The sequence below is a fragment of the Pinus tabuliformis genome, chromosome 7, assembly GCF_031772625.1.
Source record: "Pinus tabuliformis cultivar Carrire ecotype Pingquan chromosome 7, CPIR1, whole genome shotgun sequence".
NCBI classification, from domain to species: Eukaryota; Viridiplantae; Streptophyta; class Pinopsida; order Pinales; family Pinaceae; genus Pinus; species Pinus tabuliformis.
In genome coordinates, this window is record NC_142293.1 from 1,679,790,355 (window position 1) to 1,679,862,443 (window position 72,089).

Consider the following 72,089-nt stretch of genomic DNA (forward strand, 5'->3'; position numbering starts at 1 on the left):
CCTGCTCCTATGGCATATGAGTGAGATGAGTGATTCACCTTCTCCTGTCAATGCCCTAGCACACATCCTACCCATGAAGTCTAGGAATCATGGGAAGTAACTCTCATTTGGACAATGAGTTTGGAAAGATGGTTAGGGACCATAGCACTACCGATGGATGCATTGTGTACTGTCTTACTCCCTATGACTAGGATGCATGGTGTTTAACAACTTCATATGGGATCAAGGACTAACTTTTATCAGTGGAGAATGGTAAGGTCTTATGACTCACTCTCGATCATTTCTTGTTCATTATTACTTCATGGTTAAGCAAAGCAGATCAGAGCATAGTAGTGATGACATAAATGGTACGTGATGATAGGATGACATGGTGATGATAGATGGATTAGAAGGTGGAATTATCCCTAGTTGAGAGGGAGTGTTAAAATTGACAACTAGGGCCAACTTCTACCTTAGGATAATTCATATGATGGAGATGATTATTGAATTGGATTCCTCTTTTCAAGAGGTTCACTTTTGATATAAAGATCATCTCATTTTGATAAGAAGAAGTGAAATTTTGAATTTATTCTCTCTCATGCACAAATTGTCAATGCCGACCTTTGTCAAATGTAGGCTCAAGAAGCCCAATAGATCACCCTCAATGAATTGTATAAATAGGAGTGACCTCTTTCCTCATTTGTACATCACTCATCACATAATTTCATCTCTCTCTCATCTCTTGATTGGCTTGTACAAGTGGGCATCCTCTCTCTCTTCTTTGCACGTGTGGCAGGAGGCCAAAAATTTCAAGACAAGAACAGGCTGAAATTTCAGAGCAATAGTCCATTGTTGACCAAGGTTGATTTTACCATCTTTGACTTCAATTTTCAGGGTAGAATTTTGATTTTTCTGGGCCGAGTTGTTGGGCACAAAAACTGAGATATTTTGGGTAGGTTGACCAATGTTGACTTCATATTTGACCAATGAAATTACAATAATGTTTCTCTCTCCTTTGACTCAGTTTGACCAAACAGTTTTGGGAACACTTTGACTCTCCTTGAAGGCTGAATTGGAATAATATTGACCGAGCTTCTTAGAGGACTTTTTGGTGTTGATTTGACCATCATTGACTTTTTGGTTAGGGCTGCAGTTGATTGTTGTTGACTATTGATTTTGACAGGGCTATTTTGACTATGTATTGGGAAAGAGAATTTGATCTATGTGCTCTCTCTTTCTACTGAACTATTGAATAATAATAAGAGGATTTGATTAAAGTGTTTTCCCCACATTGGGATTTTTCCATGACATCCACCAAATCTTGTTTCCTTTTGTCTTGGCTTGTCTTCTGCACATGTTTTTATGGTCTATCTGTATTTGTTATCAATGTGTTTAAGTTAATGTGATTGCTACTAGAAATAATTGGAAATTGTCATTGGGCTGATAAGAAACATTGAAGTAAATTGTGCTAAAGCATAGAACATACCATTGTTATCTAAAACTATCACATTTTTTTCTGGTAAGGGATAGGAAGTATCGTGACTGATTAAGGACAAAGGTTATAGGGAAAGATCTTAAATTTATCTCTCAGATGCGTTCATTTGGAATGAAGAAAACTCTTGGTAACATTTAATCTTAGGTTCTAACTCTCCCACACACATTGAATCTAAAAAATTATCTTAACCTAATTCCGAATTATTTGCGGATGGTTAGCATAACATACTTTTAAATGCCAGTCATAATTATATTTGATTAAATGTTATTGAAGTTTGAAATCAGATTTTTATTTTGTTCCCCTTACAGTTTCTCTTGTGGACTCAGGTTAAGACAATTAGGTTAAGATATTGAGTTATTCAATAGAGTTAAAAATACACAATGATTTAATTAGGGTGGAATTCAAACAATAAATATTTTAACATATTTATATTAAAGTAATATTTATTATTATTATTATTATTATTATTTAGCAGAAGTGAGTAGAATTTATATTAAATCCACGTCGACCAAAAAACCGGGAAATGTTTACATGCTTTCCAGAGGTGTCACTTCTGCTGATAGATACAAAATATATCTTAAAAAACAAACTAAAAGATGGACAAATAGGCCTTTAGATAAGTGCATCCCATTGTTTCTGCTACTACTGTATAATTTGTAAAACTAGCCTACTAGAAATTTCACTTTACAAAACATGTTCATTTAACATTTTGGGAGTCATTAGACAAATAGATATTCAAATCAATATCCAAATTTCCTTGCTACCAGTTGTTTCCATTGTCAACATTGCTTGCTTGGTCGTCAACCTATTTATTGAGTTGTAAGTCCACTAGTTGTCAATGTAGAGCGTCCATTTCATCATCCTGCCTAACTAGCTTCTCCCTCATAGATTGGACTTCTTCCGCCAGAAATATAATTGTGGAGGAATGGTTGTGAATTGTCCTTTGGATGTTCAAAATTTAAAATTGGCTCTGTTTAGGAAGATGAGAGCATCCACTACCCCCATGGCATTACTTAGCTCAAATTCCTTACGTTTCGACATCCCGAGGTTGCTAAGAGAATTAAACCACTTTGTTTCCAAGAGCTTGAGAAGAGAGATGAGAAGCCCCCTGATAGATCCGAAAAACTGTATAATGAAAAACTGGGAAGGGACTAGCAAAGAGAGGGCGCGATAGCGAAGATTACCCAACGAGACATGCCAACGGGTCAAAATTATGCAACTGACCCAACATAAAAGGAAAAACCGCAGAGAGCTGAGGATTGCCCCCTTAAAAGCGAATGATTATTGCTTATGATATGCACTCCTCTTTAACCTCAGGTTATATGAAATTATATAAACTTGATTTAAGGTATAGTATGCCATCCTATAGTTTCATTGATAATGGTTTGACCCACTTCTAATTGGAACTCCTTTCTTGCTTGGGCACCGGCCTCAACATTTTGTGCCCTTAAGACATGGAAGATAGACTTTTGAGGGAAATGTTAAATTTCTCTGAGTACTCTATATAGAAAAATCTTCAGGGGATTGTTACTAGGATTAGATTTCTTGATCAAGTACTGAATTGATAAGAGTGAGTACCCAATCACAATGATCTTGTTTATTCCTTGATCCTTGGTGATGTGGAGTCCACGCAAGAGGCCATACATCTCATCCATATTGTTTGTACTCAAACCTAACCCAAACTATACCTTATTTCCTGTTGTTCACTGGGATACATAAGTATTTGATGGAAAATGGAAAATGGAAACTATTAATCTTATTTTTCCTTAGAATTGATACTTGCTTGTGAATCTTAGTTAATCTTATTTATGTTCTTTAGTTATATATTTTCATCAAACAAATATCAAGAATGAAACAAAAACAGAGGACCCAGAAATTAGGCTCTCAGCCAGGGAAAAACCCATCCAAGTGGAAAACTCATAAAACTCTTCTCTTCTTATAATTTGATTCAATTGAGACACAAATACCCACCTTAGACCAAGTCCTTCTCCAAGTACCAAGTCAGCCCTCCAACAAGTCTTTTCATGATTCTGCACCAACCAACGTCCAACTGCAACTTCAACCTACCACCTTCAATACTGCAACTTGTCCTGCTACTTCAACCCTGCAATTTCGGCTTTGCAGCTTCCATAGAAATCCTAATATAACTTCCTCGTGAGACCTTCCTAGAGCAAGACAACTCCTAAGGTCATTGAAGTCAAGGTAGGGTATTCTTCCTTTCAGCTACAAAATATTTCACTTCATCCTACTCAACTCGGACCTTCAACTTTGGCATCCTTCTACAGCATAAAAAAACCCCAGATTTCACATGCGTGAGAGAGATAGAGCCAAAAAATATAGAATTTCGTCCTTCTTCTTTCTCCTAGACCTTCACTCCTCTTTTCTGCTTCTCTAGATTCAGATCAAACTTCTTTCTTGATAGATTGAACTTGTGGAGTGAATGAGACTTGCTAAATGAGCTCGAAATGATTCTTTATATAGCCTTCTCAAGGGGTTGAAATCCCTCCTTTAGGCTAACTTGTAACTGTTAGGTCCGAATTTACTTTTGTAGTTTCCAAGACTTTCTAGTCTAAAAATAATTATTTTTACAATTACATTTTTCCTAGAAGGGTCTTATAAATATGATGTTGACTCCTTTGACTCGTGACAATAAATCCTGAGACCTAACAAACCCTAGAAGCACTTTTTATTCTATTTTCTTGTTTGTTACATAGGATACATACTGAAATGAGTACAACAATTATGAAGATTGAAACTAGTTACATTTATCATCACTCCCTCTTTTTTTCCAAAGAAAAAATCGAACTTTTTATAAACAGAATAAAAAGTTACATAGTATATGCCAGAGCATTCTGTTTGTTGTATGATTATCATCACTCCATCTCAAATAGGGAGGTATTCATAATTATACAACCATTGCAACATCATATCTCAAACCGAAGAGTTCTAACAAGAAGAATCGAATTGATAAGACATATTGTAAGCATCATCATCATGACCAACATTGTCTCTGAATCCTAAGTAGACAAGCTCTACCTCTACAAGGTACAGACCCCATATAGATGCCTACAAGGTATGTCCTTTTGGGACTATTCTTATCTTGGATCTCCAATCTTGAGTCCTCAAAAGAATATTGGTCCTCTTCGACCACTCTTCTCTTGGATACCTGTCACATCCTCAAAAAGCATTGTTAACTTTCCTTTATTGAATGTTTTATCCTCAAGAAAACCACATATGACTATCCAATCCTCCATCATTTTATTTTCATTACTTGAAGAATAAAATGCACACGTGATGTCCAACATCACTCCCTATCAACCAGAGAGGACATCCTTATTGTATTTTTGAATAGAGAATAGATCCCTTCTCCTTTTCAAGGAGACTCCTTTTACTCCCTCTCAAAACTAGAGGAGATTCTAGACTTCCTTTCTATTTGGGATGTCAACAACACAAGCCTTATAGGTTGTCTTCATAAGAGTACCAACTACTTTATCTTCATAGCTACATGGATCCCTCTCTCCTTCGCATCTCAAGCTTACTTACTTTCATGGTATCATGCAACCATCTTCACTCTTTAATCTTGTGACAGGTTCCAGGTCTTTCCTCTTGCTCATTAATTCCATCTTCATCATCACAGATGAAGGCATTATATTGAGCCTTCCCTAAACTTCAAGCTGATCATAACTTCTACTTTAAAGTGATCTACCTTTGACCTTTAGGTTATCTTCTTGCACTACTACCTTTTAATCCCAAGATTTCCACATCTTGACTTTACATTTACCAAGTACCAAATATTGAGCTTCTCTCAATATTCTTCACCTCTATTCTTCACGAAAATTCTCCAAACAACAATGCTGAATTTACCTTGCACCAAGTGTTGAACACCCTACAGACCTATGCCTTCCCATGCCACCACACGCCACCTCTTCGCTGTGGTTGCTGCAACTGGCCCCCATGTCGCGTCACCGAGTCGCCACCTCCACGACCACCTCGCACACCAACCACCCTCCGTGGGGAGTGCCCCGCTGTCTTACCACCCTGGCGAGCCCTTGACACCTCCACTCCCGGGTCCAAAGATTGTATTTGTGTTTTTGGGTCCCCATGTCTAGCCGAGCTAGGCTTTGCTGGGAGGGAGGACCGCCCTCACCGTAGAGATGGGTGCACACTGGCTAGAACAAAAATGACACTATCGATACCAGAGTCAAGAACGCAGGAACCACTGGAAGCCTTCCAAACATGCTTGACCCCTGACCACTAGGCCCACCTCGTCGAAGTTTGAAACCACCAGCCACCCAGGCAGGGATGAGAGCTTCCCCGAAGCAACAACACCCACCTACCAGACTTCTGCCACCCCACCAATCTTTCCACACTAGGCTACGAAATATAAACTCACTGTAATTTTGAAAATTCAGAAGAAGAAGAGCGGAGCAATACCCGACCCTTCTCGAAGCACTCCAAGGAGTGCCTCCCTAACCGCACCAGCAATAGGCAACCACAATGACCTTCAAGGACCCAACACTCTTCACCCCAAAACACATAGAATACCATACACTAAGAAGCAAAGCAACACAATTATAGGCCCAACATCCTACGAAGGAGCACCATGCACAGATCCACAAACCCCTAAAAGAATTTCCAACTATACTGCCTCCACCAACCTCCATGAAACTAATAACCCACAACTTCCAATTTCCAAATGAACCAGAAATACAAACTAGTTGACACCTCTGAAAGCTACACTGTGCATGCGTAGAAAAACATGGGATACCACCCCTAGAACAGGAAGGATACTAACCTACAGAGCCAAGAGTTTGGGAAGAAACTCTGGGGTTGCCACCATGCCCAAAAAACTAACAATGCTTCCTTCACCTGCGATCAAAATACCAACAGGGAATGTGAAACCGTTTTGAAACTCCAATGCAATGCATTCACCATAAACCATCCTATGTCTTAGATCATTGCCTCCAGTTCTAGTCAAGGCGCTGGGGTATTTTACACAGACGCCATAACTCTCCCCCATATGCCAGGTGATTTGAGAGGGAGGGGAGGCCAACCCTCCACTCTCATGCCAATTATTTACAAACATGAGCTACGTGATGCTTTGTGCGCCAGGTTCCTCACCCCCATTGGGGAACATACAATTTTTATTTTAACATAGGGTTATTTTTATTTTATTTTAACATAGTTAAAATGTTTACATTATTACATTAATGTTTTTATTTAATTTTTATTTTTATGTATTTTGACCGAGTCAAAATGTTTACAGGATAGGACAAGACATGACATTACGATATTTCTTGCATATTGGGCTTGATAGCGCCTTTCTACACAATACTAGAGGCTTCAGTATATTTGTGGAAGGCATTGAACCATATAATAAAATGAGGGATTTGTTTATTATGATAGTGGAGAGAGGGTCCCATGTGGGTCCCCTCCTCTACTATCCTCCTTCACTCTTCCCACCATACATGCCTATGTACCTTCCTTCATGTTGTTAATATAATGACCCCATTAAACCATTAAATGTAACCAATCCCCCCCCTTTTGACTTTAATATTTTCAATTTTTTATTATTTTATTTGAAGTTTTCTGGTTATTTATTTATTATTATTATTATTAAATAATGGTTGTTTTTCTATTAACAAAACTGGATTTTGGCCAGAACCAATACATTCATAAGCAACAACATATTCATCTCCCTAAAAAATTACTCTGGCCATAGACATAAGATATTTTGAGATTTCTTGCCTATTTCTTCTACTACATTGTTCTTGTATAGTCGCCAAAAGGTCCCATTAAACATTACATACTTGCATTGCACTAAAACAAAATGAGATAATTGAATAGTCTACATCTTCTGAAATCAACTGTCCTGCTTCATTCGTATCTGGTACTTGAGGTTCTGTTGGCATTCCTGCCTCCTCTGCTTCTAGTTGCTGTCCTGTTTCAACTGCCTCCACGAGGTTTCTAGGTGTACCATCTAGGTGAATGTCTAGGTGTACCATATTCTCCTAAGCAGGAGCATCCTGAGCGCCACTTCCATTCTCATTATCACCATCCTCCCCAAGCCAAAGTGCCTCCTTCAAAATGGAGACAACAATTGTTTCCACCTTTTCCTCCATGTTTTCAAACCTTTGATCTAGGGTCTTAATTTTGGTCATAATTACATTCAAGGTGGCTGCAAAATTTACATATCTTTCCTCACAGTTTCTAAGTGGATCATTACAATAGAGAAATGGGATCTAGCTTTAGAAATAATTTTCCCTCCTATGCGTGATATCATTTTCTCTATTTCACGCTGGAACACCCCCGAAGAGTTCTCATATGAACCTCCTGCACCATTTCCTGACGGGGAAGCCATTTCTTTGTTTTTAACAGGATGAACATCTAACCATAAAGAAAAGGACATGGCCATCCATATCCTTATAGCTGATATGTTATGAAACCATCTCACATAAATATAGAAAAGATAGATCAACACCTTAGAAATAAGCCTCTTCGAGGGGGAAACCTCCTTTACATTACACAAATGAACAATTCTTAGATGATACAAATGAAAAGACTTCCTTTCTATATATAGGAGTCTAAGGGGTCATAATATAATCAGAGCTGACATAACAATAATAATGTAAGGGCACAATAATAACAATAGTGGGCTTCTATGGGGCACAATAATAACAATATGGGGACTACATGGGCACAACAATATAATAAGGGGGTTGTACTAATAACAATAAGGGGTTACACTAGTAGTATAGGGACCTAACATGCCCCTCTCCTTCAAAAAGTGTTGTCCTCAATGCTTGAGTAGTTCTTGATGCTCTTGTATAAAATTCTTGTCCTCCCATGTGGAATCTTTTGCAGGTAAGTTCTCCCACTTGACGAGATACTCTGAAATTGATCGATTTCGTAGCTGTCAGGTTCTTGTTTCTATGACTGCTCCAGGCTCCAATATGATTTTTCCTTCCTCCTCAAGTTCTAGCAATATTGTTTGAACTGGGATCTTCTGCAACTTTTGAATGAGTGGCAACACTTATTTGTCCTTCTTCCGTTCATCCCTTGCTTCATTTATCCAATCTAGTTGGATAATAGAAATAGCACAAGACAATGCTTCCACATCCTCATCCTTTCTTGAGAGTGCATTTGCACCAAAAATTTTCTTCCCTTTTCTGTAGATGATGTCAAAGTCATAACCCAACATATTTGTGACCCATTTTTCTGTTCTTCTAAAGATAATATTTTTTCTAAAAAGTATTTAAGACTATCATGATTCATTTTTACGTTGAAGTGTCTTCCCATTGGGTAAGGTCTCCATTTCTTAAGTGCATGTAGTATTGCCAACATTTCATTCTCATAAATAGGTTGCTTGAGATGTAGCCATAAAAATACCCAATCACCTACATCAAAACTTTTTTCATTGTGATGTTGATCTACCTACTATTTCATTTGATTCTGCACCAAAGTGGCGTTATCCTTTAAAAGTTGGAGAACTTGTTGTTGATGCTCGATGTGATATTTCACCGCTTGAACCTTTTTCTTCTTGATATGTCCTTCTATCTTGAGAGTTTGAGGAGTGGTAATTTCTTCCAATGCTTTACAAGATATGGTGAGATTCATTTCTTGATGCTCGATGTGATCTTTCACTTCTTGAACATTTTTCTTCTTGATATGTCCTTCTATCTTGATAGTTTGAGGAGTGGCAATTCTGGCCAATGCATTACAAGATATGGTTGGATTCATTTCTTCTTTCTCAATGTGATCTCTCACTTCTTGAACCTTTTTCTTCTTGTTATGTCCTTTTATCTTGAGAGTTTGAGGAGTGGTAATTCTTTCTAATGCTTTACAAGATATGGTGGGATTCATTTCTTCTTTCTCTGGGGTTGGGGCATGGTGTATATCCTCTTCTTTTGTTGTTTCTTGATTCTTTTCTTCCTCCTCTTCATACTCTATGTAAAATAATTTCTTCTCAACACACTTATGACCTTTAGTGAAATTACTATCACGATTGTAACAAAGCCCTTTTTCTCTTTTTTCTTCCAATTGTCGTGGTGTAAACCTTGTAGGTTGTGGAAGGCTATGAAAAGAAAAACTTCCATAATTATAGTCGTGAGTGGTGGGATTCCTTGTTTCCATAATTTCGCTTTCAATTTTTCTTGCCCACTTGAATGCCTTCTCTAATGAATCAGGTTCCCAAAGACGAACCTCATGTTGAATGTTATCCTTTAAAGTACCCATGAAGACATCAATCCTTTGCTTCTATGGAATATCATTTACCCCTATATTCAATTTTTGAAAGACCTCAATGTGCTCTGCCATTGAACACTTTTGTTTGAGATTGATCAATTGGCTAAATAACGTGTTTCTCTTTTTATTGTCATAATGTGCTATCATTTCCTCTGTGAAAATTGACCACGTGACAAGTGGCTTACGATAACAAAGCCCATTATACCATAAAAATTGATTCGGTTCTAAATAATTAGATGCAATACATACCTTTTTTTAATAGTGGTACACCATGTAGATCAAAATATTTCTCCATCTGTAGTATCCAATTTATCGGATCCTTGCCAACAAACTTCCTCATATCGCCTTTTATTTATTTTAGGAGCTCGATATTGAAACGACTATAACTCTGTAATTTCGGATCTTCCAGTTCTGAAATTGCAAACTGCAGTAGCCCTCTGCGTCCTCTTTCCAATGCCACCAGTCTGATCGAATTTAGATTCTCCAAGAAAGAGTTATGCACAAACTCCCAAGATGATCTAATTATATACCTTTTCAGAAGAGTGAACTTGTATGAAGTGCCACGTGTCACTGTTTTTACCTTAGGATCTGAAAAATATACATAGGAAACTACAATCCGTCCTCTTTTTGTAACTTCTTACGAAATTTCAATCTGATGCTCAAAACAAAAGTTATGACTATTTTCCCTAGGTCACCTGTTTGGAATTTAATTCGGGAGTCTGCAAAAAGGCCAACTTCCTCAGATCATATCTCCGCAAATATAGCGCGGAAAGCTCTGAAATTCGGACCCGAGGTCAAGAACAATTTCAACCCAAATGGGGTTTTTTTAGCACATGAAATATCGCAGAAACAAAGTTATAGGGAAAATTCCACGATGGCCTGTTTGGAGCAGTGAAACCCTAGAATCCAAAGCTCTGATACCAAATGTTATGAAACAATCTCACAGAAAGAAAGAAAAGATAGATCAACGCCTTAGAAATAAGCCTCTTCGAGGGGGAAACCTCCTTTACATTACACAAATGAACAATTCTTAGATGATACAAATGAAAAGACTTCCTTTCTATATATAGGAGTCTAAGGGGTCATAATATAATCAGAGTCAACATAACAATAATAATGTAAGGGCACAATAATAACAATAGTGGGCTTCTATGGGGCACAATAATAACGATATGGGGACTACATGGGCACAACGATATAATAAGGGGGTTGTACTAATAACAATAAGGGGTTACACTAGTAGCATAGGGACCTAACATGATATGAACTCCAAGTTGATAGCCCCAAGGGTTGCTTCAGAATCAATGCCTCTTGTTAATGCTCTTCTTGCAAACAAATTATTTTCCATTGCTCCCTTATCCAAGAAAAATTCCTACACGATCGACCGATAACAACCCTCCTCGGATTTTGTATGTTTATGTCCTTCACCTCCCCTTCGCATTAAATCAAGGTCGCCTGCCTTCTAGCTGTCTGGGATCCTGTCAAGAAATACCATACTTATCCACCTGGGGGATGATTTATCAATCCCTTCTCTGTTCCTTCTTCCACATGCCATCTGAACCACGTAGTTAAGCCAACAATAATTCCCTTTGACATTTGTTTCACCCTTCTCTAGGCCACTCCTGCATATTGAGGAGATGCATTTATTTCATATCATGGAACTTGAAATATAGTTGTGGGAACTTCATCTGCCATTAATTCGCCTTGTTTCAGGGTGGTGGCCTTGTTGGGTTGTTCGTCCGCCATTTTGTTAAACTCCCTTTTTATATGGAAAAATTCAATAAATTCAAATTTGTCCAACATAAGAATTTATTCTTTGCATGGTTGGACTTAGATAAAATTCTTTATGTTTGGGCCATTTGATACATTTTTGAATAGTTATAAGGGAGTCACCAAACCCAAATAACTGAGTGATGCCATCATCAAGATCCCTTCTCAATCCTTGCCATAAGCCTATTTCTTCCTCGCTATTATTTGTGGCTACTCCCAACCCCCATGCATAATTTTTCTAGATTTTTTCATTGGACATAGAATTACCCCTCCCACTCTAGCCTCCCCCAGATTCCCTTTCATAGCTCCATAAAAAAGAACTGATACTGTCCTAGATATTCCTTCCATTTTTCGAATTTCTCTCCAGGCAATCATATGAGATATGGAAGTTTATTTTGCTCCTTGTATATGCCTTTGATTTCTATTTTCTTTTTAACCTGTACCCATTCCTTTTCTATCTCAAAATATCCGTCTATTTATTTTGGGTCAAACCCCCTCGCCAACACTACATCAAAAGGTAGTTGTGTGACTTTTCTCATTGTCATGGAGCCATTAGGAACTAATCCTCTAAAGGTGGCATGGTTTCGATATAACCATATCACTCAACAGATGTATTTCAAGAGAGAAATACAACACCTGGAGATGATTGAGGATGCTTCATATCTCCAAGGAGGGTGAGAACTCCAATTTTCAAACAGTTCCATCCAACTTACCGGAATGACATCAATATGGAAGATGTGTTGGAGGGACTCATTCCAGACATTTAGGGAGAAGGGGCATAGACAGAAGACATGTTCAATGTCATCCTTTGAGCTCCTGCATAGAATGCACCAAGATGGGCCCTGTATATGCCTTTTTTTAAAATTACCTTATGTTAATATTTTTCCATGATCAATTCCCAGCAGAAAGTATTCACTTTTGGAAGGCCATCCTTTCTCCACAATTTGGCCCAAATAATTGTGGCATGAATGTGTGGAAGAATTTTCACTAGAATGTTATATCCATTTTTAACCGTATAATACCTACATTTACCTCCTTCCCAAACTCTTCGATCCAAAATTCCAGTGGCAATCAGAGCAAACCCTTTAGGGCATTTACCAACTCCGCCCAAGGCGGAACCAATTGTGGTGGAAGGTTAGGAAAGATGCATCCCACCCATATACTGTTATTGTTCGAAGATGAAATATCTGCTAACCTTCAAATCCCTTGCATCTCCATCCATCTTTCCAGGTCCTTCATTGCTGAAAAGTCCCTCATTAGCTCCTTTAGTATTATATCATCTTTCCATATTCTAATACGACGTCCATTTCCTGCTTATCACCCGAGTTTATCTAGAATCAGTGAGGCTGAGGATTTACAAAGCTTCCATATTTTGGATCCCAACCCTTCCCATCTTTCTTCTTCTGGCCTAAGTAATCTATTCTTGTGGAAGTATTTCCTTATGAAGGCTTGTTTCCACCATTCGTTGGATTCTGTCAAGAGTCGCCAGACCAACTTTGCTCCAAAGCCAGATTCATATATTCTGGATCCTCGATTGTTAATCCTCCCCTTTTTTTGGGACTTTGACTATATTCCAATTAACTAAATGAAACCTTTTTCCATTGTCTTTTCCTCCTTTCCATAAATTTTTTCTGATCATGCAATTGATATTGTTCATTATAGTTTTGGGAGCCAACAATCGAGATCCAATATATAAGGGAAGGGTAGAAAGGGAATAATTTACAAGAATTATTTTCCATGCTACATTTAACCACCATACTCCCCAAGAATAAATTCTTTTATGGAATTTTTGAGGGACCCCTTCCAGTACTTCACCATATGAGGCGCCTAGAGAAATAGGGAGACCAATATATGAGAACGATAAATCATTTGTCGACGAGTTTCGAACCAACTAGTGTGGTTCATCGTCAGGACAAGTTGAAGAAACAGATCCAGCTTAGCATGTTAAATAGTTTGAGCAGAGCCTCCAACGGTTATTTTGTACAACAACTAATTTTGACTTTAAGACCAGAGTCATACAAAATACTATAATTTAATGGAAATCAGTTATATTAGTGACCAATAAAAATTATAAATTAATTTAAATGGTGTTAATGGTTAGTTAAAAAGATATTGTTTGATAATTAAAATAATAAGTTATTTAGTATTTAAATGGGAATTAGTTATATAAAAGACTTTTTTTTTATTATAATATGAATATAAATTATATGAATATATATAAATATAAATATATATAAATATAAAGTAATATACATAAAAATTAGTTAGAATAAAAATATAAATATAAAGTAATAAAAGTTAGTTAGAATAAAGATATTGGAACACGAAAAAAAATAATATAATAATAATAATAATAAAAAATAAATAAATAATAAAAATATTATATATATATATATATGTATATGTATATGTATATGTAAATGTAAATGTAAATGTAAATGCAAATGCAAATGTAAATAAATGAATAAAAATAACAAATATATAAAATAAACTTAAAAAATAAAAATAAAAATAAAACTAAACATAAAAATAACCAAATAAATAAAATAAAATAAATAAAGATAGAAAATAAAATAATAATAATAAAAATTGAAATAAAATTAATAAAATAATAAATAAAACAAGCGAGCGACACATTCTAAAAAGAAGAAGGATAAGAACCGGATCAAAAGAGAACTACAGAGCCAACACGAGAAACCCTAGGAGGAAAGAAAAGACAAGGCTCCAAGGAAAAAGAAACGTGAAATAAAGGAAGAACAAAGAAAGTTAGAAAAAGCAAGACTAGGAAGAGAGGGCAGGGATCCATCAGCTACTGATCTTCCAACCATCATCTCTATTAAGATTTCTCGGCCTTCTTTCAATTTCAATAGCTTCCCTGAATTTACGATGATGGAACTGCGCAACCTTAGCAATAACCTTGGCCTCCTCAATACACACCTAATGCTTGGTCTTTTCTGCATGCTCTGTTAACGCTGAAGACTTGGTTCTCCCATGTCTTAGGTCAGCTGCATGTTCGCTGATCCTTTGATGGATGGAGCGCCCTGTTTCCCCGATATAGGGGGTCCCACAAGAACAAGGGATCAAGTAGACACCCTTCATATCTTTAGGGTCAATGGGATCTTTCATCGATCGGAGGGTTTTGCAAATAGTGTTGAGGGGCCTGAAGGTTGAGGGAATATCATACTTCTTAAGAATCCGAGCAATCTTGTTCGTGGTTCCCTGGACATAGGGAAGATGGACACCTAGCCGGTGCTCTTTAGGTTCTTTTTTGATTAACGAGTTTCTCGAGGCTTTAAGGAAAGCCTTTTGACCTAGGCACCTACTATAGCCATTTTCCACAAAGACATTAAGGAGATGGGATTTCTATTCCCCTAGGCCCCTCAACACTATTCGCAAAACCCTCCGATTGGTGAAAGATCCCATTGACCCTAAAGATATGAAGGGTGTCTACTTGATCCCTTGTTCTTGTGAGACCCCCTATATCGGGGAAACATGGCACTCCATCCATCAAAGGATCAGTGAAGATGCAGCTGACCTAAGACATGGGAGAACCAAGTCTTCAGCGTTAGCAGAGCATGCATAAAAGACCAAGCATCAGGTATGTATTGAGGAGGCCAAGGTTATTGCTAAGGTTGTGGAGTTCCATCATCGTAAATCCAGGGAAGTTATTGAAATTGAAAGAAGGCCGAGAAATCTCAATAGAGATGACGGTTGGAAGATCAGTAGCTGATGGATCCCTGCCCTCTCTTCCTAGTCTTGCTTTTTCTAGCTTTCTTTGTTTTTCCTTTATTTCACGTTTCTTTTTCCTTGGAGCCTTGTCTTTTCTTTCCTCCTAGCGTTTCTCCTGTTGGCTCTGTAGTTCTCTTTTGATCCGGTTCTTATCCTTCTTCTTTTAAGAATGTGTCGCTCGCTTGTTTTATTTATTATTTTATTAATTTTATTTCAATTTTTATTATTATTATTTTTATTTTCTATTTTTATTTATTTTATTTGGTTATTTTTATGTTTATTTTTATTTTTATTTTTTAAGTTTATTTTATATATTTGTTATTTTTAGTCATATATATATATATATATATATATATATATAAAGTAATATACATAAAAGTTAGTTAGAATAAAAATATAAATATAAAGTAATAAAAGTTAGTTAGATTAAAGATATTGGAACTAACTTTTATTACTTTATATTTATATTTTTATTCTAACTAACTTTTATGTATATTACTTTATATATATATATATCTATATATATATATATATATATTTATATTCATATTATAATATAAAAAAAGGTCCTTTATATAACTAATTCCCATTTAAATACTAAATAACTTATTATTTTAATTATCAAACAATATCTTTTTAACTAACCATTAACACCATTTAAATTAATTTATAATTTTATATAATTTTTATTGGTCACCTAATATAACTGATTTCCATTAAATTATAATATTTTGTATGACTCTGGTCCTAAAGTCAAAATTAGCCGTTGTACAAGATAGCTGTTGGAGGCTCTGCTCAGACTATTTAACATGCTAAGCTGGATCTGTTTCTTCAACTTGTCCTGATGATGAACCACACTAGTTGGTTTGAAACGCGTCGACGAATGATTTATCTTGTGATTTACGCCGAAGAATTTCTCTTAAACTTAATATGGATCACAAAAGTCTCAATTCAACATATGAGAACGATCTCCAATTTTCAGCTAGAGGGAAACCAAATATACGGGATATTTCTGTGAGAGTGTTTTCAGAACTTTTCCATCCAAGGATTAGGATTTTCTTCTTGTTTTCCAATCCCCTAGACAACCTCAGGTAAAAATCTAGGACATATTTAAACCAAGATGCAATGATTTTGGATCCCCCACCAAGAAGGAGAGTGTCATATGAAAACTACGAATGCTTTATGTCCTTGGCATTCTTGGCTATTCTTGTTCTTGGCAAGTGACCATTTAACTTGACCTCTTCGAGATTTCTGCTAAAACTTTCAACCATAATAATGTATAGGAGAATGGAAAGAGGGAATCCCTACCTCAAGCCTCTCGTTGTAGAGAAGAAGAAGGTAGGGTGACTGTTGACTAAAGGGACGATCTAGGGATTGCCAATACAAACCTTTATCCATTGAATAAAATCTTGATCAAAACCAAACTTGGATAAATTTGAGAATAAAAAAGAAGGATCTACTTGGTCAAAGGAATTCCCCATGTCAAAATTGATAACCATTCTTTCATATCCTGCTTCCTTCCTTGAATGGTTTGCTTCTTACACTGATATTATATTATCTAGAATGTTTATGTGTTGCATAAATCTACCTTGATTCTCCAAGATTAGAGAGGGAAGGAGAGGATTCAATCAATTAGCAATAATTTTGGTCAAGATTTTATAAGGAGCATTACATAAGGAGATAGGCCGAAACCTGGAGAAATTCACGGCATTCAACTCTTTTGGAATAAGAGCCAAAAATGCTGAGTTTGTGCCTCCTCCCAGCTTTTTCTTATTTCAAGAGTAGTTTAACATTTTTGATAGGTCGACTTTGATAAGGGGAAAAAAGGGTCGATAGAAGAAAATAGGGAATCTATCCATCCCGTGAACTTTATCTAGGTTGAGAGATCTGATTTTCTAGAGAATCTCATCCTCCACAATTGGTTTCATCAGATCTAGATTTGTAGAGGGGGATATTGCTGTAGGAAGCCTACTGTAGAAATCGTTCACCTGATTCATGGGAGTCTGCTCTTCAAAATAAAGCTTTCTAAAATGCTAGTATGCCTCTTGTTTTATTTCTTCATAATATGAGATATTTGGTTTTCCTTTTGGAATTATCTTTTTTACCTTATTCCTCACTTCCTTTGCTTTCACTTTCTTATGAAAATAGGAAATATTCGAATCTCCTTCTTTAAGCCAAAGAATTCTTGATTTAAGTTGCCATAGAAATTCCTCTTGTCTATTTGCTGAGAATATTTCCTTTGTCAAATCTCTTTATTTTTTGATGTGACAATATTCTATGGGCATATGCTCTGTCAACTTGTAGTGCGTTTCAGACGAGTTTGAAGTTCTTTCCTTTTTTCCCTTGGGGGTTTGTATGTATCTTTTAACCATTTTCTAAGAACTTTTTTGACATTACGGATTTTGGATTCCCAAATGTAATGCGGGGAACCCTAAGCTATTATTTTCAATGATTCTTTCATAAGGTCCTGCACCCTTTCCTCTTTAACCCAAGCTAGGTTGAATTGAAATGGAATTGGTTCATAGTTTACTTGTTTTTCTATCCTCAGAGATATTAGGAAATGATCTAAGATTCCATATGGAATGATAATAGACATGCAATCAAGTGCTTTAAGGATCCAACCATTGTGAATCAAGAATCTATCCAGTCTCACTGCAATGTGTGCCTCTCCCACTCTTTTTTTTATCTAGGTATATTTACCGACCTTCGGGACAACATCTATCAGATCCCATTCTGAGATCATATCTTCCATACGATCCCTGAACGGATCCCGGACCAAGGGTCCTCCTCTTTTCTCGAAGGCACTAAGCATTGTATTAAATTCGCCCCCTATTATGTAATTTTTCCACCTTTCTCTCTTCCTTAGTTCATCTATTAAGTCCCATAACTCAACCTTCTATCCATATAATACGGGAACGTACACATTTATGACCAGAATACGTTCACCATTCACCTTGTCTTCTAGTATTTCCATGATCCAATACTGTTTCTTTACACTTTCCATGAAGGAGAAGTAGGAGGGTGACCAGAAGAGACCGAGTCCTCGGAAAGCACCTTGAGCTTGCTGAGCAATTCCTAAACTACCACTCGAGAAATTTCTAGCTAACTTATAGAGATCTTGTTCCTCCATTTTTGTCTCTTGTAGAAATAGAATCCAAGGGGATTCCTGTTTTACCAAATCTTTTATTGCTAGGGACTTTTCGGGGCTCCCCAGACCCCCAATATTCTAGGAAAAAATTATCATTTTAAAGTGGGGGTTTGTGATGACCCACCATCCTTCCCAGTTTTGTTTTTGGTCCCTTTATTTTTTATATCTCTGATATTATGGGCTGATTTCCCAATTTTTTATTCTTTTATGCTTCCTTCTCCCTTAGGGTTTGGTTTTTTGGTCTCCCCTTCTTTCGGGAGCTCCTGATTTACTGGTTGTTTCCTTCATCGGCCCAAACAAGGTTATGGGCCATGTTCCTTGTGATTACCCCTGCTATCTCCTTTGACAAGTTGGATGGGATGTGGGGTTGAAGGGGAGTCTTCAGGTTGGGTGATACTTCCTTCTGAGGTGTTGAAGCCACTGGACCATTCCTTGGGGGAGTGTTTTCCTTCATCTCTCCATTCTCCAATCATTCATCTTCGTCATCACTATGCTCTTTCTCTGTTGCTTCTCCCTGGACTTCTTCATTTTCCTTTATTTCTTTCTCCTTGTTCAACACATTAAATGGGTTTTATGAAGTTGTGGCCTTATTTTTTCATTTCTTGCTGGAGGTTTGACTTCAGCTACTGAACCTTTATTCCTTTCCTTTTATGGGTTGGCCATTTCTCTTTAGCAGGAAAAGGTTGTTAAGAACTAGAGGTTGTAGGATTCTTCGAGAAATCCCGAGCAAAGTGTCCATACTCATTTCAATGTCTGCAATTGAAAAAAATTTATTCATAGTTCAGAATCTACCTATGTTTCCATTCTCCTAGAGTTAAATTGACTTCAACAGGAATCCCTTTTTCCAAGTCCACTTCCACACATATCTTTGTGTAAGCAAACTGATCCCCCCTCGATTCAACTTTGTCAATGTATTTGCTAACTGCATTTCCAATTTCCCTAAGACAGTTGTCACTCCATCATGACAAAAGGAGGCAAGGGAGTTTAACCTAGAACAAAATGGCTATAGGAACATCTTCATTCAGATTAAAATCGAGTGTCCATTTGTTTAAATACATTCCTCAAGACTCGAGAAAATAAGGTCCATTATGAAATATGACATCTTTGTCTTCACGAAGCTCAAATAAAAATTCAAATAAACTGTTCCCAACTGCAAATATTGTGATGTTACCTTTCATATTTTCTTTCCAGAAGTTATCGACCCAAGCCTCAATTGATATTGGACAGGGCCACATGTCCATGAACTTCCAAACTAGAGCCTGCTCTGAATAAGCTAACGTCACTATCCTGGCTCGAACTAGTAAAATGATGTCTTGAATTTCATCATTTCTCTTCACGAACTTTAACTGGTTCTCGACAATTTTTTGGCGTTTTGGTAGAGAAGGTACCAACGCTAGGAAAAACATTGCCTCGTCTCCCGGAGAGGGAGGGGGGAGGGGAGGGGGAGCGACCCCCTTCATTGACACCATTTGCTAGGGTTTTTGCAGGAGGCTTAGAGGGTTCAAATAAGTTGCTTTCATGTAGATTTTCTAAAGCTTGTGCAAGTTTTTAAAATATATTAAAATTAAAACATTAATAAAAATTGCCCAAAATTTTATGGACATAATAGAGTTAAATCAGTTTTGGAACCCAAAATTTGAGAGGAAATATCTTGAGTTCTACTTGATGAAATCAGGAAAATTAGGGCTCGTTGGAAAGATACTTCCATAGATAATAATTTGGCAACATTAATTCAAGTAAATTGCAGATTTACAAGCCCAAAAATTCAGCATGAAGGCTACGGATTTGCAACTAAAATTAATTTCCTAAGTTTGTTTTGGAAGAATTTATTTAGTTAGGAAGATTTGTTGTCGCTAACTCATTCCTAGATTGTTCAATTGCTAATATTTTCTCCACAGGAAAGCAAGAGAAATCATGAATTTGGTTTTATTAATTTATCAATTTAGAGTTGAATTTGTTAATTTTTTTTTCACATATTTAGAAATATGAGTTTTCCTCTTCATTTTAAATTAGTTTCAATTTTAATTTTGGTTATTTTTGCAGACAGTTGGTTCTAAGAGGTTAGACCTAAGGGATTTTAAGAGATGGCATTGGAGTAGTAAAGAAGGAAAAGGAATTTTTTACAGCTCCAATGCCAGAGATCAAAGTTGTCATGAAACACATTTCCTTTTTGGGATATGATTTTGTAAATTACTTTCAGGCCAGGCAGTAACTCCACAAAACAAATCACTGATTCGTCTATTATTCCATAGGTAGGTCATTGTTATATACAATAGGAATGATTGTTCAGTTCATCTCCCGATGACTGTTCACATTCCTAATTTATTTATTTACACAAAATTCCCCCAATCATGAAGATTAGGTGTCAACATTCCCCCCTTAATCTGAAGGGATGTTGGTGAGTCCAAACATCATTCTGAATCGTTCAAGCTTTTCCCTTCCAAGTGCTTTGGTGAAGATGTCTGCAATTTGCTCATTTGTGGAACAATGACGAAGATGGATTGTTTTGGCCTCAACATGATGTCGAATCAGATGATATTTAGTATTGATATGCTTTGTTCGATCATGGAACTTTGGGTTCTTGGCCAACTTTATTGCAGAGGTGTTGTCAATCATGAGTGGAGTTGATTGTACTTGTTTTACCTGCAAATCTTCAAGAATTTTCCTGAGCCACACAATTTCTTTCGTTGCTTCAGCTGCTGCCACGTATTCTGCTTCTGTTGTGGAATCTGCTGGAACTGATTGTTTGCGTGATCTCTAGGAGACAGCTCCTGATCCAAGACTCATAACATATCCTGAAGTAGATACCCCAGTTTCTTTGTCTCCATCGAATTCTGAATCAGAGTATCCAATCAAGTTGAAGTCGTCCACCTGTGTATACTTGATTCCAAGGTCTTGAGTTCCCTTCAAGTACCTTAGAACTCTTTTTGCAGCAGACCAATGTCCCTCACAAGGCTTTTGCATAAACCTGGAGAGGATTCCAACAACAAATGAAATGTCTAGTCTGGTAGTAGTGAGGTAGATGAGACTTCCTACAAGTTGTCTATACTTTGTTGCATCCTCAAATTCCTTTCCTTCAATAGATGTTAGCTTTAAGTTTTGCTCCATTGGAGTAGTAAGAGGATTGCACTCTGTCATGCCAAACTTGTTCAACAAATCTCCAATGTATTTCTTTTGAGAAAGAAATATGGACTTTGGATGTTGGGTTACTTCAATGCCAAGATAGTAATGAACATAGCCCAAATCAGTCATTTCAAAACTTTTCCCCAATTCCTTCTTTATGGATGCAATGTAGCTTTCATTGTTCCTTGTCATTAAAAGATCATCTACATATACCACAAGATATACAACTGTTTTTCCAACTTTATTGACAAATAAAGTTGCATCATCAAGATCAAAATGATTGAAGTTGAGTTTCAGAAGATGCTCAGTTAGTTTTTCATACCAGGCTCGTGGTGCTTGTTTGAGGCCATACAAGGACTTCACAAGTTTTCATAATTTATGTTCATGTCCTTTCATAGCAAATCCTTCAGGCTGGGACATAAAAAAAATTCTCTTTTAGATCTCCATTCAAGAAGGCAGTTTTTACATCCATTTGATGGACTTTCCAACCGTTCTGAGCTGCTAGTGCAAAGAGTGTCCAGATGGTGGCCCATTTTGCTGTGGGGGCAAAAGTTTCCTCATAATCGACCCCTTCCTTCTGTGCAAAACCTTTTGCCACAAGCCTAGCTTTGTGCTTGTCAAGTGAGCCATTAGCTTTGTACTTGTTCTTGTAGACCCACTTGCAGCCAATTGGTTTGGTTCCAAATGGAGGATCAACCAGCTTCCAAGTGACGTTATTTATGAGGGTATCATACTCCTTTTGCATCGCTTCTTTCCATTCATAATGAGAAGCGGCTTCTTTAAAGGAAGTTGGTTCAAAATCTGTAGACAAGTTCAATTCACAATCATAAGAAACATCCATATCAGCAGGTGAATTAGAGTCATCTACATCACCTCCATTTTGTTGGTTTGAATTTTTGGTTCCTGTTTTTCCAATTTCATCAGGATGAACACTTTCAAGCGCCTTCGTCAGCCACTTTGGGGGACCTTTCTGAGATGTTCCAGGCTGCTCTGTTGATTGAGTTGGGACTGAATCAAGATTGAGTCTCCCAGTTCTATCAATTACATCACTTAAAGCATCATCCATTGTTGGAGTTTCAGTCGGGGGAGAGTGTTCTTCAAAAGAAGATTCCACATGTTGATCTAGAATAGGAATCCCCCCTTCAAGATGTGGAATCTGATTATCAAATTCTTGAAATGATTTCGTTTTTGCGAATCTATCCAAATGATCAAGTTTCCGCTCAACGACATTATCAGATTGGATGATTCAAGAAAAATTACATCTCTAGATACAACAAACTTTTTATTTACTTCATCATAGAGGCGGTATGCTTTGGAGGTGTTTGAATACCCCAGGAAGATACACTTATGACTTCTAGCACCAATTTTGTTTCTATGTACCTTTGGTATCAAAGCATAACAGGTGGAACCAAAGATCCTGAGATGTTTTACCGAAGGAACATGTCCATACCATAATTCATAAGGAGTCTTGTTTCTTATAGCATTAGATGGACATTTATTCTTTATATATGCAACACATAGAACAACATCAGCCCAAAAAATTATCTTTACATTTTTGAAGAAAAGCATAGATTGTACCATATTCAAGATTGTTCTATTCATTCTTTCAGCTACACCATTCTATTGGGGATTATAAGGCACAGTTGTTTGATGTTTCATCCCATGTTGGCGAAGATAGTTTTCAAATTCATTTGATGTATATTCTTTTCCATTATCAGTGTGAATAGACACAATATGAGATTGTGCATCATTTTCAATCCATTTATGAAAATTCTTGAATGTTTGAAAAGCATCAGATTTGTTCTTCAATAAATAAACCTAGCACATTCTGGTGTAGTCATCAATAAACGTCATGATATACTTATTTCCATTTGCAGAAGAAACAGGCATTGGACCACATAAATCTGAATGAATGAGTTCAAGTTTCCTATGTGCTCTTGGATGTGAATCATGAAAAGACTGTTTGCTATGCTTTCCTAGAATGCAAGCATCACATTGCTTAAGTTTTCTAGGAATTGTAGGCAAACCAGCAACACCATTTTTCTTCAATAAGCGGAGACTGTCATAGTTTAAATGTCCAAATCTAGCATGCCATAATAAACTTGATGGAAGTGTACCTTCTTCATGATGAGAAATGTATGAGAAATGTTGTGCATGAGCAGATGTTCCTTGTAGTTTGAAAAGCCTTTCTTCTTCTATTCCCCTCATGACAAGTGAGTGGTCAGATGCTTTTCTTACCTCAAGCTTTCCATCAAACATATGAAAGGAGTGACCTAGCTGGCGGATGTGGACCAAGGACAACAAGTTTCTCTTGAGCTGTGGGAGATATAGAACATGATCTAGAAGAAAGTCCGGAAGACCAGACAATTTAAGCATGATTGTGCCAAGCCCTGATGGATTGATTTTTGACTGATCTGCAAAGTATATTGCTCCATCAACATTGTCAGTAAAATCTTCAAAAAAATCTTTTCTATGAGTCATGTGACAGGTTGCTCCTGAATCAAGCAACCAATCATTTTTCCAGGAAGCAAGTGAAGCATTAAACAAATCTTCATTTACTCCAATGTTACATTGTGCTTCAACATAGTGAGCGGATTCAGGTGCTTTACCTTTGTCTGTATCATCAGTTTTACCTTTCTGTTGGTTTCTTTTCTGCTCAATTTTGTCCCATGGTAGCTTGCATGCAGAGGCATCATGTGATCCATTTCTTTTGTAGTGTATGCAGTGTAAATCTGCCTTTTTTTCTTGAGGGTGTCTGCCCCCCCTGCCTCTGAAATATCTTCCTCTTTCTCTTGAATGCATACTGTAACAAAAATTATTTCTGCTGATAGAAAAATATTTCTGTTGATATACAGTGAAATTGTACTCACAAGGGCAAAAAGATTTCAAATACTTTATGGACTATGTTTTCTTCAAATCCCTCCAATGTTTATAAAAGCATCCTCATATCATATATCCAACATATAACTGGACCATTAACTCAATAGGAGCAGTGTATTCAATAAAGCAGTGTTAATATTCCACAACGCACAGCATTTCACTTTCATATACCATACATACCAATCTACGCATTCAATAAAGCAGTGTTAATATTCCACAACGCACAACATTTCAACAAGCGCACAATAGTTCACTTTCATATACCATATATACCAATCTACGCATTCAATAAAGCAGTGTTAAAATTCCATAGTGCACAACATTTCAACAAGCGCACAACAGTTCATATTCCATATATATGCCCCTTCAACGCATTCAACAGATTCAACATGACATTTGAACATACCATGTTAGTTTCAAATACCACTGGACATGCACATACCATTAGACAACGCATATCAAAACACATTCAATATACCAAAACACATTCGATACCAGAACTTGGACGGGCACATACCATTAAATAAATCAACACTATTATTCAAAAGCGGGTTGCTTTGCTATTCCAGGTCATTGATGATAGCAGACAGTAATGCTTCCACATCATACGGCATACATCAATTGAGAAACCCATGGCTGAATAAAGACAACGTTACCAAACGCATTCTAACTTTATGGACAACGTTGATATGTATATACCATTCAAAGTTAAAGCAAAACAGGTATCTCTGCGTGGTGCAGTAGATTCATTCCAATAACATCATTCAACAACGTTCAAATAACGTCATTCAACAACGTTCAAATGATTTAAAAACCGCATTCAACTGGAGTTGATACAACATTTTCGTGTTGCGCCCATGGCTCGGTATGCGATATGGTATTATACGAAAATATGGTGCTGGGCAGCGGATACCAGGTGGGCAGATCGTTCAAAGATACAAAAAGAAAGAGATCAAGCAGTGGCCAACTACAGAAAATAAATGGAGACAGATGCGACCAAGGTGAGAATGATCAAGTGAAGGAATTCGTGTAGTGGAGGCGCAGGTGCAATAACGCCTTTTTTGAAACGTTTATGACAGTCAGAGAACTGAACAGTCAGACAGAGGGGTAGCTAATTTTATAGAGAACCTGCTCAGCTATATGGAGAGCAGACAGGGAGTTACAAGGGACACAAAGGCTAAAAAGGAGCTAGCTCAGATACCATGTCAGGCCAGGCAGTAACTCCACAAAACAAATAACCGATTCATCTATTATTCCATAGGTAGGTCATTGTTATATACAATAGGAGTGATTGTTCAGTTCATCTCCCGATGACTGTTCACATTCCTAATTTATTTATTTACACAAAATTCCCCCAATCATGAAGATTAGGTGTCAACAATTACAAATATAGGTTTTGAGTAAGAGCTAGAGGTTCCTTTTGCATGCAAGTAGAATACTCTTTGCACTACTGTGAAGAGAATCTTTTCCTATAGGTGGAAAGGAATACTCAAAACTAAGTTTTTGGGGGTTTACTTTCTGAGATTAGATATTTGTGGTAAAGGTAGATTTTTCACTATTGCAGCTCCATTTTTTATTGGCAGAGTTGAAGGTCTTGGGAGGACTATTGGAGAAACTCTTTGTGAGGACAAAGCATGAAATACACAGGTTTTTAATTGTATTCAAATATTATTAATTGTTAATATAATATTATTCTTGAATGGTAGATTTGTGTCAATGCTTCCATGCTTTAGCACTATTGTTAAATATGTGAATTTTTTGTTTATTAGATCAAACTATCTGATCTAATAACTTCATAAATCAATTATTTGAATTTTAATTTTCTCTTACATTCAAATAATTTTTGGGTAACTAATCACTCAGTAATTTGTCACTATAAATCGATTTAATTATCATTGAATTGTGTGAACTATTTCCACGTCTTAATAGCCCTTCTTTTGTCTTTTTTAAATCTCTAAATTGGGCACGTTCTATGCTAATAATATCATATGTTAGTTTTTTTTTTTGGAAACAAAAATGAGTACTTTTTGCATTAAATCCATGCTCGGTCGTGGTAAATACCTGGGGGATTTACATTAGAAATGTTTCCACGAACATCTAGAATGTCATATGAAAACTATACACCCATGCCTAGATAACAACAAAATCCAGAAACTCCAACAATATCCTTATTACCCTAGTATTATAGACACGAAAAAATTTAATAATTTGAAACTAGTCATGGCATAACATCTTAGTCAGACGAATCACCTAGGTTATTAAGATCTATATCCCCATGCAGGTCCTCTGATGGGCTGGTTGGCTGGACATTTTGCAATAGAAGATCCATAATTATGCCTAAAAGAGCCTCAACTTCATCCTCTAAGCGAGAAATTCATTGTTTTAGAGCTTCAATAATGTGCATCATGTTGCAATCTGAGGCTCTCTACTGATAGGTAACTACATGCAAGTCGTAAATTTCTGAATTCATTATAGCATGCTCCTTTTGGAAATGCTCGCAAATGGACAAGGTTGAAGCATCATAATTGGTAGAGCTCATGTCCATGTTAACTTCCTTCACCTAATCTAAAAAAGTTGTGAAGAGATATATATTGCACGACCACAAGACTAAACCGTGCTCATTTGACTACGAGCATAAAGACTAGCTTCCAAATTCGTAGGAGTATTCACAAAAGGAAAGAGGAAAACCATAAAAGAAAGACAAACTGCCCTTTTTTTTTTCCCCTAAATTATACTCTAAGACCCAAATCTAATTGAAACTATCCCTAATTCGCCCAACAAAACAGAGAAGGGAAATTAAGACGGTTGCCTCCATGTTTACCCTTGAGAAAAGCTCACCTCAAGAGAGAACATTAACAATAGGTCGAAGCTCATCACTGAGCTCCCACTTACGCCACCAATGTGATTTCCAACACTAGATTCCCTAAGGATGTCTGAGCTTAGACTCTTTCTGCATAGTAAGAATGAAGAGCGAATTGTTTCCCCTTACCAGTTTATTCACTTCACCATCCAGAAATCCCATGAAAGACTTGTAAAAACCCACAGTTTAAATATGAAACTAAGTAGATCAGTTATGAAATTTACAATTAACACAAAATAATTCAACTAATTAACATAAAATTTTGAAAAACAAGAGCAAAGACAACTTACATATAACGATGATATTCCTTACTTGTGATTTTAGAGTTGAACAGTAATTAAATCCAACTAACCGCAACAAAGTTTTGGGGATAACTCTCCACCCAATCGTAAACTCAGTTGCACATAGTCTTTCTACAACCTTCTACCTTCAAGCCCTCAATCAATGTACTACTACCAAGGAATCATTTGTCTCACAACACTTTTCTCCCAAAAAATGAATGAAGGAATGGATGAATCTCATCCTCCTTATCGTCCACTAAATACAAAAAAAATGGAAAGGGATCTGTATGCGCACATTCCATGTGTCAACATGCCGACTTTTATTTTTTTATTTTAAGTTTTACTTATTTTAATATCTCTTAATTTAACTCTTTCTTATTTTATTTTTTACTTTTTGCCAACTTTACTTATTTATAGTTTACTTATATATATATATATATATATATCTCCAATTTATTATTTACTATTTTATTTATTTATTATTATTATATTCTCTGCATTATTTATTATTTATATACTATTATTATCTTTTATTTATTATTTAATGGTTTGCAGATTTCTATGGTATGGTATTTGAGGATCTGAATTCGGATATTCCACAGTCTTCATTTTTACGTTGTCGATGTTTCGAGTCTAGAACAAGACTCGAAACGTCGACAACGTATTTATTATTTATTTACTATTATTATCTTTTCTTCTTTGTTTATTATTTATTTAATTGTATTTTAATATTATATTATATTATATTATTTATTATTCTATTATTGTTTTTATTTTTATTATGGGGCATTATAAACTCCCCCTCTTTAAGGAACTTCATCTCAAAGTTAAGTTGAGTCATTTCACATTTTAATTTATATAGTTATTTATTACCTCACGTTTTCCCTACACCCTCTACTGAACTAGTATAACCAGTAGGAATCGAAAGTTTCCACAACACCCTGGAAATCCCAAGGAATCTCTGTCCTTTTTCCCAAATTTCAGAACCATGCATAAGCCTCATCGGTCTATACCATAGCCTATGGATGGCCCCAAGGCTCGCGCCAAGGCATAGACCTCATCTACCCCAAGGCAAACATCCAGTCTCAGTACTCAATAACTCCAGGAATCTCACAAGGCTGACCCACTCCCTCCACCCTCACTAAGGTGCACGACCCTAGGCATCAAAGTCCTTACACCCCCACTAGACTTTGGCATCCCAATCCAATATCAGGCACTTTGTAGAATTTTACTTGTAGATTTGACAACTTATGTGATATGCTAAAACATAAGACAAGAATCTACTCTACTCATCAGCGGAAACCAAAATTGATCGATGAAAACACTACGAAAAAAATGAGGAATTTTAATTGCACATAACACAATATTTTCCTAGTGAAAGAAACTGCTCAAAACCTCGACTATCTATATTGCATTAACCAGAAGATCTGAGAAGAAAATACAATGCTTGTTCAACCTGAACAATTTTTTCACAAGTATAATCTATCTCTCTGCTTCACAAACCATCTCAAGCCAACACTTAGCCAATTATGCTTCTTGCTAAGCCCCTACTTCCTTGTGGAATTCCTAAGAGAATTAACCCATATTTAGTTGGGAAATTCCCCACTCATAATTACGCAATCCATCATAGGCATTATACTAATTTCATGCACCGTTTGTACAACTCGGAAAATTATACAACTAATAGTACCTATCGCTGAACTCTAATCTCAACCGGGCTTTCCTCAAAATTGATGTGCATGATTTATTTATGAGTGAATCTTCAATTAACTGGTGGAGAAGTGGAGTTGCATTGAAGTTGATCCCCACTACTAGACGTCCTACTAGTTCCTCCAACTAATTCAACTAGTTTAATTGAATTTAACTCAATTAGAATAAGTTAATTAATTACAACTCAAAAGAACTCAACCTAGACCCCTAAAATTTAGGAATCAATCTACATGACTCTAGGTAGACTTCCAACTTGAATTTATTGAGCCAACTAAGTCAAATTAACTTAGTTAACTATTACAAGTTTCTATGAGAATAGAATTTCTATTTAATTCGTAATTTAATTCAAGGACAAATTAAATTAGGATTTCTTGTTTCTAATTTTTAATACTCCCTCTCAACAAGAAAGGGATTATCTGCTACCCCAATCCTGCCTCTATGAAACTTGAATTCTCATCTTGACAAGGCCTTTGTCAAAATATTTGCATCCCGCTCCTCCGTGGGAATGCACTCCAACAACATGATTCTCCTCTGCACACAATCTCGAAGATGATGATACCAGATATCATTATGCTTGGACCGATCATGAAAAAATGGATTCTTAGAGAGTTTGATACAAATTTGATTGTCATAGTAAATCGCAGTTGGATCCATCTGCTGACCAAACAAACCTACAAGAATATTCCTCATCCAGATAGCCTCAAAAGCTTCTTGAATAGCAACCATGTACTCTACTTTTGTTGAACTGAGTGCAACTGATCTCTGTTTCCTGTTGTACCAAGAAACAACTACTCACCCAATACTGAAGATCCTACCTAATGTTCTCTTCCTTTTGAATGGACTCCCTGCCCAATCTGCATCGGTGAAGCCTTGAAGCTTCACTCCCTTTATTTGTCTATGCCAAAGACCAAACTGAGTGGTGCCTCTGAGGTATCTCAACACATGTTTGGTTGCCTTCCAATACATTTTGGTTGGCTTAACCATAGATTGACTAAGCTAGTTAATTGCATAACACATGTCTGGTCATGTGTTCACCAAATACATGAGTGAACCCACAAGCTGTCTATAAATAGTAGCCTCCACTACTTCACCAGAAGTAGCATCCTCCTTCCTCCAGTTATCAACTAGAGGAGTCTCCATGGGTTTACTACTCTCCATGTGGAACTTCTGTAGTATCACGTTGACATACTTTCCCTGAGAGACAAACAATTCCTCATCTCCTTGCCATACTTCCACCCCCATAAAGTAGTGCATGAGCCCCAAGTCCTTCATTTCAAACTCTCTTGCAAGATCCTCTTTGCAAGGCTTGATCAACTTATCATCACCTGCCAGAATCAAATCGTCGACATATAAAAAAAATCAACAATTTACCTTCAGCCACAATATGGTAAAGGTTTGTAACTGCTTCACTTTTGGTGAAGCCCAACCCAGTGAAATAGCTATCCATCTTGGTGTACCAAGCACAGGGTGCTTGTTTCAGTCCATACAATGCTCGCTTGAGTCTGCACACATGCAACTCTCTATTGAAGGTCTCAAATACTTCAAACAACTCAATATACACCTCTTCCTCAATCATGTCGTTGAAGAATGTTTTATTTACATCCATCTGACGTATCTTCCATCCCATGTGCGTTGACAGTGCTAAAATGGATCTGATTGATGAGTACCTTTCTATAGGATAAAAAGTCTCATTGTAATCAATCCCCTCCACCTGAGAGAACCCTCTGTCCACAAACCTGACCTTGTGTTTCTCCACACTACCATAAGTTGTTTTCTTTACCTTGTAAATCCATCTGGAACTCACTGTTGACTTGTTTGCTGGTCTTGGGACCACTTCCCAAACACTATTCCTGATAATGGAGTCATACTCCTCAACCATGGCATCAACCCAAACTGGTCGCTGCAATGATTCCTCAAAAGAGGATGGCTCAATCTCTACACTCTCGCTCATTAGAGACATGTAGCCAATGTACCTCTCTAGTGACCTCTCTAGTGACCTCCTATACCTTCTCTGTGATATGGGTGCTCCCACATTCTCTCTAGCATAATGCAATAACATGTAAGTCTTTATGGTGTGATTTTTCCCAGTGGTTGCTTCCAGTCCATGATCCTCTGCATGTGGCTTCTCCACATTAGCCTAAGGTTCCTCTTTTGGAGCTAAAAGCTCCTCATCTACATGTATCTAAATCTCCCTCTCAAGGGAACATCTCATGGCATTCTCTTCATTGAATTTTACATCTTTGCGAACCACTGCCATCCTATTGGTTGGAAGGTACACTTGATAGTTGTGAGGTGTATCAATGTACCCCACATATCCCCAACTTTGCTGTTAGCTCTAGGTTTTTCCATGCATCTTTGGTAAAATGGAAGTAGACTGATGAACCAAAGATACTAACGTGTGCCACATCTAGTTTCTTCCCTGAAAAAGGCTCTTCTGATGTACTCATCTCAAGAATTAGATGAGGGATTTTGTTATGAAAAAAAATAGCTGGGTTGCATTCTTTAGCCCACAATTGTAATGGTAGACCTTGATCATGCAACATCATTTGTGCCTCTCCCACAATACTCCTGTTCTTCCTTTCAACCACCCCATTCTACTATGGGTTATGAGGTACTATCAACTCCCGTCGAATGCCTTCTGATGCAATTTTTTTTTTGAACTCATTCGTCACATACTCTCCATTGTTATCGCTTCTGAGAGCTTTAACTTTCCTGCTAGTATCTTTCTCGATAAGTGCTTTAAATTAAAAAAACTTTGTGAACATCTGATCTTTCTTTTGCATGAAGAAAATCCAACACTTACGAGAAAAATCATAAAAAAAATAACATAATACTTGTGTTTGGCTGTGGATGCTACTGAGAGTGGTCCACACACATATGAGTGAACACAATCAAGGATTGTCTGTGCTCGACTGTCTTTGTCATGAAAGAAATACTTGGTGTACTTCCCCAATGTACACCCTTTGCATGTGTCTCTCTACTCTAGTGTACCCTTAGGAATCCCTGTAGAAATTTGCTTCAATATCTTCAAAGCGCCATGATGCAAGTTACCCAATCTCCTTTGCCACAACTCACTGATGTCTTAGCTCTGCACCTTCTCTGCTTTAGTGCTCAAAGAATTGGAGTCTTCTACCTCCAATTTGTATAGGTTCTTTAGTCGAACCCCTATCTTCTTCACTTGTCCTATCGCAATGTGACGAGGGAACGCCTTTCCCTTACTAAATATCACATCATAGCCTCTATCCTCCAACATGGCAACTGAAACCAAGTTCTTCTTCAAACCCAAAACACACATAATATCTCACAAAGTGAGGGGAGAATCATACTCCCTTTGAAAGGTAAATGTACCGATCCTAGTTGCGCTATACCTCCCATCATCACCCATCTCGATATGCATCTAGAGATCCTTCTCCTCTAAGTTACTGAAGATCTCTTTGTTACCAGACATATGGAATGAAGCTCAACTGTCTAGGTACCACACACTACCAATCATCGATGACACCATACAAGGGATGAGGGTAAAATTCAGTTCGAATTGTGAAGCAAGAGCTTCATCTGCCGCTCCTCCTGAGGGATTCTTATACGCCTTCTTGTGTGGACACTTTGTGGAAAAGTGTCCCAGCTTGTGATAGTGAAAACACTTGATTTTTAACATGTCCTTCTTCTTTTCTCCATGACAAGAATCTGATTTGGAATGGGATGACTTCCCCTTCCATTTCTTTGCCTTACCCGCTAAGGCACAATTCTCCTCATCATTATGCTTTGATGAGAATTCATCTCTGGTGTTCCATCGAATCTCTTCTTGTACCAAGTCGGATCACAATCGCTCCCATTCTGGTAGCTTCTCCATCCTAGTAACTGAATCCTGGTAACTGTGCCAGCTCTTGGGAAGTCCTACAAGTGCTAGGCTCACCAAATTGTCTTCAAAAATAGTAATCTTGACACTTCCAAGCTCATTGTGACATTGAGTGAACTTGGTCAAGTACTTCATAATAAAGTCACCCTTCTCCATCTTGAACTTTCTGAGTTTGTCTGTCAGTGCCAACTTCCTATGGTCATTGTTATTTTGATATAGGTCTATCAATGCCTTCCACATTGCAAATGGACTTTCCTTACCGTGGAGATTCAAGACAATATGATCTCGAACTCCTTCTAGGATAATCCTTCTCACTTTTTCCACACACTTTCTCCATTCAGCTAGATCTTTAGCATTAGATGCTTGAGGCTTCAAAATATCATGATCTATGAATTCCTTCAACCAGTTGTCTTCCAACATTGCCTCCATCCTTTCCTTCCAAGCTATGTAATTTGAGATGCCCTCTAAGGCATACTTAAGTCTCAAACCATAAAATGACATACTGCTAACTTTGAAGTATGAACCTGCAAATTCGATTTCACCTGCATAATAAACTCAAATTCTCCTCTTCTATAATGTCTTTAGCTCTGATGCCATGTATATTTTTACTTGTATATTCAACATCTTATGTGATATGCTAAAACATAATACAAGAATCTACTCTACTCATCAGTAGAAACCAAAACTAATTGATGAAAACACTAAGCATAAAAGGAATAATTTCAATCGCACATAACACAATATTTTTCCGGGGAAACAGCTGCTCAAAACCCCGACTATCTATATTGTATTAACCAGAAGATCTAAGAATAAAATAAAATTATTGTTCAACACGTACAATCTATCTCTCTGCTTCACAAACCAGTTCAAGCCAACACTTAGCTAATTCTGTTGCTTGCCAAGCCCCTACTTCCTTGCACTATTCCTGAGAGAACTAAACCATATTTAATTGGCAAATTCCCCACTTATAATTGCACAATCCATCATAGGCCTTCTACTGATTTCATGCACCATTTGTACAACTCAGAAAATTATACAATTGATGGTACATTGTCCTTGAACTTTAATCTCAACTAGGTATTCCTCAGAACTGACATGCATGAGTTATTTATGAGTAAATCTTCAGTTAACTGGTGGATCAATGAAGCTGCACTAAGTTGATCCCCACTATTAGACCTCCTAATAGTTCCTCCAACTAATTGAACTAGCTTAACTAACTTTAACTCAGTTAGACTGAGTTAATTAATTACAACTCAAAAGAACTCAACCTGAACCCCTAAAATTTAGGAATCACTCTACATGACTCTAGATAGACTTCCAACTCAAATTTACTAAGCCAACTAAGCCAAATAACTTAATTAACTATTACAAGTTGCTATGAGAATATAATTTCGATTTAATTCCTAATTTAAATCAAGGACAAATTAAATTAAGATTTCTTGTTACTATTTTTAACACACTTAGCCTCCTCATGATGGTCCCACAGCCCATCAATAGATTCCCATCAACAGCTATACAGGACAAAGGAACTTCTGGGACACGTAGTGTTGATAGAGCATGTCCCTAGCCCATATGGTGTTACATATTCTTGCTCGTAGGTATGGGCTGCCACGAGAGCATCAAATAACCCAACCATCTCAGACCATTTGTGGAGTTCCTGTCAGTCACCACATATTAACATGCAACCAATGCATTAGTTATAATCATAACATCATAGAAAATAATCCACATGCCAAGTCTTGCATGTCATCATCACAACATAATAAACTACATGCTTATGTATGTCATAAAATATGCATGCAATTACCACATGCTTCTCCTTAGGAAATACCATCATCAACATATTTTTATCAAAGATATATCATGACATCACATAATAAATGAACCACATGTCAATATACATCATATTATAACATGATAATCCATATGTATATCATATCCATCATGAACATACAACATCATTATTATATCAAACTGAATGGATAATAGCCACATGTGCATCATTATCCTCATATAATCACATCATGAAACATCATCAATATGAGAATCATCTCAACACTCATCAAATATACAACAATAATACACTATAAGCATTCTAATCATAATTCATTAGAAAAATAAATTTCATTTTCTTGTATACAAAAAAATTGTATACCAATGATGAAATAAGATTATTCAAATAGGTTATCTCATAAATACTATTAGTGTCATTTTTTCATCAAGACACCAATTACTTTTCAATAATCATTTTCACTTCTTTCAACTACGAAGTTGACAATTTTCATGATAGGTATAATCATTTATGTACACGTTTAACCTTCAAATAAGCCTCATCATCTTGAAAATGAATCCCTAGTCATGTATTCTTCCTTCCCCAAGGAAATTTAGTGAAATTCATCCTCAAGATATTACTAGATGTACAAATTATAATAATCAATATCAAATTAAAATTCCATGATCACTATACATATTTTGCTTATCCATTCTAGTACCATTCCACTTAATGACAAACATATGTTAGGTCATCTTTGTTTAAGTTTGTTATCGCGCTTAATCAACTTTCATGAGAGTTTGTTGATCCCTAGTGATTTATCCATCATTGTGTAATTATGATTGTACATCCTCAAAAGACCTACTTATCTCATCAAGTTCTCATCTCAATACCACTTGACCTCACTTCTTTTGTCAATTTGTGCATAATTCTTTTTGAAGTCTCATTATAGAATTTCCAACAACATATGTTCTTATGCTTCATGCTCAATGCTTTCTCATTAGTCTACATAGTTTATTTACTTTTCCATAAGTTAAAAATTGTTATCCGTCAAACATTTTCCTAGTTTTTCACTTGTCATTTTTCACTAATTAGAAGGATTCACAAATTCCAATCTTGACACTTTTAAATTTTGTAGGTCATAATTATGACCCTTACCAATCATGTTGTTCAATCCACTCATCAATATCCTTAAGATAAATTTCCACTTCAGATAGATCCCATAATTTAGCCCTAGACATTATTACATTTTCATAGTTCCCTTCACATTTTATTGTTATGCACCTTAAGAACTGTATATACTTTAATTACCTAGTCCTATCTTGAAATTTCATATTGTTGTTATTCACATTAGCACCATGCTCAACTATCACTAATGTTGGACTTACCATGAAAACAATACCTTAATGCTAAGGCATTTTCCTAGTTTATGCTCGCAAAATCTTTCCAATTTCGATTTTTAGCATCTTTATTCCCATCGTGCAAACATTCACGGATTATCTAATGAAAGGTTACCATAAATCCTACAACTCCTTTAATGAACTTCATAATTATCATGATCAGTAAAGTTCATTAATCACTATCAATGGCTATTGTAAAATCTTCCATCATATTATGGGATAGTATATTACTTCTTGTTGATTTCTTATGCTTGTTTGTGAAAATTCGCTCATTCCTTTAAGTATCTATCTAGTACTCTTTTCTATTTATCACATTATTCCAATTTGGTCATGATCACCATGGTTACCATTCATTATCATTAATAATAAATTTGTAAGTTCCTTCTTTGTCATTCCGTTTAGATAACTTCATCAAACATATACCACTAACATTAAGTATCAATCTTAGAACCCTTTTTTATTTTAATATTTTTTAATACCCTTGTCTATTTATACTTATTTTTCCAAAATGCTAGTTGTTATCACTATTATTTCAATGTTGTATCATTTTCCTCTGCCTCTTTAAGAGAAGATTCCCTCAAATGAAGTCATAACATCTTGACATATTTTATAGGCACTTTCAATATATTCTACATAAAGCTCCCAACTATTTATGGATTATATATCGTAATAACATTTTTCCTTTGATAAGAAAACATGATAATTAATAAACATTACCTCATTTCCTTTATATCACTAAATTCTCACTTCCAAATAACATCATTCCTAGCAAGTTGTCATAGTAATCATAACCCCATAGTCACATCATAAATAAGTTCAAAAAATTTGTTGTTAATTGGTCCTTATATCATTGGGATATAAACAAGCTTAAAACATTTCAATCTTCCAATAATTCGTTAAGTTTCCACAATGCAACACTCTAAAAGGTGTGCCTCTTAAGAAGTGCAAACACAAATATCTTAGTGATAATGAAATTCCTATAGCCATTCTTTATACAACCTCTTTAAGATACACATGAATTACATTAATTCCAAAAACAGTTAACTTGTGCATAATCCACCTTAATTCACTCAAATATGATTTTCCACACCTAGTTCACACATGTACCTTGGCCAATTTAGCCTATTATTAGTATCAAATGTTACTTCATATTGGATGCCCTCTTCCTAATGTCCATAGTTAGGATTTCATTACCATTCTTCCCTTCTTCAAGAGGCTACATGCTTAGAGAAAAGTCAACCAATAAACTACCAATATTCAACATGAATCCAAAATTCCAATCACTCCATCTTACTTAACCAATTAATCCACATCCTTATTACTAAGTTTTTGTTTATCCACTTCTCTTGCGGTGTAGGTAATCAAATGTGATCTCAATCTTCACATTTTTTCTTCTTTTATTTCATCTTCTCATTTTTTTTTAATATTCAAATAAATTCTTTATCAATTATTAATTTACACTTAACTTTCTTTTTAAATCAAATACCACACTAAAAAATATTATAAATAATAATTTTATAAAGCTTCATACAATGAAATATTACAATGTACTTCTAATAAAAAATAAAATGGAATAATAACTTATCAATCCTAAAATAATATCTTAATATTAACTAAAGAAATTCAACCTTCATTATTCATTTCAACATAATACTTTAATAATAATTAAACAAATTCAAGCTCTATTATCTACTTTATTAAATGAATGAAGCCACATCTTATAAATTTCTTCAAAGTCCTTAAAACTCCCATTCATTTTTATACTATATATTAATATATGTTCTACCTAATATACAAATAACACTCATTATTAAATATTTAAACTAATTCCTTTTTATTTAATATATAACTAGAATTACCTTTCCAAATATCAAACTCTTTCAATAATGACAATGATTTATTACCCTTACACTTATTTAAACTAATTATTTATTATTTATTATATAACTTGGAATTGCTTTATTATCCTTACACTTATTTAAACTAATTTATTTAATATTTATTATATAACTTGGAATTGGCCAAGAATTTTTAGTTTTATTTAAACAAGTCTTCCTTATTTCACTCAACATGGACAAACTGTTCATGTAATAAGTGTAATAAGTCTTATAACAACTCAAAATGTTTTCCTGTAGGTCTCGAGTTCAAAACTCTCTGCATTAGTTTGCCTTTGAGATTACTTGTCGTCAGTTGCCAGAAATTTAAACTTGAAACCCTCGCCTAAAGTATAGATTCAAATTGAACAAATCTTTTGTTTTATGTATGAAACACCGCAAGTCTTTAAATTCCATAACACCGCAAGTCTTTAAATTCCATAACCCTTGATATGTGGATAATTATGTTATTTAAGGTTTTTTTCCCTTTTTTTCTTCGGAGGGTTATAAAATTTGATTTTTTAATTTAATTATCCTAATCATTCGAAGGTTATGTTTCTTTCATTCAAGGGTTATAACTGTTTTCTAAGACATACTACGCCCTGCTGTCTCCGAAGGCTAGTTTATTGAAAGCAAAAGCTTCAAATTCACCATTGAGATAACATTAAAATTTAACTTCCGAGGGTGCATCTAATAGTCAGTTTTTAAATTGCATTAAAATTCATATTAAATTCGCATCTGTTAGCCTCCTGTTGCAACAGGTGTTCATCTTTCATGATTGACATTTTTCATGCCAAATATGTCATACTTTGCATACTGCAATGCTCCATATTTCCTAAAGAGGCCATGAGAGTGTGCCAATCTAAATGCCACTGCTGTATTCCAATTTTGATGACTTAACCATTTTTGAAGAATGTTCTGTAAAAGGGAAGGCCAAACAGCTTAATCTTTGTTTCCCTAGGTTTCAATTTCTTGCTTTAGAAATAGAGAATGAATATCTGTCCAAACAGCTTAATCTTGGCAGATTTGTAGATAGGTAGAGAATCAAAAGGAGTCCAACTGCTTAATCTGGGCCCTTGGCAGAAATAAGTGTAGATTTAGATAGGAGGGTAGTCAAAAGAAAAATTGCAAATCAAGGTCTGCAAGTCTAAGTGCACCCAAGAAGAAAAAATGCTACGTAAATAGGCTGGGTAGGTAGTTTTTTAGGTTGTAAAATGTTGATATGTGATCAATTTTGTGTTTCAACGTGATATTTTACTTCAGATCACAATGTAAGGCAGTTTTATTTGGAGGTGCTCAAGCTGGATACCTCTAACTCCCCTTATTCTTATTTCCAAAATCACTCACTAATTTCCCTAAAGAGGTCAAGATCTGCTTGATTCCTTTTTGTTTCATCATTTTCCATATCATTTGCCTGGTGAAGATCTGCTTCACTCAAGGATTTCCATTCTTCCTCTATGAGTCACTTTTTCCCCTTTGATAGCCTAAGATCCACATACTTAACGCTTTCTTGTCATTTCCATATTAACTACTAACTCTATTATTTAGCTCCCTCAATCATTTCCCTTCCCCTACTATGTAAAAATATATAAATCCAAAAAAAATAAAATAAATAAAATAAATCCTCCCCATGACACTATAGCCATATTATTCTAAGTCCGGGAGGTAGTAGTCCATCTGGGGCTCTTACTAACCCATCTGTGTCCTAATTGGAGTTAGCCTGGCACCTGGTCATGCTAACAACCATTCCTTTTTAATCATAACCCTATAAAACCCACATTCCACCCTTATCCTAAAGCTATGTTCATCAAACCTTTAACCCCCACCGGCGCATAACCTGTTCACCCACAAAACCAAAGTTCAAACCCCCCGCCGTGATATATTAAGATTCGAATATTTGAGTGGGCCCCCAGCTTTAACCTTCCGCCGCCCTATCCGTCCCGCCAACCGTTCAATCCGCCTGCGCCACAGATCAACGGTGGGCGGGTCTTTCCATCCGCCGATCTGCCGATGGTTAGCGCCCGGGAGATCAGCGGTTTTCCCGCCGTACTCCCGCCATGTGTCACCCTCTCGACTGTGGCGGAGCCCCCTTTGCTGAAACCACCTGCGGGGAAAGGCGGTGTGCCCGAAACCGTAAACCGCCTTTCCCCCCTCCTGCGTCAGCACCACGTCACTGCTGACGTCACCATCCCGCGTCGGCCCCCTGCCACTGTGTCCTTTCCACGTAGCTACCACCGTGTCCTTGCCACGTAGCTGCCACCGTACTACCACGTCACCTCCTCCGCCGTACCGCCACATCACCCGGCCGTATTGCTAACGTCACCCCGTTGACGTCACCCTGCCATGTCACCGCCGTACTGGGACCCGCCTGCTGACGTCACCGTCAAAAAGTGCGAAAGGCAGAAATCGTTGCCTAGGAAGCCCGAAATCAGAATCTGAGGCAGTTTTTCATGCGCGCGCAAGGGCTACGGGAAATAGGCCAAAGTGGAAAGCCCCGTCGTGACTCGGCCTCCAGCATGCCCGAAAGGCGCAAAATGACCAGATTTTCTTCGCGAAGCATTTAGAAAGGGGCGAACACAATTTTTAAAGCAACAGAGGGCCGAACGGCTGCCATAAAGGTCGATGGGATAATCTAGAGCATTCAGAAGACATTAAAGAGGCCAGGTTCAACGCCAAAGAGTATCAGGAAGCGGCAAAGAGTATCAGTTCAACAACATCAAAGCAGGTGAAAATTAAAAACCTTCATCGAAGTCAGCAAAGCAGTTAAGGCCATTTAAAAGCTTATCTGGTCGGGATTAGTGCACATTAATACCACCAACCAGCAGTAGAACCAAGTTAGAGGTGGAGGTAAAAGACAAATCATAGTTATTACAGAAAGAATGCACCAAGCCACCCAGGATAGACATTAACTCAGTTTGATACAGCTGCTCTCAGCACAACTCAAAGATATTTTCATGCATTTATTTCTGGATAAGATTAGGTTAAAGTAATCATTTTCTTTTGGACCTGTTTAGGTCGACTGTAATAGATTAATTATGGATAATTTTCCCTATTTATACGACCCTCTGCATTGTTAGGGTTGGTTGGTTGATAATCTTCATTAGAGACTCACACTGTATCTGAGATGTTTTACTTAATCAAAGATTGCTGAAAAGCTTTGGAGGACAGACTGTCTGCTCTGTGTGTAATGGTTTGAAGAAGTGAATGTGGAATTCTTGTGCTGCAGTATGAATCGATAAGTGTTCCTTACCTCTGTTATTTCAATTTCATATATGCTCAAGTCACTGAACAAAGGATTGGTTTACAATTTGCTTAGCTGCACTCTGTGCTCAGTTTCTGTGGCTTCTTAATGTTTTCCTCTTGATTTAGGCATAAATATGAATTCTGTTATGGCTCATGTTTGATATATTTCACATATAAATGACTGTTATCTAGGAATTCTTAACTGCTCCTAGATAGGGCTCATTTATCCTCTTTCTGCTAACCTGAATGAGAGATTCTTAATTGCCCCTCATTCCTTAGCCTTTAATCCATCTCTTTTACCTTGAATGATTGTTTCATATGTAGCTGTCTTGCTCCATAATTCCTTCTTATGACTAAGAGAACGCACCAGCAGTCCTACTCCTTGACTCCACGCCCAATGGTTCTAAAACTTTCATGCTATCCCTGCCTCTTTACTTGAAAGCATCATCCTTCCCACCAAAGTCAAAACAAAACCCCTTGAGTTCAATAACTAGCTTAAAACCATATCAACAAAGCTAAATCAGAAAGAGAGAGCCCTCTTTGATTGCAGGTGGGCTAGAACCTGCAGTCCAAAGATTGGTCTGTGGTTACCTCGGCCGTATCCTTTTGAGCTGACCAAAAGGACAACCTGAGTGATAACATAATGGCGACTCCACTGGGGAACATCCTCAGTTAATTTCACAAATCAAGTTGGAAAACTCCATGGGAACAAAAATCAGTTGTTCAAGTGCTGTCTATTCCTTAAAACTACAGATGAAGTCTGAATGTTGGCCAGGAAGCCTTTGAAACTGTTCTTGCTTTGCATTTATAGGAGTAAATAAATGCTGCTTCAGCCAATCTTCATGTTAGTTTTAAACTGCAGATAGCTGTTCCAGAAATTTGATCAGTTCCTTGCTAATTCTAAAAAAACATTAACAGAAAATACCAAAACAAATTCAGAATCTGGTTCCAAAGAGGAAAACTCGTTATACTAGGTCAAATCCAGACCCAGATCCCCCAGCTACTTTTGAAAATCCGAACTTAATCCTAAAGATCCTTAGGAAGCAAGAACAAAGAGAATATTTTGCCGATAATAGCCCTAAAGCAGTTCACCCAAGCAGTGTTCCAACCCCTGTCAAAGTTTTATTTTGTTCAACCCCTACTTCCCCTTGTTCATCGTCCACCTCTCAAAGCACTCCTTCCACACCTCCATTCACTGCACATACTCCCATTACCACTACTGTTGTTCCAGTTGTCCCTATTGTTCCTGTTGTTCCACTTATTCCTGTGAATATGGCTAACAGATATGCACCCCTGCAATTACCTGCAAACCCTGGGGCTATGCCTCAGGATTATCAAACTAAAATCACATATTTTGATGGGACTGGTACTTGCACAGCCCTTCAGCATACCAAGAAGATGCAAGACTACTTTGAGAACTACGAAATAGATGATGATAGTGTGAGAATGAAAATTCTTGTTCAAAGTTTAATAGGTGATGTAAGAACTTGGTTCAGATCACTTGCTGCAAATTCTATAACCACTCTGGATGAGCTTTATCAATCCTTTACCAACAGATGGGAGAAAAAGAAATACCCCTTGCACATACTAGCTGAATACGATACAATAAAAAGAGGCCCTCAAGAGTCTGTCCTAGATTACTGTGCAAGATTCAACAATGTCTATAATGCAATACCACAGAACCTAAGACCTCCACCTGACCTTGTCTTGTATAAATTCCTTGATGGATTCGATCCAGATATGGCCTACCAGTTAAAAGAAAGAGCCCCTCAAACCCTTGCAGACATGCAAAATGTTGTTGTTAGCGTAGAGGCCAACCTAATTGCCAAAAGAAATAGAGCTAGAATGGAGAGAAGAACCACCTTGAAGGAAGAACCCTCAGCCTTAGATCAGAAACTTGATGCTATTATCAGTGGCATGCAAAGGTTGGGAGACAGAGTAGAAAGTGTTGAGAGGAAGTCTTCATGGGAAGCACAACAACCCAATACCATAAGGAACCCAAATTTTAGGAAAATGTAGAACGCAAATGCTGGCAGGTCTAGCCCAGACCATGACATAAGGCCCCCTTTTCATGAAAATTATGCGGAAGCCTCTACATCTAGTAAACCCCCAGAGGACACTCACATAAACTTGGTGGATTCAAGGGCTGAGCAACAAATTTTCCTAACTCAACAAGACCAAGATGAGCATGACTTTAATCAATTTTAGACTAAGTCTGGTGAGTCTTTCGATTTTAAACAAGGCTACGATACTGCTGTGTATGAGGTCCACAAACAGTATGAACTAAGAACTAGGACCATTGATATTTATGAACCTAGCAAACCAAAGGATGGCAAACAGCCCAACAAGACTAAAGGCAAGGTCGTCATAACAGAACCAGCTGATATACCTGTCCCAAATCTGGATCAAGTGACTGTAGGGGACATAACAGAAATGCAGCCTTCTATTGACCAGCCTCTGCCACCTCTTTCCTCGGAAAAGAACTCGAGCAGTGTTCCAAAAAGCCCTCCTAAAGCTGAAAAACTGCAAGCAGTCACTTCCCATAACACTGATAAACAAGACCAAATTGCTAATACTCCAATGGAAAAAGGGAAACCTGCCTCTCACAATACTAAAACCCAATCTGAAAAATCATTTGACTTAGAGGCAGAAATAGGTAAATTGAAGATATCCATCCCCTTGTCCGAACTTGCTAAACATAATGTGTATAGGCAACAAATTCAAAGATCACTTCAAATGCCAGAAGTCAAGGATGATGTCAATATTCTTGATGATCAGCCTGAGCTGCTGTTCGGTCCAGAAGTTAATGGAAAATCAACATATGGATCTGTCTTACCCTTTTATGTCAGTTTACATATACATGACAAAGTCCTGCACAATGCCATGTTTGACTCAGGTGCCTCACACAACCTTATGCCCAAAGCTGTAATGGAAAAGTTGAACCTTGATGTTACAAGACCCTACAAAGATCTATTCTCCTTTGACTCAAGTCAAGTCAAGTGTTTAGGCCTCATCAAAGACCTGTGTGTCTCCTTAGTCCAATTTCCTAACAAGACAATCCTCATGGATGTGGTGGTTGCTGACATTCCACCAAAGTACGGCATGTTGTTGTCAAGATCTTGGGGAGCAAAACTCCAAGGGTCTCTCCAATTAGACCTCTCTTATGCCACTATATCTATCTTTGGGCAACCAAAGAGACTATATAGAGAAACATTGATGAAGTATGTGGTAACTAGTGAGAGCAAGCCTGAAAATTTTCCCATTTACTCAATCCATTCTGATATGGATTCTTTTATTTTATTTAATGATGAAACAAATCCTCTTATGGATGATAAGCCGTTGGCTTTAGAACTGAACACACACACCAATGAAGAATCGATTGCTCATACTGATGAAACTGTCAAAACCACAGACGCAACCAGCATACAAGAAGAACTTCCCCAAACAGTAAGTTCAAATCTGTCCACTGCAAGAATGACTGAAACTCTTGATATTGACCACAAGCAAGAAATCACATGGTATTTAGAGTTTGATGGCTCTGTCAACAAGTTAGGAGCAGGGGCAGGTGTTTGGATTCACAATACACATAACAATCATGCAGAAGGCCATGCCTACAGACTGAACTTTAAATGCACCAATAACATGGCAGAGTATGAGGCTCTCCTCCTAGGCCTTAAACTGCTCAAAGCTCTGGGAGCTGCAAAAGTGTCCATTTTAGGTGACTCCAATTTAATCATACAACAGATGAAAGGTAATTTTGTTACCAATGACAATAGAATGAGGGCCTATAGGACTGCTGCCACTAGTATACTCAATACATTCACTGAATCCAAGCTTGCCAAGATTTCAAGAGAGCATAACATTCATGCACACAGCCTAGCCACGTTTGCTAGTACATGCAAGCTTCCCTTTGAGCCAAATCACCATTTTACTGCTGAGATAAAACATAGGCCTGCTGTCCCAAATAATGTTAAAGATTGGCAAGTGTTCGAAAATGATGCCCAGATTAACAATTTCCTCACTCTTGAGCATGAGTTTTCAAATATTACCATTGACATGGATGTTATGACGGATAAACAACACCAAACAAATGAAAATCAGCAGGCTGTAACACCTGTAACAACCAAACGAATGCTGAACCCAACTGTTTTTGACAATACAAACATAGAAGAGCTGAAACAGATGCATTTGGAGGAAATAGCAGAAACAGAGGCCGAGATCATTGATCTGAAAGATAACTTTCTCCCTGCCGGCCTCACTCCATTGGAAGACATGTTTGATGCCAATAATGTTCCCAAAAAACCAAAAATGCAACCATTGAACACTGCTATAGAAGAACACAACATTGGAACGACAGAGCAGCCCAAAATGATCAAATTATCCAAAAATCTGCCACCTTATCAGAAGCCCAAATATGTTGATTTGTTCAAAGAATTCCAAGATATATTTGCTTGGAGCTATGAGGACTTGAAGTCCTATGACACCTCAGTAATCCAACACACCATTCCCTTAAAACCAAACCAAAAGCCCTTCAAACAAAAACTGAGGAGAATCAATCCTATGCTTCTTCCTTCGATTGAAAAGGAAGTGAAAAGAATGTTTGAAGCAGGTATCATAGCACCCATCAGATTTTCTGAATGGGTGTCCAATCTTGTTCCCACAAGAAAAAAGACAGGTGAGATTAGGCTATGTGTAGACCTAAGAAATTTAAACCAAGTCTCCCTAAAAGACCACAACCCATTGCCCAAAATGGATCATATTCTGCAGAGAGTAGTGGGGTCATCTAGAATCTCTTTGCTAGATGGCTTTTTAGGTTTCAATCAAATATTGGTTCACTCGGATGACCAAGACAAGACAGCCTTTACCACACTGTGGGGAACATTTAAGTATGTGAAGATGCCTTTCAGTCTTAAAAACACTGGTGCTACCTTTCAAAGAGCAATGGATATCGAATTTGCCAAAGAAATACATGATTTCCTAGTTGTCTACCTCGATGACTTAACCCCCTTCTCCAAATCTGATCAAGAGCACCTAAAACATTTGAGGCAAATATTCATGACATGTAGGAAATATGGCATTTCCTTGAACCCCAAGAAGTCCCTCTTTGGCCTTGAAGAAGGCAAACTTCTTGGCCATATCATATCAAAATATGGGATTAGAATTGATCCTGAAAGAATCCAAGCTATCCTCCAAATCCCATATCCAAGGAACATAAAAGAGTTGCAAGCATTCCTTGGGAAGATCAACTTCCTAAGGAGATTTATCCCGAATCTAGCTAAGCTGATAAGACTGTTAAGCAACATGTTAAAAAAGGATGCCAAGGTAAAATGGTCTCTCGAGACCAAGCAAGCCTTTGAGAGCATCAAATCTGCCTTAACCCAAGCCCCTGTCCTCACAAGTCCACAATTTGACAAAGATTTTATCATATTTTCTTTTGCATCTGATCACACCATAGCTGCTGTCCTTTTGCAAAAGGATGAACAGGGAAATGAAAATCCAATTGCATTTTTCAGCCGAGCCTTAAGAGATGCCCCTTTGAACTACCAAATCATGGAAAAGTAGGCCTATGCCCTTGTTAAGGCCATCAAGGATTTCAGAGTCTACATTTTATATTCACATGTGATTTCCTATGTCCCAAATGTTGTTGTAAAAGACATATTAACCCAAGAGGGATTAGAGGGCAAAAGAGGCAAGTGGATTGCCAATATCCTTGAGTATGACATAGAAATAAAACCGACCAAGCTCATAAAGGGACAAGGTTTAGCCAAACTAATGTCTGAAACAAACTTTCAAGCCTTAGACATTTACCAATTGGACAATGAACAGGAGCTGGAGACTCCACAGATCAGTGAAACCTTTTTGCAATCCCCATGGTATGCTGATATATGTTTTGTATTGTTAAACCTGTTTGCTCCCCCAGGATTGTCCAGAACCAAGAAAAGATTTTTGAAAATGAAGGCTTTAAAGTTTTGTGTCATAGATGGTGCATTACTTTGGAGAAATCACGAAGGCATATTGCTTAACTGTTTAACCATGAATGAAACTAACAATGTCATGAAAGAATTCCATGCAAGTGACTGTGGAGGACATCTATATTGAAAGTCCACTGCTAATAAAATTTTAAGGGCTGGTTTCTATTGGCCCTCTCTCTTTGTAGATGTAAAGAAATTTGCCATTTCATGTCACAAATGCCAAATATTTGAGGGCAAAAGAAAGTTGTTGCCCCTGCCCCTTAAACCCATCTCAACTAAAAAGCATTTTCAACAATGGGGTCTTGACTTCATTGGAGAAATCCATCCCTCCTCCTCAGGCCAGCACAAGTGGATTCTAACAGCCACCGACTATTTCACTAAGTGGGTGGAAACCATCCCATGCAGGCAAGCCAATGACACCATCATTATCCAATTCCTAGAGTGCAATATCCTTTCTAGATTTGGCTGCCCTGAGAAGATCATTACTGACAACGCCGCTGCTTTCAAATCCAGAAAGATGATCAACTTTTGCCATAAATTTCATATTACCTTGGGCCACTCTACGACTTATTACCCTCAAGGTAATTGCTTGGCCGAATCCTCAAATAAAAGTCTCATTAATATTATCAAGAAGATCTTAGAAGAAAACAAGAAGAATTGGCATAAAAAGCTCACAAATGCCCTATGGGCAGATAGACTTTCAACCAAGAAATCCATTGGGATGAGCCCTTATGAGCTAGTATATGGCATGGAGGCCAGATTTCCTTCATCTTTGGGCATCCCTGCTATCGAACTGTTACAGGAGATTCAGGCTAAACCAAATGACATTCAACGAAGAATCAATCAGACCATCCATCTTCAGCAAACCAGAGAGCAAGTCTATGATAGAGCTCAAATATTGCAAGAAAAGCTCAAAAAGATGTTTGATAAGAGAGCTAAGGCTAAGGATTTCTACATTGGTGATAAAGTTCTAAGGTGGGATTCACGAAGAGAAGACAAGGGAAAACATGCAAAGTTTGATTTTTTATGGAAAGGGCCATTCGTTATTTCTGTTGTTCAGGGAAATAACACATATTTTCTCAAATCTGTAGAGGACAGCACTGCTGAAGAAGGCCCTATTAATGGCCGAATGTTAAAACATTACCATGATCCCTTTTAAAGGGACACAATGCAGCTCTGTACATATTTCTTTGTAGAGTGATATTTGTATATATCAACACTTTGTTTTTATTTTTTGTATAAGCAGTTCGGTTGTTAGAGAAGCAGCAACAAAGTTTGTAAAGACACAGCCAATGCCAGTATTCCATTTTTAAAGCTTTGTCTCTGCATTAACCTCAACAAGACAACAAGAGTAGCACTGTCATATCACAAAAATTCATGGTAAGAGCAAAACAGTGTGTAGCTTACAGTCTTTATTCAAACAATATCAATAGGAGAGGAGCAATCTTTTAGCAACTGTTTCTAGACCAGAGCCAAAAGAAACACATCAGTTTTGATCTACATTTTTCAAAGGCACAATGCTCAAGCAATATTGTACATAAAATCAAGCACGCAGAAGAAAGCAGGCAGTGCTATGTATTTCACATTATTTCAGTTAAGGAGAGGGCTGCTCATATTTCAAAATTTCACACTTCTAGCAGCCAGTACAAAGAAAAGTTTCAGTCTACAGCAACCATAGAAGATCAAGGCAGTCTGACCTGCTGTTCTTGGCTTTTCACAAGAAAAAGCCATCCCCAAGTGGAGCCACTGTTAGCCTCCTGTTGCAACAGGTGTTCATCCTTCATGATTGACATTTTTCATGCCAAATATGTCATACTTTGCATACTGCAATGCTCCATATTTCCTAAAGAGGCCAAAGAAGAGGCCATGAGAGTGTGCCAATCTAAATGCCACTGTTGTATTCCAATTTTGATGACTTAACCATTTTTGAAGAATGTTTTGTAAAAGGGAAGGCCAAGCAACTTAATCTTAGTTTCCCTAGGTTTCAATTTCTTGCTTTAGAAATAGAGAATGAATATCTGTCCAAACAGCTTAATCTTGGCAGATTTGTAGATAGGTAGAGAATCAAAAGGAGCCCAACTGCTTAATCTGGGCCCTTGGCAGAAATAAGTGTAGATTTAGATAGGAGGGCAGTCAAAAGAAAAATTGTAAATCAGGGTCTGCAAGTCTAAGTGCACCCAAGAAGAAAAAATGCTACGTAAGTAGGCTGGGTAGGTAGTTTTTTAGGTTGCAGAATGTTGATATGTGATCAATTTTGTGTTTCAAAGTGATATTTTACTTCAGATCACAATGTAAGGCAGTTTTATTTGAAGGTGCTCAAGCTGGATACCTATAACTCCCCTTCTTCTTATTTCCCAAATCACTCACTAATTTCCCTAAAGAGGTCAAGATCTGCTTGATTCCTCTTTATTTCATCATTTTCCATATCATTTGCCTGGTGAAGATCTGCTTCACTCAAGGATTTCCATTCTTCCTCTATGAGTCACTTTTCCCCCTTTGATAGCCTAAGATCCACATACTTAGCGCTTTCTTGTCATTTCTATATTAACTACTAACTCTATTATTTAGCTCCCTCAATCATTTCCCTTCCCCTACTATGTAAAAATATATAAATCCCAAAAAAAATAAAAAAAAATAAATCCTCCCCATGGCACTATAGCCATATTCTTCTAAGTCCGGGAGGCAATAGTCCATCTGGGGCTCCTACTAACCCATCCGTGTCCTAACTAGAGTTAGCCTGGCACCTGGTCATGCTAACAACCATTCCTTTTTAATCCTAACCCTATAAAACCCACTTTCTGCCCTTATCCTAAAGCTATGTTCATCAAACCTTTAACCCCCACCGGCGCATAACCTGTTCACCCACAAAACCAAAGTTCAAACCCCCCACCGCGCTATATTAAGATTCGAATATTCGCGCGGGCCCCCGCCAACCGTCCGATCCGCCCGCGCCACAGATCAACGGTGGGCGGGTCTTTCCATCCGCCGATCTGCGGATGGTTAGCGCCTGGGAGATCGGCGATTTTCCCACCATACTCCCGCCATGCGTCACCCTCTCGACTGTGGCGGAGCCCCCTCTACCAAAACCACCTGCGGGGAAAGGCGGTGCGCCCGAAACCGTAAACCGCCTTTCCCCCCTCCTGTGTCAGCACCACATCACCACTGACGTCACCATCCCGCGTCGGCCCCCTGCCACCGTGTCCTTGCCACGTAGCTGCCACCGTACTACCACGTCACCTCCTCCGTCGTACCGCCACGTCACCCGGCCGTATTGGCTGACGTCACCCTGCCACGTCACCGGCGTACTGGGACCCGCCTGCTGACGTCATGCCCGTCAAAAAGTGCGAAAGGCGCAAATCGCAGCTTAGGAAGCCCGGAATCAGAATCTGAGGCAGTTTTTCATGCGCGATTAGCGCCTAGCGCCTAGTGCTAATCGCGCATGGCTACGGGAAATAGGCCAAAGTGGAAAGCCCCGTCGTGACTCGGCCTCCAGCATGCCCGAAAGGCGCAAAATGACCAGATTTTCTTCGCGAAGCATTTAGAAAGGGGCGAACACAATTTTTAAAGCAACAGAGGGCCGAACGACTGCCATAAAGGTCGATGGGACGGTCTAGAGCATTCAGAAGACATTAAAGAGGCCAGGTTTAGCGCCAAAGAGTATCAGGAAGCGGCAAAGAGTATCACTTGAGCAACATCAAAGCAGGTGAAAATTAAAAACCTTCATCGAAGTCAGCAAAGTAGTTAAGGCCATTTAAAAGATTATCTGGTCGGGATTAGTGCACATTAATGCCACCAAACAGCAGCAGAACCAAGATAGAGGTGGAGGTAAAAGACAAATCACAGTTATTACAAAAATACTGCACCAAGCCACCCAAGACAAACATTAACTCAGTTTGATACAGCTGCCCTCAGCACAACTCAAAGATATTTTCATGCATTTATTTCTGGATAAGATTAGGTTAAAGTAATCATTTTCTTTTGGACCTGTTTAGGTCGGCTGTAATAGATTAATTCTGGATAATTTTCCCTATTTATACGACCCTCTGCATTGTTAGGGTTGGTTGGTTGATAATCTTCATTAGAGACTCGCACTGTATCTGAGGTGTTTTACTTAATCAAAGATTGCTGAAAAGCTTTGGAGGACAGACTGTCTGCTCTGTGTGTAATGGTTTGAAGAAGTGAATGTGGAATTCTTGTGCTGCAGTATGAATCAATAAGTGTTCCTTACCTCTGTTATTTCAATTTCATATATGCTCAAGTCACTGAACAAAGGATTGGTTTAGAATTTGCTTAGCTGCACTCTATGCTCAGTTTCTGTGGCTTCTTAATGTTTTCCTCCTGATTTAGGCATAAATATGAATTCTGTTATGTCTCATGTTTGATCTATTTCACATATAAATGACTGTTATCTAGGAATTCTTAACTGCTCCTAGATAGGGCTCATTTATCCTCTTTCTGCTAACCTAAATGAGAGATTCTTAATTGCCCCTCATTCCTTAGCCTTTAATCCATCTCTTTTACCTTGAATGATTGTTTCATATGTAGCTGTCTTGCTCCATAATTCCTTCTTATGACCAAAAGAACGCACCAGCAGTCCTATTCCTTGACTCCACGCCCAATGGTTCTAAAACTTTCATGCTATCCCTGCCTCTTTACTTGAAAGCATCATCCTTCCCACCAAAGTCAAAACAAAACCCCTTGAGTTCAATAACTAGCCTAAAACCATATCAACAAAGCTAAATCAGAAAGAGAGAGCCCTCTCTGATTGCAGGTGGGCTAGAACCTGCAGTCCAAAGATTGGTCTGTGGTTACCTCGGCCGTATCCTTTTGAGCTGACCAAAAGGACAACCTGAGTGATAACAACATCCATTTCACATTAAAATTACGAATGGGAATTGGAATTTTTTTTTTTCACTTTACATTTGAATTTTAAAGGACTCAAAATATGGATTTCGTTGATTTAAAATATAATTTAAACAACAAAATTAGAAATAAATGAATAAAAAAAAATTGACATAACCAAAAAGAAGTATCATGTTGTATATTAAATATATGGATTTTGTTGATTTAAAATATAATTTAAACAACAAAATTAGAAATAAATGAATAAAAAAATTTGACATAACCAAAAAGAAGTATCATGTTGTAAATTAAATATTTGATTTGATTTTCATGAAAATCCATCCACAATAAAAGGAAAAATCACGATCCTTTTTAGGTTCTTTAAACAAATCGAATTTGACATGTGTGGCTCATAATCATATATACTTTTTTTTTTTTTTAAATTACAAATACATTTTTTTAATCATCTCCCAATTTCTTTTATACAACCATGTATTTCCGCCTTTTTTCCTCTAAATTTCTTATATATATATGTATATATATATATATATATAACCCACAATTTAAATATATAGTTAAGCAGATTAGTTATGCGATTTACAATCAACACACAATCATTCAACTAATTAACATAGAATTTTGAAAAACATAAGCATAGACAACTTATCTATAGTGATGGTATTCATTCCGTACGATTTTGGAGTTGAACACTATTTGAATCCCACTAACCATAACAAAGTTTTGAAGACGACTCTCCACCCAACCATAAGCTCAGCTAATCATTATCTTTCTACAGCTGACCACCCCCGAGCAACCAACGTACTATTGCCAGAGAATCCTTTGTCTCACAACACTTTTCTCCCAAAAAATGGATGAATCTCATCCTTCTCATCGTCCATTAAATAGACCAAAAAATGGAAAGGGATTCGCATGCACCCATTCCATGTGTCAACATGCCAACTTTTATTCCTTTATTTTAAGTTTCACTTATTTTAATAGTTCTCTTAATTTAACCCTTTCTTATTTTATTCCTTTTTACTTTTTGTTAACTTTACTTATTCTTATTATTTTTATATATTTATTTAGAACTTCAATTTATTATTTACTATTTTATTTATTTATTATTATTATATTCTCTTAATTATTTATTTACTATTATTATATTTTCTTTATTATTTATTCCTTATATATATAGAATGGATAAAAGAATAGATGAATCTCATCCTTCTCATCATCCATTAAATAGACCAAAAATGGAAAGGGATCTGCATGCACCCATTCCATGTGTCAACATGCCAACTTTTATTTCTTTATTTCAAGTTTTACTTAATTTAATAGTTATCTTAATTTAAGTCTTTCTTATTTTATTCCTTTTTACTTTTTGTTAACTTCACTTATTCTTATTATTTTTATATATTTATTTAGAACTTCAATTTATTATCTTATTTATTTATTATTATTATATTCTCTTCATTATTTATTATTTATTTACTATTAATTGTTTTTTATTAATTTTCTTTATTCTTTATAATATATATATATATATATATATATATATATATAAGCTTGGCAATACTACATCTTCTTCACGTCCAATATATCACCCTGATTGAGGTGGAGAATTGAATCAGTGACTTCACATCAAGGAGTACCTTAACAAAGCACTTGATCACCATCTATCCAAGACCCCGTGGACTATTTAATTATATTTTAATATTATATTATATTATTTATTATTTATATTATTATTAGGGGACATTACAAGACTGCATTTTTGCCTAAGTCTACCAGGTTTCCGAGACAAAGTAATCATCACTTAATTTCTTAAGGAGACTCCTTCCACATATGGCATGATCTTCAAATGATATAATAGTCTAATACTTGCTAGAGCAAATAAATGAGGCACTCTCGTTAAGAGACTTCGTAGATGATACATTTTATCTTGCCCAAGGTCAGCCTTGGTCTGCGTGGGAGTCATTAAGATCGACACATTTGCATGACGACTGCTCCATTGGTATGCCACATTGAATGGCAAATTGCCTCGAACACAGTCATGGAGAGATAATCCACCATTTTAGATCAAATTGTATTGGTACGAGGAGTAAGGGATGAAGGGAAGGGGTAAGGGATGGGAATGGAGCACGGATGAAGTGGTCGGATTAGGAAGAGATTATAAATGGGTACAACTTTAGGATGGGCACAAAAATTAAAAAGGGGGATATAGATAACATTCACGATCTTCATTAGGGGATAATAGCAAATCCAACAATGCCTTTGATTTCCATTTTTCCTTCTTCTAATAGGAAAGCCTTATTGGCCATGAGATTTGCGTCAATGTTGAGACTTCTAAGAACATGAAAAGAAGGGGAGCTATTAAAGGAAAGAAGGATACCCTTGATGCGTTGAAGCATCAATCTTAGCACATTATCCTTAGGAGAAGTATTTGTTCTTAAGTGCTGGATAATTAGGAAGGAGTATCTTGAGATAAAAATGTCTTTTACCCCATGATGCTTGGTTAATGATAATCCCATATAGAGTCCATACACCTTAGCCTAATTGTTGGATTTCTAACCCCAAGCGTACTTTTCCACAACTGTTCCTTCAGGATTAAGAAGAATCCTTCCCCCTCCTACCACCCTAGTTGTTAGAACTATTTCAACAACTTGATATTGACCATTAAACACATGTTGAAACCCCATTATATTTAAATATTTGCATTCGGTATTTAGGAACTATTTCTTGTTATGTTGAGTTAGAGTAGTTTTCTTTCTTTTTTCAAACTACATTTAAATTTAGATTTAGATTAGTTCATTGCATTTTTTAGAAGTTTTATTTTGTAGGAGAAACCTCATTGGTGGCTTGGCTGAGCCCTTATGTCAGCTTAAGGAATGCTTTCTTGCAAGTGCACTACAAGAGAGTAAGTCTGATTACCTCCTCTTGTTGATAAATAATAAAAAATATCACAAGTTATAGGGAGAGTGCAGGGTAACTAGACCCATTTGAGCTAGCCAGATTCACCATCCCAAACAGATAAGGGCCTAGTGGGGGCCCTGACCAGTTGGGCTCGCCATTGTTGATTTTAGTCATTTTTGGCCATCAATAGGACCCCAATTGGATTCAAATTCATTTGGGCATGAAATTTAGTTACCCTGGGGAGCTCTACTTGCCAAAAAATAACAGTAAAGACCCACTTGTTAATCTGCTCGATTCTGACTCATGAGTACTCTTTTCTCCCTACAGGCTCATCCAAAGTTCATTCCAAGACTTCACCACTCTCTCATTAGTCAATAAACTGATCCATTTCCCCCCTAGATATATTTTCATGTCCCAATAAGGGAGAACTTGTCTTTTCTTAGCTATGATGGGGGATTTCGAGGGTCAACTTCTAGAACTCGAGATGGGTACTAGTTGTACCCATCTCTGACCATTTTCTAGTTTCCCACTCCATCGCCATGCTTCCGTAAACATGGTTTGTTGGTTGCTCAACTACCCAACTCCATTCATTAATTGATTTTGGTGACATGGGAACGAAATTTGGCATTTTGGAAATATAGGTTTTTTTTTGCTATGCCAATATTTTTAATAGGCGAAGTGATATCCCAACCCCCACGCCGATTTCTTCCATTGGTATCAATTCTTCTTGTAACATATTCATTCACTATTATGCAATTTTTGAGCATCCTCTAAAAATAATTTCCCCTATAAATGATCCTTAACACTATGAGCTTTTGGATTTTATGTTGTTGGTGCATTGTGGATTTCTTGTCCTTGGATTCAGTTTCTCTATCTAATCATGGGATTCCTATATTTAGTGCAAATCTCTCCCTTGCCCTTCAATGACTAGCAAGCTACATGGCTAAGTGTCTCCCATGGATCTCCTTTAGTGGTTTTAGTGCCATGATGTTTGCATGTGCTTATACTATATTGGTTGGAATTTGAATGTATGCTACAAAATGCAATTAAATTATATTTTTCCCTTTTTAATGTTTTAAAGCATTAGAAGAAAGGCACTAGGTTTCCTTTCACTTAAGGGTTGGCAGAAATGTTTTTATCTGGTAGCAAAAAGCAGATCAATTTTTGTATTCCAATATTATCTCAAAACGTATAAAGTAGCTTATAGATATACCTCATGTTCAAATAAATTTTTGATAAGTGATTTTTTTTAATCGAGGAAATATCTGGGCAGATCCACTTGAAGGGATCACATTCCATTAGCTTATTAGCATATCCTAACCTTGAGTGCATCAAGGGGAATTGACCCCATGACCTCCCATTAGCGAGGTTGTTTAGTGACAGGAACTCGACCAATTGAGCTAACCCTCGAGGCTTATAAGTGAAATGTTGTTTTTTTTAGGAATTAAGTTTAGGGCAAAGAATCTCCTTTGCAGGGGAAAATTATTTTTCCTTAAACATTATTTTTGTTTAAGGAGTTAGTTTTTTTTTTTAAGAAGGGTAATTAGTGTTCTTTGTTTAGAAAAAAATTAACTTTTCACCCCATCGACTATTATTGAGTGCTTATGTATTTTTAATGATGGATACTCTTTATGAAGAAGAAAAATCATTTTTTTTTAAATGGATTTAGAAATTGCAAAAAAATCATGAGAAAGAAGTAACCTTTATGTATGAATCTAATGACAAATTTTATATTGAATTCTTTTCGTTATTGCATAGTTGTGCTTATCAACAAACTTTGTTGCTCAATTGTTTATTCTAATATGAGGCTTAAGAAGTTGCCTATTTCACTACAATAAACTAATACTCGATTACAAGATGAGGTGTTCTTTTTACAAATAGAAAATAGTGGGTTGCTATAGATTCAAATATGAAACCCATTGATACATCAATATAAGAATGGGAAAACTAGAAAGAAAAGTTTGAAGTATGAATCAGGTTTCCCCCTCAAATTCGATGTTGTTGAATGCCTCCAAATAAGAAAATGCAAAGAATATAAGGGATAAGTTAGGGAATTGTATCAATCAAAGTTCCTAGTAAACAAGATATTTGTTGAAACTAATCTATTTCATCTTGGCATGGATGATGGTAACTCTATTGTAAGATGACACCTAAATTCCTTCAATACTATTATAAGTCAACTTGTTGTTTGTTGATATTAAGATGGTGAAATAATATAAGTGTATTAGCTTGTTATGTTATTTCTAGAATCTTGAGATAATTTGGTTTTAGAAATTAGTAGTACTATTCAATCTACAATAAAGTTTGAGGATGTAGTTGCATCATTCTTATTAGAGGAAATGAAAAAAAAACCCATGGAGGGTGTACCCATGGAAGTTTTAATTGTAATATGCCACACCTAAGAGAGGAAAATTAAGTCTTTAGGGGGAAAATATAAATATCCTTGACAATCTATAAGGAAATGGTAGAAATGTGGTAAAGTGGGGCATTATAAGAAAGATTACAGTCCTAAGAATGTTGATAAAAGTAAGGGACTAAACATAAAAACAAATGACCTCCACTGAAGCCAAGATGTTTTTTACTTGGTTGTACAAGTACACATTCAAAACATGATGTGTAGTTAATCAAATCGAGGGCTTCATTTCATATGACTCCTCATAGGGAGTGGTTTTGTCAATATGACATGTACAACAAAGCTAACAGTATCTTGGGAGATTACTCTATAACTATGACCATAAGACGTGGAAGGCTGAAGTAATTGCTCAATTATAGAAGGATTATAACTCCCTCATGAGGTTCTACACATTATAGATATGGCCACAAACCTGATATTTGTAAGTATGATGAGTGATGTAGGTGTTCATAGTGTATTTGAGGAGGAAACATTCAACATGGCTCAAGGAGAAATGGTGTTAATGAGGGAAGATTAGATTAAAAATTTGTACAAGTTGCTGTAATGATTATAATATTCTTTAGGGTAGCAAGGATGAACATAAGACCTTTAATGCTATGGAATTAAAGACCATGACACATTGGAGAGAAGGGCCTACAAGTTTTGAATGGTGGTATGGTTTAAGGCATGTCATATTTCAACTTCCATGAACATCGTATATATGGTAAATAAAATTAGGTAAGATTCTCATATGATGTTGCAAGAGGAAAATGTAATGGCATTAAAGACTAGGACACATTGGAGAGAAAGGCCTACAAGTTTTGAATGGTGGTATGGTTTAAGGTATGTCATATTTCAACTTCCATGAACATCGTATATATGGTAAATAAAATTAGGTAAGATTCTCATCTGGTGGTGCAAGAGGAAAATGAAACTTGGATTTGATACACAATGTTGTGTTTGGACTTGTGCCTCTTCCCTCATTTGGTATATGTGTACTATGTTTCATTCATATATGATTTATCAAGGAACTCATGGGTTTATTTCCTCTGTAAGAAATATTTTTTTTGGTAAATTTAAAGAGTTTAAGTCTCTTCTAGATACCCAAATATAGAATAAAATAAATGTGTTGAAGACAAATAATTGTTGAGAGTTCTATAGAAATGAGTTTTGATGAATTCTATAGGAAGGGCATAAGAAAAGGACAAAAACTTTGTCGTAGACAACCTCAACATAATGGACATGCAAAAAGATTGAACATGGCATTGATAGAAAATAAAAGAAGTATGTTCAGTGGTCTAGGGTTATCATAGGAATTCTAAGCAAAATACAGTGGATACTACATGTTGGTAAATTGATCACCTACATTAGCACTAGCTAAAAAATCTTTGTGTGAGGCATGGGTTGGTTGTGATGCTTATGTTCTTGTTCCAAGGGGAAATAGGAGTAATATAGATGATAAATATTAAAATTGTATATTTATTGGTTATAAAGATGGTATAAAATTTTATAAAAATTAGAAACTAGTGGCAAAATAAAACTATTCCCAAATCAGAATTCCAACTAGTGGAACATGAACTAAAGGCAATGGGGTTTGTGTTAGAGGGTGAAGAATCTAGCTCATTAGAAGAAGATGAACCAAAAGAGGAAGAATGCCAAACTTACATCTTAAGTAGAAAGGTTTGGGAAAGAAGGATACCGTAAATGTATAGCCCATTTAGTTTTTGATCTAGTTTGGTTTATCAATTGCTAATGATGATCCTAAAATTGTTAGAGGGAAATGGATTTAAGGAATAGTAATCTTTGGAAGGAAGTCATGGTTGAAGAAATTGATGTATTGGATGAAAATGGGGCTTGGGATATAATTGAGTTATGAGCTAGAAGAAAACCTATTGGTAGCAAAGGGATATTTCCAAGTAGAGGGAATTCATTTTCATGAGATTTCTCCAATTACTAACTTAACTTCTATTAGATTACATTTTTTTATAGTTGTTTTCTCGACCTTGAAGTATAGAAAATAGAAGGGAAGAAAACATACCTAGTGAAGGATCTTGAAGAAGAAATATACATGAAATAACCAAAAAGTTTTGCAATGAAGGGAAAGAAGGATTTGGTTGCAAGTTAAATAAGTCTCTACATGAATTAAAAAAATCTCCAAGAATGTGGTATCAAAAGTTTGATAATTATATATACTTGAACTTGGTTTATTAAGAATAAAAAATGATCATCATGCCTTTATTCCAAGCAGGGTGGTGATCATTTTATTTATGTTCTCTCATATATCAATTATAGTTTTTACCACTATCGAATCTCTTTCCCTCCTACTGCATATTGATTACAACGATTGGTTTGAAATAACATTCAAGCCCCAATATACCATGATCCTTATGTCAAGTGGGGCATCCTTAGAGGTAGTTTCCCTCTGACTAATATAATTCTTGATTAGTGGTAGGGTGATTATGCTTTCTTTCTTACCCTTCCCATTCCTCTTTTGCATCATCTAGTATGTGCCTTTGTGTATAAGAATAATAATATCCATATACATTTATCTTGTTCCATCGTGGAATAGCTTCTTTGAATATAAAATCTCCTTCCCTCTTATCGAAGATTGGTTTTGAGGATTTGTCCATGAAAAATTATAAGCCCCACTATACCATGATCCTTATGCCAACAATGATTTCCACAAAGGTATTTCCCCTCTAGTGACATAATAATTTAATAATAAGAGGGGGTTATATTTAATTATCCAACCTTCCCATCCCTCCTTTATGTGGCATTGATCCATAAACTTCCATGGATATTCCATTGAATAGTTCATTACAACATTATCTATAAAAGTAAAGGTTAATTTCTCCTTTAATTTCTAGATTCGTTAATTACTATTTATTGCGTATGTTGAGCCACAAGAATTGCTTTTTGATAGTTTGTTACCTTCTCTTTCACTTATTTACCACTTTTACATAATTACATCACCATTTTAAAATAAAATCCATCAAAGATACATAAATAAGCAATAAGGTAAAAGTCCAAATGTGCTCTCAATTCTATATGTTTTTCTTTATAAATTTGATTTAATATGCATGAGTTTTTGAATATGACACTTTCTGCAACCTCATTAATATTCTGCAATTGAATCCATGGTTTGAATAGGTCCCATGGGAGATAAATCAACTAGAGCAAATGGAAATATGACAAATGTTGCATATATGGGTTTCCACTTACTGGGTACAGATAGAAGAATCCTAGATGACCATAATATGAAAGTCAAACTCTTGGTCAAATAATGACATGGTGCACCAGGCATCAAAACAAGGTATCAAGCGAGGCAATCTCATTATCAAGTGGGCGAGATCACGAAGAATTTGAAGAACGCTAATGTGTTTCTCACATGATTCACTTTATATATAGCGAATCATGTGAGTAAGAGTCTAAATAGAATTTGAAGTCTAAGATGTCGATCTGTAGAGGTAGCCTTTAGAGATAAGCTTATCAAAAGTAGTTACTTTAAAACTCTATAATATGCTTCTTTAAGAAGTGAACCATAAGTGTTGAATGTTAAAGGTTTCTTAGTATGCTTGGTTGTTATCATTACTTTTAAATATTTTTGAAGTTCACAAAATGTTTGTAGATTTTTATTGTAGATTCAATAAATTATGTGATATGCTAAAACACAAGACAAGAATCTACTCTACTCTTCAATGGAAACCAAAATTGATTGATGAAAAAATTAAGTAGAAAAAGAAGAATTTCAATTGCACATAACACAATATTATTCTGGGGAAAAAAATTGCTCAAAACCTGACTATCTATGTTGCATTAACCAAAAGACCTGAGAAGAAAATACAATGCTTTTTCAACCTGAACAATTCCTGCACAAGTACAATCTATCTCTCTGTTTCACAAACCAGCTCAAGCCAACACTTAGCCAATTATGTTGCTTGCCAAGCCCCTACTTCCTTGCACAATTCATGAGAGAATTAACCCATATTTAATTGGGAAATTCTCTCTCCATAACTACACAATCCATCCATAGGCCCTCAACTGATTTCATGCACCATTTGTACAACTCAAAAAATTATACAACTAATAGCACATTGTACCTGAACTCTAATCTCAACTGAGTCTTCCTATGAACTGACATGCATGAGTTATTTATGAGTGAATATTTAGTTAACTGGCAGATCAGTGAAGCTGCACTAGTGTCTGTCCCCACTACTAGACCTCCTACTAGTTCCTCCAACAGTTGGAACTAGTTTAACTAACTACAACTCAGTTAGGCTGAGTTAATTAATTACAACTCAAAATAACTCAACCTGGGCCCCTAAAATTTAGGTATCACTCTACATGACTCTAGATAGACTTCCAACTCGAATTTACTGAGCCAACTAAGTCAACTTAACTTAGTTAACTGCTACAAGATGCTATGAGAATAGAATTACACTTTAATTCCTAATTTAATTCAAGGACAAATTAAATTAGGATTTTCTTCATGCCATTTTTAGCATTTCTTGTTGCTATTTTCAACGCTCCCTCTCAACAAGAAATGAATTTAACTCTATCCCCATCTGATACCTTTGGAATGTTTTGCATGCAACACTTTTCTCTAGTGTTGTTTCTAAGTGTAGAGTCGAGTCTTTGAGTCGTAGAGTAGGAGAATGCTCTGTAGCTGAGTGCGCAGAGGCCTAGTAGTCTGTAGCTGAGTGCGCAGAGGCCTAGTAGTCTGCAACTGAGTGCGCAGAGTGGGTCGAGTTTGTACCCTTTGGAGAAGTAATAAAGATAAGTTTTACATCATTTCTGTGTATCTTTTTCCTGTTTTGTGCATTAAATGTATCAGATATAAATTTCATTTATGTTGTTTATATGATGCACGAACTTATATGAATGTGTTGATAAAGTGAAGATAAGATAAAGTATCTGTTTACACGAGGATAACTAACTGTTATAAGGATACAAGTAAGATACACGGTGTAACTTTGGGAATTAGTGCAGTTCGCTACTAGGGCAACACGAAATCACCTCAGCCCCTGGTGAGGGTTGCGCGAAGGCGATTGTAACAGATCGTGAAGGTCTCGCAGGTCAGGTCAGTGTGCGAGGTGACCTGCGCGAAGCTATTCATAGTTGGAATAAAATTGATCCCTCAGACATATCCAGGGTGCGGAAACTTGGTTCCAGCATCCCCCCATACTGCTTCGGGTGAGACCTCAGTCCACGCTCCGTGGGCTGTTGCCGAAAGGGCCAGTAGTACAAGGATTTGTTTGGTTAATTAACTCTAAACCTGGGTTAGGCCCCATCAAGCCAACACTTCTATTTTAATAGCAGCAACCTTCTTTGGATGAATAGGATGGAAGCGATGTCGCATTGGTTTTACATCAGGATACATTTTGATTTCATGTTCAACTATACTAGAGTTAATTCCTGGAATCTCCTCATATGACCATGCAAATATATCTCAAAATTCACGAAAGAGAGCACGATAAATATCAAGTTCTGATGGAGAACAAGATTTTCCAACATGAATGATTTCTACAATGTTAGGTTTGGTCGAAATATTGATAGAAATAGTTTCTTCGATATTTAACAGGTTTCGCTTGGAGTCTATTGTATCTATGAAAATGAAATTAGAAAGTAAATCGACAACTGAAGGGTGATTAAGTTCATTTGAATAATCTTCTATGTAATTTGGAAGATGGGAATGATGATGATAATATTCCAATGGTTCTCCTTCCGTCATCATTGATTGGATGATTCCTTCATCAGTAGAAAATATATGTGAAAAAGGATTGGAGGAAGTACCATATGCTAATGAACGATCTACCCCTACAATTGACAAAAATGGATTTGGATTTTCTGCACAAGCAAGAAAGATTGATTGCTATGCTAGCTCAATAGGGCTTAGCGACATGATTTCATTACGATTATCAACTTCAAAGCTATTGGTAATCTTCCTTAAGTCAAATGAAGTGGAAGATATCATGTTGCAAGTCCGAACTTTTGCCACTTTCGATAAGTTTGATGGTGACAGTAGTGAGAAAGTACTCATTAGGGAAGGATCTTTAAAGAGACCTACACCAATGTTTTGAAGAGATAGCGGGGGTCCGTGTACCAATAGAATGCTTCCAGTAGCTTGTGAACTAGAGGCGAAGAAGGTGAGTAGGTGGATAACTGTGATTCCACCCTTATGAGGGAATGCAATCGTACGAAAGTATGTTGAAACCACAATGGCCATAGCATAAACCCACGGTCTTCCTAGTAAAATGTTGTAGTCAAAGGGTCTGTGAACAACCTCAACTCAAACAGTTATTGTTTTTCCTCCTAGTTCGATTTGCAGATTTCTCAATATTCCACAAGACATATATGTACGTCTATCAAAAGCTTTTAACGTTGTTGGTGAACGTGAAAAAGGTGGTGAGCCAAGTGTTTTCCAGCAATTCATAGACATAATACAAGTAGATGTCCCCTTGTTAATAATGGTTCAATGAACAAGTTTATTCAAAGAATTTACTTGAATCAGGAATGATAATTGCACTGGTAACTGTGGCGTATAACTTGCATGGTTGAAAACCACAAGATTGGAATTAGTTGGATCGATTCCACCAATTTCTGACAACAAAGCCTACTTTTGGGAGGGAAAATTCTAAAGCACCTCGAGCATTGACATAGCGGAAGGTGACTGAGCCAAATCTTCTACTATGTTATAATTTTGTGCAGCTCGAGCTCGAGGGTTAAATGTCGATTTATGTACAACTCCCTTAGGCAGTTTTATTGTTAACTTTGGTGCAATAGGTGGTGGAATAGGATCAGTTGAAGTCGAAGTCGAAGAGTTAGGTTGATCAGCTTGGTTATTCGACGACGATGGTTGATTTCCATAATATTTACTTCGTGTTGACACCAAAACTTCAATTTTAGGCTTAGAGGCGAATAGCATAAGCACTTGGGAAGTGGAAGCATGGTATGTAACAACCATATTTGTCTCTAGTTTTGGAAAAGGATCAGTCAATACCGTAGATGTATTAGAAGTCTTCAGAAGCTTTGAGACTTCGGAGCCGTGAGGACAATCTCACGTAAAATTCTCATCGTTACAGATCAAACATGGGTAACAAGGTTTCCTAGCTGAAGGAGAAGAATAAGATGATTTCTCTTTAGGGGAATTATTTTGTTTCTTCTTGCTTTTCCCCTTCTTCTTACTTCTTGATTGCTTTTCATTCTTTTCCTTGTCAGATGAAACAAAATTGATTTCATAAGTAAGAGTGTTATCACGTGCATTTTTAGTTTGATTGGAAATGGAAAGTGTTTGACCATATGGTCTACCTGCCTCTTATGTGCTCGAAGAACCAATCACACCATCACTGGGATGAGATTCCTTACTCGATGGTGGAGGAGGAACAATGAAAGCTGGTTAGGGTGCATACGGGATCTTTTCGTAGAGCGTGCCAGAATATGTATAAATCAAGTCCAAATATTGGGCACGAGAAATTAATTGCTCTTCAGTGAAAACTCAGCCTTTCACCACATCCTCAGTGATAGATGGAAGTAAGGATTTTATAAACCGCTCAGCCAGAAGCTGATCAGGAATGTAAGTTTTAACCATTCGACGACGATGACGCCACTCATGAATATGATCAGAGATATGAGTAGTAGTAGTCTGTTTAAAGTTGGTTAATCGTTCCGTTCCAGTCTCATATCATATGGGTAACTGGAAGTGGGTTAAAAATGTGGTAGCTAAGGTAGTGAAGTTATCAAAAGAAGCTCGTGGTAACTCAATGTACCACTTCGCAGTCAGACCAGTAAGCATTCTCTAGAAAAGACGTAGTCTAATAGAATCATCATTCAAAGAGTTTGATGAACACCATAAATGAAAAGTCATGACATGGTTAGACGGGTCTTCTTCAGGGTTTCCATTGAATTTCAGAATATCAGAAGGTAACTTATGAGGAATCACAGGCCACCAAGGTGAATAATGAATTGGGTCATTGGTGAGCCGATTTAGATCTGGTAATTCAAGTGTCACAATGAAAGGCAACTATCTACTGAGGTCAGGTTGAGCATATCCAGGGTAAGATGGGATTGCTTGGGCAGTAGGCCTTTACATAATAGCATAAGGCATCTACTGTTGGTAACCTTGATAAGGGTAAGTTTGTTGAGAAAATCTGACATAAGGTTGTTTTTGAGCATTGGGATGCATTTGCTATTGTCCAAACCTAGCATAGGCTTGTTGACCAGGACCTGGATAAACTTGTTGCTGACCAAACCTAGCATAAGCTTGTTGTCCAAGTCCATGTTGAGGTTGGTATTGCTGGAAATGTTGCTATTGATATTAGGGCTACCACGACTGTTGAATCAACTGCTATTGTTGTTGGTACAATGGTTGTTGATTTAACGGTTGTTGTTTCCCACCAATGTAAGGTCGGCACGGTTGTGAATACACTAAACCAGTGTAAGTTTGAGTCATTCTAGTAAAAGGTAAACTAGTGTGAAGTTGTTGGACTCTAGACACAAGTGGTTGTTGTAAAACTGCCTGAGAGGGTTGGATCTGTATACCTAAAACTTGGGGGTTTGAGGTTGAAGGGCCAACTTGCACAGGTTGAGATACAACAATCTGAGCTTGTGACTACGATATAGCTGTAAAAATAGGTGTTGTAGGTATGGATGAGATAGATTGCAGAGGTTGTGATGGATACACAAGCCTAGGTTGAACGGGCATGGTTGGCTGCCACTGACAGACAGTCATTCCAAGCTGACCTAAAGATGACAACATGCTGACATATGGTTGCCCCCCAGAAAATGGAGGATAAGGGGAATGTGCATATTGTTCTTCGTATGGGGGTAGTAAAGTGTAAAGCGAATATATAGGATGGTAACCAGATGAATCAACTTGATATGAACTTGATGGGTCCAGCTGTTCGATATTCGTTAATGAAGAACCATATAAAATTCCAGTAGAGGACATTGGTGAAGACCAAGGGCTAGTAGCAACACTTGAGTGGGTTCCTGATAAAGATTGTCAACCTGATGGGACGGAAGGAACACCATACAAGTGTGACTTAGGTGTCGTAGTAAAGATCAAAGAGGTTGCCACAGAAGATTTTGCCGTAGCCGTAACAGATGGTACAGTCTGGGATGTTGACTCTGCCATAGTCAAATGTCCAAATAAGTTTCCTAACGAATCAACGACTGTCTGAAAGTAATCATGATCAATAGGAGCAGTGAAATGAGGAGTATGAGGATACATATAAAGTCCAGTTCCAAAATGGAATGGAGTTTTGGGTGATTCTACCTCAGGTTCCTCTTCTATCGAAATCAAACTAGGTGGAAGAATTTCACCGTTTGGTTCGTAATAGATTTCTGGTATTTGTTGCTGAGGTAAAGAGGAATTCTCGACAATTATGGATGTCTGAGGATGTACTGGTTAATCTTCTTCTGGTAAGGTAACAGCTTCTGATTGTTCCACCTCAAGATCCAAATGTTTTGGTAAAAGAACAAGTTCAAGTTGGGCTTTGTGAACAACTTCTAGTTCAGAAGTAACTTCTGATTGAATAGTGATGGGTTCAAGATCTAGTTCTGGTTGAACAGATTCAGGTTCATAAGTAATTTCATGTTGACCAACTTTAGATTGAGAATCAACTTGTTGTTGAACAACTTGGGTTACCGTTTCACTAGATTCAATGCTAGTTTCCTCAGGTAATTGTGGAGATTCCACTTCAGTAACAGATGTACCAATAATCGTAGGAGTATCTGGGGTCACAGTACTTACCAGTATAGGTGTTTTTGGTAATTCAGATGAAGAACCAGAAGCTTGTTTAGTACTGGATCTAGTCAAACAAGACTGCTTCGACCAGATAGGTGTAGCTTTGGGTGGTAAAGGCGGTTTAATCGCTGCTCTCCACGAACGACGGGGTAAGGGTTGATTTTCCTCCATGATTGCTGATTGATTTTATTACAAAAAAAGAAATAAACAAAAAGGGGTAAGCTAGGAAAAAATGTTTACCAAGCAACTGTGAACTGCAGAATACCTCCTGGTGAACCAAGAAGTACGAGCAGGCAATCTCCCCGAATGTTGTGTTCGTTGTATCACAATGTACAAGGCGGCCAACTCAGTTACCTAAGGATGGATAGGAACCTAGTGTTGTCCTCCCATATATACCCGAAAGTACGTGGAGGCCCAATCCGTATTAACATTGTCTAATGAGAAACCGCATAGTGAGAGCATTCCCATATACTTTATGTACTGTAACACCGCCCTATATACCTGAAGGTACGTGGAATAGCTACGATATACTCACGTACGTGGAATGAGGCATCACACTTGAAATGTATCACAGACAAGTTAGTGATAGCTGCTATGTTTTACGACACCGGAACACTTCTTTAGCCTAGAACCTCCAAATGTTTTGCGTTAGATGACAATGCTCCATTATGTTAATTGATGTTAATATTAAGTTGATCTTGATTAAGAATTTTCCTTTCAAGGTTCACCACGTGATGTATTTTCAATTCCTAGAATGCAACTAATATGATAAGCATCCTTTTCATTCAATTTTGACAATGAAAACCTTAGCTAGTAGGGATAAAGCAATCAGATTCTTGTAATCAAAGAACAAAGAACACATCTAATGCAATATCCCTAAACTATTCCTATGAGCACACACAAACTCTTTTAATGCACAATGCAAGTTTTTTTTTTTCAATTCCCTTAATGTTGTGATGAACAAAAGGAGACTAATGCACATACAATCAATGAATCTTTTTGCAAGAACAAAGACTTTACGATAGTTCCATTTCGAAAGAAAAGAAGACTTTTACGACACTTTCTTTTGAACAAAGATTAATCGACTATAGATTAACTTTGACAATGAATTGATAGTGATAAATAAGTCATTTAAGAAACACTAAACAATCAAGCACAAAGTAGGGTTGGCAAAGGAAACACAAATTTATTTCAGAGACACAAGCATCATTGACCTTTAAGCAAGTAGAAACAGAAGGAAATTTGGCAAAAAATCAACTCAAAGGAGGGATTTTTGTCCTAAGGATGATCAATGCAGCATTGAATGGGAGACAATGCGCTTCAGAGCACTATCCTCAAGCCAAGGGTGCTCTGCAGCGCTCTGTCTCTAGACCAAACCTACGTTGGTTCCAGAGAGGCCATCCTAGGGGCTTACAAGCACAATTTTCACAAAAAGACACTTCAAAAGGCTGAAAGAAGATCAATGGAATCAAGTAAGGTCTACTAGAGTGTACTAGGATGAAGGTAAACTACTTGGAATGATGATCGTCCTCAGTGGAGTCGCCAATTTGTTATGAGGAATTTTGCATCTATGGATAAATACTAATTCCCTAGGTAGGTAGCTATATCGAGAACAACATATTTAAAGTGCTTATCCTTTCTCTATAGACAATGAATGAGACAAAGGGAATCAAATGACCTACTTGTTCTTTCGCTTTCCTTTTGTCTCCTATGTATGACTCTCGTTGCTCCTTCTTGAACTTAACTCGCTCAAAAAGTACCTACAAGCATAAACATAAGACAGAGAACCAATCAAAGCAAGAGATATATCGACTATAAGTAAATGGAATCAGATACATTCACACATATAAACATCATATATCAAGATAAGCATATGGAAAAAGGTGTAAACAACCTTATTAGATAGAAGGAAGAATTACAACCATGAAGTCTGATCCATTTCCACTCTTCCAGCTTGGGTTCCAACCAACATCACATCAATAGCACAACACTCCGGTAGCATAACTCTACTTGCTTATACTCTCAATCCTCACACCAACAATATCTCCTTACAAATTCTCAAAGTCTAGCCCCCTGATCACTTAGATGAGTGCTCAATTTATAGGCAGATAGAGGAGGTTTTGTCATAAATGAGGGTATTGAATGGCCTTCCAAACTTAGAGTTAGTTTGCATGGAGGAAGGGATGAGAGGATAGGAGGTTACTTAACTCATTCCCTATCCAATTTTGAGCTCATAGGAGATGATAAGTGTGGGAATATTCTAGATGGCTCCAAAAGATAAGAATATTCCCAAAACCCTATGTGAATTTCGCTCAATCGCGCCCAACGCAGGTCAAAGTGGGCCTAGGTGCTTTGTAGAGCACCCTAACATGGGCCTACCTGCACTGAAGCACACTTACCCTTGCCCAAGGCTGTGCTGGTCCCTCAAGGAGCCAATTCTGGAGGGCTTCAAGCTAAGAAACTCTCAGGGAAATAGGCATTCAAAATGGTGACTTGTCTAGGGCATGTAGCAACTGAATTAGGATTTGATGAGCCCTAATGGTACTGATCTGAATGATGGGAGTGATGTGCCCAAATGGATCTGTAAACCACCAAAGCCTCAAACGACTTTAAAAGCAAGGGAATATTCAATGGAAACATAATTCAAATATTATTACCACTTACATTTGAAAAAAGTATTCAAAATAGATTAGTTATCAAAGGGAATTTTTCTGCATAGTATAGTCTGAATTCAAACAATGCAATAGTTGGGTAGTTTCATTGCTATTTTTAGTGTGAAAAATGGTGGAAAGTTGCATTATATAATTGATTAACCTTCCCATCCTCTCCTCTCCTTCAAAAACTATGCATCTTTCCATTGCTACATGATGCCCTGTTGTCATAGTAAACCTTGCTACAATGATGAAAGGATGATGTACAAATGGTCTCTAGTCTCTTTAAGTTGGATTCCAAGGCTTAGGGGATGTTGTAAAGTGATGAAAAGCAAAAGAATAGGCTTAAGAGGAAATTTTGGCCAAGCTATGATCAATTCTGTGAGGTGCTATATGATGCTACAGGATGCCCCGTATTGCTACAGGATTGCATATGAGAGTGATCTAAGGGTTCTAAAAGTGGGTTGAAGGTGGGATAAGGTAGTAGAAGGTTGTAGAAGAGTGTAATTGGCCTTTTAAAGCTTCACAAAAACCGAGGAAGAAGAAAAAGAAAAGACAAAGGTGTAGGAAGATAAAAATAGAGACAATAATAGATGAAATAGAGTTGGTTGAGTATCATCTAGCATGATCATAGGTTCAAGCTGAATTCCCAACAACAAAGATAGTCTCAAGAGCCTTAGAAAGACATTCTTAGTGGTTAAGGGCTTCAGGGGTTAAGGGTTAAGGGTTAACGACGAATAGCTTAGGATTAGGGGATTTAGGGGTTAAGAGCTTAAGAGTTAGGGGATTTACGTGTTAGGGGTTAAGGGGTTAATGTGTTTAGGGGTTAGGGGTTAGGGGTTAGGGTTAAGGGTCACATGCTAAGAGGATAAGGGGTTAGGGCTTAGGGGGTTCATGGATTCTAGGTTAGGGGTTAGTGGCTTAAGGTTTAATGGGTCAAAGGGTTAACGGGTTATGAGTTATGAGTGCAGGAGTTAAGAGATTATGGCTTGGGGTTTAAGGGGATATGGAATTTAGTGGTTATATTTTGAGGGTTTATGGGTTATGATAATGGGTTATAATTACATGATACATAAGATAAATTGAGAGAAAAAGACAAGGAACTTGGAAAATTGAAAGTAGTTGTTGAAGAATTAATGGAATGGAAAGCTACCATGGAGGTGGGGAAATAAAATGGTGGAGTTTATCCAAAACTAGCCAACAATGTAAGAATTACATGTGTAAACTATTTATTTTTTATGTATGGTTGACCTATGTTTGAAGATAAGTTTGAGTTTAGCGTATGTTTCCTCCTTTTGATGTATCTTCTAGCCCCGCATTCGTTAAGAGTATTAGTGTAATTTTGTTTAGAAGCAATCCCTTCCTGTTACACAGTATTTTGTCACATTCCCAACTCTATACCTGAAGTGTTGTCCTTTGTGCCACTGTTGTCACAAATGTCATAAAGCAACAAAAGTTGTGTAAACTCATTCACCATGAATTATATGCTCAATACATCCCCGAAAATATGGAGAACTAATGTCTTGAAGCAATTCTATAAAAACTTGTGAAAACCCCTAATTTGCAATAACAGTGCCACTTTTAGTAGGAAAATCTGTGCTGGTAACCTTTTGTCTAACTAGTAACTAGCATTGGCAGTGCGACTTTTGATAGGAAAATCTGCGTTGGTCCTCTTCATGCAGTTTCTCAAAAATGGAGCAAAAGCTTCTCTTACTAGAACCCTCGAGAACGACGATATGGTAGTTGTTGGATGAAGATATGGTTGAGTACTCCCATTTAGAGCCCTTGATCCTACCTTTAGGGATATTACCTTTGGGATAAGGACCTTCTTCCCCCTTTGGTGGATCTCTAACTCCCTCTCCTTCACTATAAATTTTTTCTTCACTTTCCTCAATGGGTTGGTCATTACTGGTTGCCATTCTTTTGCTCAATTATGCTTAGATGTTTCCATTTTGGTGAGAAAGTGCCCGGATCAGTGGTATCAGAGCGGTCTGCTTTTTCTCTGTTTTTCTTTGCATGTCCCCAACAAGGTCGGGATATAAGGAGTTAGGGCTTGAACTGGTTGAACCTTTGCAAGACCAGCCTCGCAAATCCCGACGGCCTCCCATGGCCGATGAGAAGAAAGACGAGGGGGCAGGAGATCCCATCAAAATCTTACTCGAAGAAGCCCTCGAGCGACAACGGAACGCGATGATGGACAGCTTTGCCCAG